The 72,089-nt window shown below is 28.5% G+C and overlaps 4 protein-coding genes across 9 annotated transcripts; 1 reads left to right on the top strand and 3 right to left on the bottom strand.

Annotated features, from left to right (window-relative positions):
* Positions 1 to 4,778: 4,778 nt before the first annotated feature.
* Positions 4,779 to 9,259, bottom strand: LOC114162883 (prolyl oligopeptidase family protein). Its single transcript, XM_028046873.2, is given in 6 exon segments — positions 4,779 to 5,525; positions 5,895 to 7,004; positions 7,288 to 7,317; positions 7,960 to 8,154; positions 8,821 to 9,244; positions 9,246 to 9,259. Coding segments are annotated over 6 exon segments (2,325 nt in total). The 3' UTR covers positions 4,779 to 4,973.
* Positions 9,260 to 26,139: 16,880 nt separating this feature from the next.
* Positions 26,140 to 30,944, bottom strand: SOS3 (Calcium-binding EF-hand family protein). Of its 5 annotated transcripts, XM_028086384.2 has the most exons (11): positions 30,771 to 30,889; positions 30,197 to 30,526; positions 29,797 to 29,871; positions 28,852 to 29,062; positions 28,043 to 28,125; positions 27,877 to 27,936; positions 27,540 to 27,648; positions 27,314 to 27,366; positions 27,048 to 27,128; positions 26,828 to 26,940; positions 26,140 to 26,732 (listed from the first exon to the last, which is right to left on the bottom strand). In XM_028086384.2, exons 4-11 carry the CDS (start codon positions 28,958 to 28,960, stop codon positions 26,669 to 26,671), a joined length of 672 nt encoding a protein of 223 aa, XP_027942185.1. In that variant the 5' UTR covers positions 28,961 to 29,062; positions 29,797 to 29,871; positions 30,197 to 30,526; positions 30,771 to 30,889; the 3' UTR covers positions 26,140 to 26,668. The 5 variants fall into 5 exon arrangements, with proteins under 5 accessions (XP_027942185.1, XP_027942184.1, XP_027942188.1 ...); XM_028086383.2 differs by lacking the exon at positions 30,197 to 30,526 and having other exon boundaries at positions 30,771 to 30,944; XM_028086387.2 differs by lacking the exon at positions 30,197 to 30,526 and having other exon boundaries at positions 28,879 to 29,062; positions 30,771 to 30,944.
* Positions 30,945 to 59,959: 29,015 nt separating this feature from the next.
* EMB1796 (Pentatricopeptide repeat (PPR) superfamily protein) lies at positions 59,960 to 62,258 on the top strand. 2 transcript variants are annotated; one of them, XM_028048122.2, is made up of 2 exons: positions 59,960 to 61,944; positions 62,109 to 62,258. In XM_028048122.2, exon 1 carries the CDS (start codon positions 60,034 to 60,036, stop codon positions 61,912 to 61,914), a length of 1,881 nt encoding a protein of 626 aa, XP_027903923.1. In that variant the 5' UTR covers positions 59,960 to 60,033; the 3' UTR covers positions 61,915 to 61,944; positions 62,109 to 62,258. The 2 variants fall into 2 exon arrangements, 1 of the variants encoding a protein (XP_027903923.1); XR_003599427.2 differs by having other exon boundaries at positions 59,961 to 61,979.
* A 1,083-nt stretch (positions 62,259 to 63,341) lies between these two features.
* Positions 63,342 to 66,981, bottom strand: LOC114164221 (E3 ubiquitin-protein ligase SINAT5-like). Its single transcript, XM_028048807.2, has 3 exons — positions 66,481 to 66,981; positions 64,274 to 64,660; positions 63,342 to 63,876 (listed from the first exon to the last, which is right to left on the bottom strand). The coding sequence occupies exons 1-3, from the start codon at positions 66,703 to 66,705 to the stop codon at positions 63,514 to 63,516; spliced, it is 975 nt and encodes a 324-aa protein (XP_027904608.1). The 5' UTR covers positions 66,706 to 66,981; the 3' UTR covers positions 63,342 to 63,513.
* Between the last annotated feature and the right edge of the window lie 5,108 nt (positions 66,982 to 72,089).

Genomic DNA, 72,089 nt, shown 5'->3' with positions numbered 1-72,089 from the left:
TAGTCACTAAGACGAACCAATAACTCTCATACCACTAATCTAGGAAAACGTCCTCTAATGTGGGAATAACCAATCCAAAGATATTTCAATACTAAATTATGTACTTTTTGTTATACTAGTGACAATGATTAAATATATAATTGTTGGTCAAGATTCGCTACTTCCCATTATGACCTCCAAAAAGACCTAAAAAATGAAGAAGAATATCTCACTGTGACACACCATCTTATAAATAATTTGTTTATCTAATGTAACAAATGTTATTTTTGAAATTTTATTTTACTTTTCATTCTTAACTTTCCTTTTAATTTTTTCAAGTCAAAATTATAAACTAATCTTTTCTCACTATCCTACAAAATAATTAAAAAAATATAATAATGCATACAACTAACCATTTAATTTCCATTGGAACCCTAAACACACGCCTTACTTATATTTAATTTCCTTGCTAACTCTAAACAAACCTTATTAATTTTCATATTTTAATAAATGTTATTTTTCTAATAATTGCATTTTTTTATTATTTAAGAAATTAAACATTATATTTGTTATTATTTTGATCATTGTCAATTTTTTTATTAAATATTTTTATATGTTTTTAATAAAAAATTAATAATTTTGTACTCTATAAATAATATTATATAAATAATTAATAGTTAATATTTAATCTAACAAATGCAAACTCCAATCATAAAAAAATTTGAACTCGTACTAATCCTAAACGACTTTAGTAGAAACCATTATAACTTTCAAGTTACACCAATTCGATATGACTTTAATTTAAACCAAAGTAATATTAAAGTCATGTCACACTTACACAACCCTGGTACAAATCATTTTGACAATAAAGTCATGGCCCATGCACTACTTTAACACTCACCTAACAAAACTAAAGTTATGTCACCTTAACACAATTTTACTTTGCATGAAAAAACACAAGAGTCAAAATAAATTAGCCTAAACAAAGTCATCTTTGAATGACATGAATTTGACACAACTATATAATGTTTAGAAAATTAAACATGCATACACAACTTCATTGCATAGAAGTCATGTTACTTAAAGACAACTTTGTTTGGGTTCAAGTGAAATCATGTTATCTTGTTTGGATAAAAAAATTAAAATATCTTACATTTCAATTTCTTGTTTGGATAAAATAATTGAATTTCTTAAGAGATAAAATTTCATTTTATCAATACTTATTTTAGGCTTAATTATGTTTTGAGTTCATGATAAATTTGGAAACGGGTCGGTCAGGCTTGTTGGGTCATGGGTCGGTCGGGTCGTTGGGCCTGCTCGACACGTCTGGGTCGTCAGGCCCGCTCGACACCTCTAGGTTGTCTAGCCCGCCAAACCCATGTGGTTCGTCGGGCTCGCCTGTCCTGCTTGGGCCATCAGACCCGTTGACCCATCTTGGTTGTCAAGTCGGTTCAGCCTGTCTCTGTCTTCGAGTCCACTCGGCTAGTCTGGGTCGTCAGTCCTGTTTGGGTCGTTAGGCCCGCCTAACCCATTTATGTCGTAGGGCCAGTGAGGTCTATATGGGTCGTTGGGCTAGTCCGACACATCTTGGTCGCCGGGTCTACTTGGGAGGTGTGGGTTCTCGGGCTTGACCGACCTGTTTGAGTTGTCAAGCCCACCCAACCCATATGTGTCATTAAGTCACCTCGTCCGTCTGAGTCGTCAAGCCCGTCAACTCGTTAAGTCCACCTGACCCATCTAGGTCGTCGGGCCCGTCTGGGTCATCGGGCCTGCTCAACCCGTATGGGTTGTCGGGCTCGCTTGACCCGTTTGGGTCATCGGGCCTACTCGACCTGTTTGTGTCATCAAATTGGTCTGATCCATTTGGATCGTTTGGCCAACCCAACCTGTCATTATTGTCGGGTTTGTTGTGTCTGTTTGGGGTTGAGTCCAATCAACATTGTACCAATCAAACTAATCTTCAAGTGCATAGGAAGCAAGTGTTTGAGACAATTAGTTTTAATATTATCTTTTTTTCTGTCTTAGATAGGTATGTTTTAAAGGTGAAAATCTAGTATATATGATGAACAACTACTACAACTTTATATGGTAGATGCCTTATGTTTTAATTAATATATTTAGTTTTCCTCGTTAAGTGTGTATGGCACATATTAATTTATATCGATTTTTATATTTTAAGAAATTGAATTATTGGTATTATTTATTAAAAATAATTAAATAATGATAGAATTTTTACAACTCTCTTACTCGGCTATATAAATCAATCTGAGATCCCTAAAAGCTCACATCGTTGCGGCGCTTCTTTGCTCTTTCCTTACTTTCCTTTTTCATTCGTATATTTTTGTTGTCGCTGGAAACTCCTTTCTGAAGCCGTAAGTGAGAAGAATTTCAAATTCCACCTTTTTTTAAGGTATTTGAATTTCTTCTAATTTAACTAATTGAAATACTTCAAAAAAAATGCATGCATTTTAAATGCTTTTTAATTTCTCTATTCAAACAAAGCATTTCATTGCAAAGAATTTCAAATTCTCCAAATAAATGAATCACCCTCTTGAATTGCCTTATCCAAACACACCATTAAGGTTTTGGGGTAAAAGTGGTGTCAAATGCCTTATATATGTAGTGCAAATGTCATATATATAGAATCACAATCTCTCAATGACTATAACCAAACCATATGATAAAATATAAACCCAACATAAACAAACGTGAATCTTTTTTGGAGGTGACCGTAAAAGTATGATGGACATAATACAGAAAATGAAGAAGCCTAAGTTGAATCACATTGACTTTTTTAAATAAAATAAAAATTAAATTGAAATTAAAAAGTAACATTAAATAGATTTCTCATATATTGAGACGAAAAAATCTATTAATTTTTTTAAATATGTTTCTTCTGTCGAATCTAAGCATAATAATTCCCATCCCATAAATTTACCTAATTTTAATTTTGATAATGAAGAATTCCTATGGTGGTGCCTTTATTTATGTGGGATTTGTTTTAGATTTGAATTTGAAATTAGAATCATTTCACATAAATAGTATCTTCTGTTTCATAAAGATTTATGCAGAGAGAGGTTGGTTCTTTTTACGTAAACTAAAATTCATTTAAACTAGTTAATTATAATTACAAAATTATTTAAACTAATTTTAATTATAAATTTGTTAAAACTCGTATTTTTAGTAAGGGTTAAACATGTTTTTTGTCTTTTATCTTATAAAAATTGGAATTATTCATCTTCAAAATTTTGGTCAAATTTAATCTTTAAACTTTAACAACATGTACTTAGTCATTTTGACCACCAAAATTTATTAAGTTTATTCAAGAATTTCATTCCAAAAATAAAACAATTGCTTAATTGAAATAGAAAGTATCCATACCAAACATTATTTTAAAGATACGTCAAAGTAAATTTCTCATTGGAAGTAGTTAAATGGAACCTTTTACTATTAGTTATTAAAGTGCCAAATGCTTTGAGTTTGGAAAAGGTTTATGCAGAGAAAAGTGGAGTGGGTCTAATAAAGTTCATTCATGGAGAATCTCAATTGGGGCTAAGTGCAAATTCTTGGATCCCAAATTTGTTAGGATCCATGTATTATATTATTCTGTCAACGTGGTATGCCTCCAATTAAGAGAACTATATTACTAAATTAGAGAATGAACTCATTTGTATAACAATAATTTATTCAATTCCTTAAAAAATACACCATCAATAAAAATAAGAAAAATTTGATTTTAGGATAAAATGGACTAAAGCTTAAACCATAGTAATAAAGGAATTTGTTTCTTAACCACATTACCATTTACGCTCATTTTCTAACAAAATTAGACTATGCGAGAAAGCAATTTTTTCATAATATTCTAAGTGTTTACATATTAGCATTTTATTTGTAATTTTGAAGTAATGTTTGGGTACAGGAATTTGAGACGTGTAAAGAGTCTTTTAAGCACAGTTTAGTTCAAATTTTTGTCATGTTCTTTTCTGATTCCTTATTTTTTTTTTTTTTTTGTGCTATTGTCAGTTTTATGACATCGCTTTACTACAGAGAAGTTCTTTAAAACATCACTTCCTTAAAAAGACACTATTCATATTATTAGTCATGTTTCATACACTTTTGTAATCCTCAACTTATCATCATTTTTGCATCTCCATTCTAGCACCCAATTCATTGATATGGTTAATGTATGAATGTTTGATGTGATTAATATTGATGTATTTGTGATTATATACTTGTTTGGTAGTGTAAGTTTGTTTTTTTATATACACAAAAAAAAAATACTAAAAATTATTCTTCATTTCAAACTCATGATTATAGTGTACTAGATTCTATGTTATTTGACAGTGTTTGTGTATCATATTTATACTGATCTTCAACCAACAAATTCACAAGGTAAACATCAAGAATGGGATCCTCAACCGAAAGGATTCAACAAGAAAAAAAAGAGTATATACAACATCTTTAAGAAACAATTTAGACTTATGACCCTTATCTATATTTGTATCCAATTTAATTTAAAATTATCACATATATATGTGTGTTTCAAATTATTAAACCTCAAGTAGAAGAAAAAGATCATCTGCATGTTATGGTAAGTTGATGAAAGATATTAATATATGTGAAGGCTATTAATTTTGCAACAAAAATATACTTAGTAGACAGCTACAAGTATCACACAGCATTCATTTGGTACTAGATCAAACTCTTTGTGCCTAGGAAAAGCAACCTATTTCAGAATTTAGATCAAACTAGTCTGTTGATAATATCTCATCCGGATATAAGATAAGATCTACAGTATCTGAATTTTAAAGACTCGTTCAGTTCTTTGATACCAGAAGAGTTTTTTTTTAGGTGGGAAGTGGGCAAAAATAGCCATCAAAGTACCAGGTATAAGGCAAGAAGAAATAAAACCAATTATTGGGTAAAAAAAACTTCAGAAACTACTCTGTCCATTCAACTAGACACAAAAAGTAGAGGTGAAAGAAAAAGTTATGTTACAGATTCCTCTGAATGAAGTCCCACATCCTCCCTTCCATGTAAACTCGATCACTGTGACGCCGTGGCATGTGGCGTTCATCTGGGAAAACTATGAGCTCATATGGTTTTCCAGCTGCCACAAGAGCATTGATAAGCCTTGCAGTGTGCCTGAAGTGAACATTCTCATCAATCATGCCATGCACAAGCAACAACCTCCCTTTCAACTGGTGCACTTGGTTCATAACAGAACCACTTTCATAGCCTGACTTGTTTTCAGATGGCAACCCCATGTACTTCTCTGTGTAAAACGTGTCATATCCATCCCATGATGTAACAGGGGCGCCGGCTATTGCACACTTGAAGAAATCTGGATATCTTGACAGTGTCATTGCAGAGAGATACCCGCCATAGCTCCAACCATACAACCCTATGTGACCAGCTTTTGCAAGCCCTTGTTTCACAAGCCACTCTGCTCCAGTAAGCTGATCATCAGCGTCGATTTGACCCAGTTTGTGTTTTAGATAGCTTTCGAATTTCAACCCCCGTCTTGCAGTTCCTCTATTGTCTAACTGTAAACAAGGACATTAATGTTTAAGCACAAGATAGAGGCAAAAACTATGTATTTTGATGTTACATGTAACAATAATGGCAAACTTCCCTGTTTGTTACATCAGGGACAAGAACCTATACATTTGGAACATTAGAGTACTGCCACAAATGGAAATATGAAATGCAAGGCTGAAAACATTTTCAGATTTGCATAATTAAAGATGTGTACTGTTAGTGTGGTTCATAAATTACATTCAATATATTGTAATTATGTCTCACATTTGAGTTTCATCATGCATTTGTTATCAAAATGTGTATGCATAAAGATTTAATAGTAAGCAAAACAAAATCAAGGTGAAGCATAATCATGTAAAATTCAGAGAACTGACCTTCCAAACTAATATGCCTTGGTTTCTCAAATATTGTGCTCTCAGATCAACCGTACTGAGCCAAGAGTTACTAACAAGCTGTACACTTGGACCACCATAAACATTGATCATAGTTTTGTAAGGTGGAGGTCCAAACCTTGAAGCATCAGGCTTATATAAAGCTCCATACAGTGTAGTGCCATCATTAGCCTGTATCTCAACGATCTCCGGCGCCTCAAGTTGAAGCTTTTTGAACCTTGGAACTGTAAATGACTGCTCATATAAAGGCTTGATTACACTTCCATCTTCCAATGAGCACAGTAACACCCTAGGAGGACAACCAAGAGAATCATGAATATCAACAAAGTTTCGCATATGATGATCAAGGACCACAATGTGCTTCCCCTTGCTGTGTGTAAGTCTGACAGGGACCTGAAGTGGTTGACTTCCATCAATGAAAAGTTTAGTACAATACAAATTGGACTCCAGGGGACCATCTAAGGTCCCAGTAAAGTATATCAGACCTGTAGCTTCATTCACGCCAGCAATTTGCTCAACCATCCATTCACCTTCAGTGATGGGTCCTAAACAAACCCCGTTTGCATCATGAAGATAAAGATGCCTAAATCCTGTTTTTTCACTAGCCCAGATAAATCCACCTGAAAATTTGGTAACTCCTTTATCAAGAGGTGTGAAACAGTCATGTATATTGATCCAATTGCCGTTTTCTTCCACTAGCAAATTTTTCTTTTGGCCTGTTTTGATGTCAAATTTAACAATCTTTATTTTAGTGTGGTGTCTGTTCAAGATCTGAGCAGTGAGAATGTTTCCATGCATCCAATTGACTCTTGCCAAATATTCCTCCTCGTTGTTTTGCTGTTCTGTGCCCCCACATTGAAGATCCATCCAAGTAATGGAGTTTCCAGCTACCGAAACAACCCCAAGGCGCACTTTAACATTTGAAGCTCCTGCAAAAGGATAAGGGTGATCTTCCTGTGCCTCTAAACCAACTGAGCTCTTCCCTTGGTGCATAATTCTAAAAAGTGGTATTTCAGAAGAATCAACTTCGGTGAAAGCAATGTATTTACTGTCCAGTGACCACCAATATCCAGTTTTTCTATCCATCTCCTCCTGAAATCCAAAAAATACATGTTATTGTTAAATATAAAAATGATTCCCACAAGACATAACATATTAAGCTTTAAAAAGAGTTTATTTTTGGCACTTCAAAGGTAATCAAAATTTTAACAGGCTAACAATGATATAGAAAACAATACCATCATTTCAAAACCTATTTATTATGCAACTTGCTCAGTCACAACTAGAATGAAGGACTAATTTGTACAAGGAATGCAAAGCATTATATTTAGTCTAAAGATGTATACACAAAAAAAAAGTGTAAAGCAAATCTCACCTGAGCTATATATTCTGCAAGCCCATGAATCTGCAAAACCCACACCCAATGTCAAATTTTCTCATACTGAAATAATGTAAAAGTCAAACAAAAACATTTCTTCTACTAAAAAACAAACTAAAAACTTTATGCAATCATATGAATGACAAATGTACAAGTCCAAACCTAAATCCTACTGGATCATCAAGATAATTGACTGTTCTGAAGTTCCAATTTTCAAATTCAGTCTAGCTTATTTTCATAAGAAAAAAAAGAAAAGAAAAACATTGAAGTTGTACTAGATTGAACTAGAAGAGAATCAACACTACACACTAAACTACCATCATCCAGGACGATCAATGGCAGCAAAGACAGAAGGACCAGGCTTAACCAAATTCAGCAGTAAAATGCCTCATAAATAATGTCAAGTCAAAAGCATATGATAGAGTTAAAAAAAACTAAATATAATATGTGCAGTTGATCTAAAGCAGGAAACCCTTGGAATGTTTCAAAAATAAACATTACCATACATACAATCTTTTAATGCTATTTTTTTTTTCTTTAAAGACATTTTATCTAAAAGGGTTGGGTTAATTAGCCAGGTGACAATATATAAGAATCATCAACGGCTTTTGATTGAACTCAAATGCATTTAGTAACATACAGTAAAGAACAACCAAGTGTTGAACTTACCAAACCATGTTCCTTTGCCCCATGGGTCAACTGCTTTGATTCATTTGACAAGAGATTCAGAACATGCAACTCACAGTCTCTCACATAGGCAAGCATTGATCCATCTGGTGAGAGATGTGGGTCAATAATGGGTGAACCTGATACACTTGGAAGCTTGAGCTCTGGTTTTGAAAGGGAAAGGTCCTGAATATAAATCTGCTCATATGGAAAAAAGAAATAACCATTAGACACTTGACTATTTGAATTTAATAATCAATATCAAATTCAACATAAAATACAAAAGGAGAGAAAATTAAAACACACCTATACAAAGCACAACAGTGTATAAACAGCTTGATATAACATTGTTATGTAAACAAGATTACCATACTAGTATCAGGTCAGCCTTGTCTAAGCCTACTCAATACCAATGACAATGATGCAACAGTAATCATTCAAGTTAAAAGAACTTTCAAACTCAGGTACACCAAGAAATTGCAGAGGTTAGTAATAATTCCAGATACTTCCTTTCAACTATGTTAGCACATGCAGAATGACAGGCCACCCTAAAAAAAAAGATAAATATATAAAAATCAGCATTCTAAGCTTCTTCAGTCAATTTATTCGTATAGAACACCTAAATACTGACAGCTAGTTCCAAGCAGGTGTTACACTTCAGGGCAGAAATAATATTCTGGTGGCATCAAGATGAAATTATTAGAGTAATGTAAGCCTGTGTGTCCATGTGTTTCTGGGAGATGTGACTACCAGCATTAGGAATTAAAGTTTAACATGTATGCTTAAAAACTGTTACCACTTTTTCTCTACTGAATACATAAGACAAAATTTCAACCAATTGCATGTCAGGATAAAGAAACAAACCCCAGCAGGCAATGGCACCACGACTGCTTTCCTTTTCGAGCTTGTCTTCACCCATTCATATCGTGTCACGCCTAAACCACGCTCCCTCAACCTCTCCCTCCTCAACTTTTCTTCTGGAGAAATATTACTTTCATCTAGTCCACCATCCGGGGGACTGAATAACAATTCTTGTGCATTGGTCTTCAGATCAAAAGCATAAACCTTTCTGTTTAAAGAGTGATCAGGACTAAACAAGTAAGAGATTAAACTATCATCAGGACTAAAACTTATTGAAGTTGGCGACACGTATCCCGGCAATGGGTATTGTACAATCTCTTCAACGGGGAAAAGAATGTTATCGTCAAAATTCTGCGGCTCATTTGAGTCTGTCACAGGCATGTTGTAAGGTAGTGATTTTGGACGCTTCGAATTTCTCTTCTCATTCATCAACTGATTGCATCAGAGATACACCAAAAGGTATGAGATTGAACTGCAACAGAGCATGGATTATTATGATGAGAGCACTTTCCCGGAACAAAAATTAAAAATAGCACTTTAACTTCAAAGAAACAATAAGCAAGCTAAATAGTTTAACAACATTTGCACCAACATTAAATTTCAATGAAAATAATAGATAGGAATTAGAGGATTCTTCGATGCTTTAATCACGAATAATTGCCCAACCATTGATCCCGACTGAAGAATGTGTTCGAAAGACCAAAATTGGATAACTTTAATTTTGTAATAAAGGACATAAAATCAATAGAAATTATATGAGTAGAGAATGAAACCTAAAAACTTGAGAATATTGTCCAGGTGGAGAACAACAAAAGGAGGACCAAAAACATAAATTAAAAAAGGGACAAAAGAAGGTAAAAGTTACCCTTGATACTGACAGCCACGAATAATTTGAAACTTGTTTTAAGTCTAAGCTTTTACCTGTATATAAACTAATGCAGTATAACTGAAAAAACACGAAAAAAACCTTGGACCCCAAGCAAGATAATAGGAGATGGAGTGAGCAAGAAACCAAAGGAAAGAATGCGAATTTGGTGTTTATTTGGTTTTCACCTCATCACATAATAGATTTTAAAATACTACAACCCATTTCAAAGTCCCTTATGATTACTAAGGAGGGCAGAACCATCAAAACCCTGTGAGTCTATCCACTGTAACCGGATCCGATCGCAAACTGCGTGTAAAACTAGAACCCAGAAAACCCAAAAAGAAAAAAACATTTTTTTAATTGACTAACCTTAATCAGAGCTGACCCAGTTTAATTGAGTATAAGGGTGATTGAAATCTAACCTGAATGAAAGACGGGTAGGATCTGCCATGAAAAAGAAGAAACGTTTAGTTGGAATATTTTGGGTTCCGATGATGTACAGAAAAAAGAGAGAGACAAAGATATAGTTTGACGGGAAATGAGAATCTAAAGCGAAACTTGATTGGGTTATGTGGAAGTTTAAGGTTTGGTGAAGAGGAAGCACCAAGTAGAGGTTGTTGCAGATGTTGTTCTGTGTTCAGTTGGTGGCGTTGGACTCTGATAGATGGATAGGTAGGGAAACAAATGTTGAATAAAATTTGCAGAATTTAATTTATTTATATATTATTATTGCCTTAAAAATGGTTTTCGATGTTATTTAACAACTCTACGAGGACACTGGATGATTCCCATGCCCCATCAAGTTCTGCTACTTCATTCATAATTGCATAGATAACTATGAAAAAATAACACTCAAAAAAGCCAAATCTTAAGAAACAAAAAAAAAAAAGTAAATAGTAGTAGCTTCTATTAAATTTATTCATAAGATTGACATTTTAACTTTCAATATCTCTAAATAACTGATGATTTAGAGATTTAAAGTTTAGTTATTTTTCAATTATGATTGATTTAATACAATGATATTTTGTATCTATTAAATACATTTTATACATTGATAGTTACGAAGGGATTTTTCATAACGTCAGAGATTTGAAGTGACAAATTTACTGTCATATTAAATTATTCTTAATTTTATTTTTACCACGAACAGATAAATATTAAAAATTTACTTATAAATAAAATAGCTTTACTATAATTCAATTCAGTTCATGAAAAATTATGATTTTTACAGTTTGTAGAATAAAGACTATTTCAACCACTTTCCATTCTTTATATATAACTTATATAGTTTCGTGGAAATCATTTTTCTAGAGTGAACATTAGTTTTTAAAGACAAAATGAACAATTTCAGTCATCAATAGAAAACTAATTATCAACATTACACGTATATATATATTTTATACATCAACCATAATTTACCAATAATTTATTTAGTTTCATAGTGAGATTCCAACTACTGGTATCACCCGAATCATCATATTAATTTATAATAATTTGGTTTCTCAATCCAATCACCAGCATTCTAGTAAACCAATTGAATTGAGAAACATAGAAAAGAAATTATGTGATAACCTCGAAAATTCCGACTAAATGATAAAATTCAAACATAAAGTTTACGTATGAGTGTGGATGACGAGGTAACAATAGTATTTTATTTCGTTGTCGAAGATTGAACAAGAAGTTATGAGGTGTACATCATGTTAAGGTTAAAAATAATAAAGAAATAATTCCCGTGAATTCTGTTAATTTTTTATAATCTTAAAATAATTGAAGGGAAATTAAAATTATTGTTGGTGAAGACAAATGAGAAAGCTTAGGAGATGAATAAGAAAGTGATTGAGCATAAAGAATTGGCTCCCACCTCTCACATGAATGAATAAGTGATGGGTGCAATCATTTACCTGATCACCAAAAAGAAAAAAACAATCACAACAAATCGTGAACAATGGACTGCTACTGTAATCCGTGATTATGGTATCCATTATGAAAAAGAAGTCCAATCTTCACAAGAAATGATCGTCAAAGGTGAAACCTATTTAGGTGATATAGCCAGAGCATGTTGGGAATCTTTTAAACAAAAATACCCAATAGAATTAAATACATTAGTGATCGAACCTGGTCCCAATATTTATAACTTTTGTTCTCTAATACAAAGATTACTCACCTCCCAATCTGCAAATGATGGGAATACACTCAGACAACGAATTTATCTAGGACATCTAGAAAGGTTGTCTATAACATACTTTGGAAAGATTAAAGAATTTTTACAAGACTATCTCATGTATGCCTCCATAGCCGGATGCTTTCATGATATAAGTATTGGAGAAAAAATGTTTCTCAAACTTCCAGGAAAATTAGGTCAAAAAATTAGAGAATCTTGGAAAAACGATGAGGTAACCCCCATGTTAAATAACCTCTCAATAAGAATACAACACATTATGAAAATAATGGAAGACACCTGCACACATATTGCAATACAAAAACAGCTAAAAAATTCCGACTCTGGAATTTGTAAACAGATATACACTCCACAGCAATACCATCAAAACAGACCTAACAGAAAATATATTCCCAAAAGAAAACCTAAATATAACCAATCTTACAGTCAAAGATCCCAATCCTCTATACAAAAACCCTCAAATTCTAGAAAAACTTATACAGTAAGATCCTCAAATTCTAGAAAACCTACTCTAAACCCTGACAGGCACGTCAGAAAATTTAGAGAAAATAAAAATTACAAACAAGCATTAAAATGTTATGCTTGTAACCAAACTGGACATTTCTCAAGAGATTGTCCAAACATAGCAAATCTTTACACAAAAGAAGCAGAGCTAATCAAATCTTGACACATGAATCTTCTTCCGATCGACGAAGATGTATCTACTGACTCTGAAATATTATCAGTAGTTAGTATAACAGAATTCAATGATGAAATTAATTTAGAAAAACAACCCAAAAATTATGATTTAATAAATGATTTCACAAATAATGAATTTATCCAACTTTACCCCAAAGAATACAATTTCGAATTAAATGACAAATATAACGAATTAGGTGAAATATTAGATGATTCTGGATATTATCTAATGAACATAACGGAAACAAATATTTGTCCTCATGCATTACAATATTTTTCAGGACCAACATCCATTCCCTGCCAGTATTGTGATAGATATTTTCATAAATCACAAAGGGCTCATTGTCCTTTATGTTACAAAAATTTTTGTATAAAATGTATCACAACACATTTAAAAGTACAAGAAATACCAATCTTTTTAGAACAAAAAGAAAATATAAAGGATAAAAACATAATTGATACTAGGACTTCAATTTTAGAAATCAGGGTAAATAACCTAGAAGAAAAAATCCTTCGTCTAGAACAAATAATTCAAGATTCTGGATCAGGTAACATACAAAATAACATGATGGGAACAACAGAATGTATCCCATTAGTCTGTAATGAAAAACAACTAATATCTGTTAAAGTATTAGTAAAATTAAACTTCCCAAAACAAAACAAAAACCCTGCTAAGGAAGAAATCATACAGGCCCTCTTAGACACAGGATGCTCTGAGACAGTCGTCTGCAAAACAAAAGTACCTCCATATTTGATTACTAAAAGTAAACATATACAAAAAACAAGAACTATGTCTGAAATAGTAATGATAAATGATGAAGAAATAAACAATATTTCTCTTCAGTTTAGTACAAATTGTGACCTATTTGGCCAAAAAATACACCTTAAAACCATGCGTGTAGAAAATTTAGTCCCTTCAAAACAAAGCATGATTATTGGTTTAGATTTTATTTTAGGCTATAATAGAACTATCACTATAAACAAAGATTATGTCATTATTAGCGACAAAACACAAATGTCACCCATAATTAGCGGAGACAGCTATACAAAACCATCCCCTGATGAGTGTTCTTGTACAAACAATAAGTCCTCAGATAAATGTGACTGTATAAAAGAAGATTTAGAATCCATAGATTATTGTCTAGATGACACTATGGACTCTTTTTCATCCATAAAAATATCCAAAACAATTACTTTTGATAATATCCAACAAATTTTAGATAGGCTTAATAAAACCAGTATAATAGGAGAAGATCCCACAAAATTTTGGGATCGTGATCCCATTACTTGTAAATTAAATATAATTAACCCAGATTTAATTATAAAAACTAAAGATATACAGTTTAATAACTGGGAACAAGAAGAATGTCGAATGCATATTGATCACCTTCTGAAGTTGAAAGTAATAGCTCCAAGTGAAAGCCCTCACAGGAGTCCTGCTTTCATAGTAAATAAATCTTCTGAACAAAAAAGAGGTAAATCCAGAATGGTCTACAACTATAAACGTTTGAACGATAATACAGTTGAAGATGGATATACGATTCCATCTAAAGAAATTCTTATAAACCGAATTCAGAACTCAAAATGGTTTTCAAAATTCGATCTCAAGAGTGGATTTCATCAAGTTAAAATGGAACCAGAATCTGTAAAATGGACAGCATTCTCCTGTTCTGAAGGATTATACGAATGGCATGTCATGCCTTTTGGTCTTAAAAATGCTCCAGCAATTTTTCAAAGAAAAATGGATAACATTTTTAATGACTGCAAATCTTTTACATGCGTCTACATAGACGATATACTTATTTTTTCCAAAACAAAAGAAGAACATTATCTCCATTTAAAACAAGTACTATACAAACTTGAAAAATATGGTTTAATTATATCAAAAGGAAAAATGGAAATTTGTAAAAATTTCATTGAATTCCTTGGAACAGAAATAGGTAATGGAACTATTAAACTCCAACCTCATATTTCCAAGAAAATACAAGATTTTCCTGACAAAATGGAAGATATAAAAACACTAAGATCCTTTTTAGGACTTTTAAATTATGCTAGAAACTTTATCCCCGATTTGGGAAAATACACGGCTCCGTTATACAATAAAACTTCACTAAAAGGAGAAAGAAAATTCAATTCTGAAGACATAAAATTAGTCCAAGAAATAAAACAAAAGGTAAATAAATTACCTATTTTACAATTACCATTAGATTCAGATTACTTAGTAGTTGAATGTGATGGATGCGAATCAGGATGGGGAGCCATCCTAAAGAGAAAGAAAAATAAATATCTGTCTAAAAAGGATGAACAAATATGCAGGTATGCTTCTGGAAAATATACTGTAAAACCACAAGTTTATCAAACTAGCACCGATTATGAGGTCAATGCAATCATACATGCCTTAGAAGCGTTTAAATTATTTTTAATAAATAAATCAGAAATAACCATTAGAACTGATTGCGAAGCAATTGTTTCATATGGAAAAAATCAAATAAATAATGACAAAAAGCCTCACAGACGATGGCTACTTTTTAGAGACTATATAAACTCCGGAAAAATAATAAATTTTGAACATATCAAAGGATCTGACAATATGTTTGCTGATATCCTTTCCAGGTACCTCATACAAAAATAAGATTCAAAAGAATCTTCTATACAATTGAATACATGGATATAATACACATCAGAGATCCTGAGATCCCTCCTGGGTTCCGGATTAATTTCAGAATACAGGCACTTCAACCAAGAGAAAATAGTCCTAATTTTAGTCCCAATCCTGCTGTCGAAATAACTAGACTAATAAAAAGGTCTAAAAGAAAAATAGCCAAGTTAAGGCTGAGAAGAAATGAATTATTCTCACACAACCCCTTTCAATACACCTATACCCTTGCCTCGTATAAGGCCAACATCATAATCTTAGAAAAACAAGTCAGAGCTCTTAGACATTTTATTGCCTAACCTTTGTGTCTTATTGCAGGTACAAAAATCCCAGAATGGAATTTATACAAAGTACAAAGAAAGGACCTCTGGGTCCTAAACCCGTAAAGTCCCCTTTTGTGGTGGACCAATACACAAAATATGACAAACAAAAATTGCCAATACTTACAAATACCTACCATTTCCCTGGTAGAGACAACACAAACGTCAAATTAAATGTTTTAATTGACAATATTTGGAATATTCCAAAATACACAGTTCAGAATGAACAACAAGTCACTAAGGTGAAACAAAGCATCATTAGTGCATTATACAATTTCTGCAATGCAGACAACAAAGGAGTTTTGTTAACTTCACCATCCTCTCCCTCTGGGAAGGGATTTACACATTATGCCTTGATTACAGGGCCAAACAAAGGAGTTTATACTTCATACAAAGACCTCTCTGAGGCAAAACAGGACCAATTCTGGTCTACATACAAAGGTTTTAATTCCCTAGAAGAAGCTCAGATAGCTTTAAAACTAGGAACTATTGATGAAGAGAAAATAAAGATTGGAATGGCATTCGAACCTAAGACCCAAACACATACCTATGCTGCCTCTTGCAGTTTTTCACCACAAATAAACCCAAACATTTTCCTCGCAAAATTTGATGTCATACAGGAATTCTTGTTTGAGGTACATTCTGAAACACAAAATTACAACGGTTTATTTGTTAAACCCCAAACTTATTTTGATACAAAGACACCGTGCCAAGAGTCCTCCGACTATTGTAAAACAGTGTCCACAAAATGTACTTGCCAGATCAAGTTTATCTTTAGGAAGGCCCAAATTGACTTAAAGACCTTCAGAAACCAACTATACAGAGATGTTGTCATATGTCCTTCTCTATTATTAGAAGCAGGATGTCTCCAGACACTTATCATTCCTCCTACCGAAAAATTTAACTCTCTTACCCAAGAAATAAATTCGGTAGTAAATGAGATACAGGCAGAATATATGACCAACATCTGCCTCCAAATTAGCTCTTCTCCCAAAAGTGCCAGTAACCCTGATAGCATGGCAACACATGTGATAAAACTATACACAGAATCAAATCCTGAGGCCCATGTCCAACTACAACACGGAACCTTGAAAGGATTATCTTTAAACAAAGATAAGCTTTACCAGTATCAGCTCTGGAAGGCCTACGTTGAAGGATCAAACTGGAATTTCTCTAGAAAGGATAACTCAGAATATATCCTTTTGAAGGAAACCATAAACACCAAGATATATTGGAAAAAGTTTATGGGAAATAAATTCCACCCTTTCCCTATTGAAGCTAGTTCGATACTAGTAAAAAGATTTGAAAAGGAAAGGATATACAGAGAGATCTACGAAGAAACAGGAATCCATGGACAAGGAACACCTGGATCTTCTTTTCCTTCAGACAATGAAGACTCTGATCAAATCCTTGAAGAAGACCATGAAGACTTAACATCCACTGTGGTCTCCAGAAAAGGACAATAAAGAAAGTTTTACCTGTGACACAGTAATTTTACTCTTTCCTGAGTAATAGACTGAAGGGTAAAACAACACAGTTACCACATTACCGACACTACAAGTAATCGGTCATTTAAAACCGGTTCAACAAGTTACAAGTCAAAAATTTTTCTATAAAAAGAGTCTGTAAGACCCTTATGCTAGGCAAGAAACTCAGAACCCCTCCCTCTCTCTAAAATCTCTCTTACTCTTTCCTCTGCCTTCTCTCTAGTTCTCTCTCTCCTCTCTCAACTTTCCTCCTTCTGCTACTGTATATTCAACCATAAATAAACGAGGATTTTCAGATCTCACCTCCCTCCCTCTAGAATCAAAGTAAGTTTTTATGGAGTAGTTTCTTTATAGGCATCTACGGATGCCTTGAGTAATATTTATTAAAAGATGCGATAATCATTTAAAGGCTTAAAAACGTTTTATGTACAGAAATTTTATCTTTCTATATATCTTTCTGTTTATATTTTTACATGCTGAGACAAAAGTTTATGAGAGAATATCTAACCGGCTCTGCCAGATTTATATTCTCATAAATTTTTACCTCTTTTATGTTCTTATTCATTTATGTTTCTGGTTTTCAAATGTATTCTAATCATTTAAAGGCTTAAAAACGTTTTATGTACAGAAATTTTATCTTTCTATATATCTTTCTGTATATATTTTTACATGCTGAGACAAAAGTTTATGAGAGAATATCTAACCGGCTCTGCCAGATTTATATTCTCATAAATTTTTACCTCTTTTATGTTCTTATTCATTTCTGTTTCTGGTTTTCAAATGTATTACTTAAAAAAAAGATATTCATCCTACAAAAGATATTCACATAGTCACACCAATTTAAGTGTGAGTTCATAATCCTATATTTTTAAATTTAAACATAAAATTATTGAATAAGAACGAGTGAAATGATTAATTGCATATAAAAAATATAAACAAGCTTAATATATAAGTATCACAAATATAAAGTGACTAATAATTGAAAACTTATAAAATTCACAACTTTAAGATTAAGTATTTCAACTTAATGAAGCCAAAAGTTATTTTTCAATCGTATTATCTTTTAATATTATTTAAAATATCTGTAATATTTAAAGTGAGTGAGAAAATAGAGGATATTCAATCCAACCCCGTTAGAATCTTGATCAGTTTTTGTCCTTTATTTTGGGCTTTTAAAATGGCATGTAGAGTCTTTTGAGTTTGCATGTGCCATTTAAGGTCTCAATTGTGACGGATTTTGCCAACAAAATTTTAAGGAATTAAAATAATATACTTAAAATTTATATATTTTATTATTGTCACTAATATAAACATTATATATAATTTAGTATTGAAATGTTGTTGCATGTTTATCCTTAGCAAAAATAATAGTTTTGAAGTTATATGAAACTCATTTTAAATAAGTTTTTCTAAATTTTTTCTCTTTGACTCGTTGAATATTTTTATATTTGAGAATGTTTTCTGGAATAAGTTTTAAATAATTCATAAGAAACTTTCAACTTGTAATTCATCTTCACGGGTATCTTTCCTTCACTATTTAAAAAAAAATATATATATTATTTATTCTTAATCAATCTACCTATTTTCTTAAAAAAATTAAGACAATAAAATAATTTATCAAAATCTAATTTAAAATTGAGAGATCTAATTACTAAAAGAAAAATTTATAATAATCAAGTCCAAATTAAAAATAGGTTATGAAAAAACATATAGTACACCACTTTTCCTTTTATATTCATATAAGAATAAATATACAAAAAAAAATATGAGATTGAATATATATATATATATATATATATATATAACTAATATTTCTCTATCAAAAGACAATATAGCCTTACATTATTTTTTAAAGAAGGGGAAGATAACTGATGAGAAATAAGAACAGAAAAATGAATTTATGTTTAACTTTTTTTTAAAATAAAAGAAGACAGGCAAGAGGAGTGATAAATACAATATTTGAGAAACTTAAAAGATAATGAGAGACAACAAAAAAAAATATCTCAATAAATATTTTTATTCCTTATTATATTTTATTTTTATTATATATATATATTTATTTATTTATTTAAATAAAAAAATAAAAAATTTTGGGGGCATCATGGCCCATACGAGCTAATGAAGATCTGTCCTTGGAGCTCAAGATGGATCTTTATTAGGTTAGGGTTGTTAAAGTGTGTTTAATCGTTAATTAAAGCTTTTTGTATATAGGTAGAGCAACCCGTGTCAAGTAAAATTTATGTGGAGCACTTTTTTAGTTAAGAGTGTCTATCCAGGTAAGGGAAGCTAGTTATTTAAAATGATGAATTCAATGTGGTGATGAATTTGAATTGTTGTGATATTGCCTTAAACTATTGATTTGGTTAAATTATAAATGTTATATTTGGAATTGATTTGATTTTCTTAGGATTATCTAATTTACTTGGTTCGAGCTTTATTTTGAACTAAATAGAAAATTTTAAACTAAAAGCTAAAAGTAATTGTGTGTATGCGTGTGTATGTGTACATATGTGCATAAATACTATCCACACTTATAAATCCACTTCACCAAATCTATTCATATAACAAATAAGTGCAAGGAAACGATCCCTTAAAATAATTTTTCTTTTATTAAATTAATGTATTTAAATGGAAATGAAAGTTAAGTAATATTGTAATCAAATTATTATTGCTCAAAACATTTCTCTCTTTTCAATAATTTACATTCTCAATTTTCTTTGCACTTTCACATCTAATTTTTTTTTTTTAAACTCTCTAAATTCTTTATTTTTATTTTCTTTTCAGTCCTTTTATTTTGCTTATATGTTCCCGTAGTTTAATATTTATGAAAAAACACTCAAACTCACTTAAATCAAGATTTTATGAATAAGCACGTGAATATAGAAGAACACAATATAAAACCTCATGAGTTTACTAAGATTTTAGTTTAACAAACAGAGAACAATCTAGAAAAAAGAAATAATGTTGAATAACATGATTAAAATGGACGCTAAATAACAATTAGAAACAAACACAAAGTCTGATTGGGGATAAGAAATAGATCACAAATTCAACGTCTCATTATTTAAAGAAAAAACAAAAAGCAAAAGAGAAGAGCTTATTGGGATAGAAAAAAAAAAATTGAAAGAACGATGTCACAATCCTAAAGGTGTCGTAAAGAATGATTTGACAAAAAAGAAGGAATTGTTTAATAAGGAACCTAGAGATCTACACAAGCAAGACCGATAAGTCCTTACAGTTGGGATAAAATAAATATTTTTACTGATGTATACTACTAAAAAATCTCCACAGCCTAATGTCTTTTACACTTTCAAAATTTCTTTTACACATCCTTAATTTGTTTAAATCCCAAAAATACCCTTTCCTCATTTAAGTAAAACTATTGAAGTCATATCTCTAAAATTACTTTCAAATATTGAATTTTAAAAGTCAACACATATAATTGAAAGTCAACTTTCGGAAGTCAAAATATATTATCGATTTCTGAAAGTCAAAATATATTATCAGAAATCAACTTACAAAAATTAAAATATATTACTGAAAGTTAACTTCCGAAAGTCAAAATATATTACCGGAAGTTAATTTATAGAAGTTAAAATATATTATCAGAAGTCAAAATATACTACCGAAAGTCAAAATATATTACTAGAAGTTTACTTCCGGAATATATATATATATATATATATATATATATATATATATATATATATATATAAATTTTCGTTTATATTTTTTTAATTTAAAATTCTGTTTTTTAATTTTTTTAATACATTATATAACCAAATTATATATATTATTTTATTTTTCAAATACATATTAAAAATACTTAAACTTTATATTAAAAAATATTAATTCTATTTTAATTATTTTTAATTTTATTTAAAGTTTATGTTTTCTAAATTTTAAATGCTTTTTTTAGTTTATTATTTTTTATGATTTCATATATCTTAATATATATTTAAAAAGTAAAATAAAATAATAATATCTATATATAAAATTATTTTTATTTAATGTACTGAAAAATAAATATAAATATAAAATTAAATAAAAAAAAATATTATTAAACTTTAAATAAAAAAATGAAAAATGAAAAATTATTATGTTTTTATAAAATTTTATTTATTGTTTAATTTCGTTAAAATTTTAATTATTTTTTTAAGTTTATTATTTTATGTTTTATTAATTTTTTTAATATATATTTCAGAAATAAATAATATATATTTAAAATATTACATTTTCAAATAAAATAAATTGAAATACACCCTCTGTATATATATACATTACCATTTTTTTATTTTTTTATTTTATTTTATAATTTGTTTTTATTTCTTCCTTTTATACTTTTGTTTTTAACTTTTTTAAAATTTGTTTATATTTTAATTTTTTATTTTGTTTACTTTGTATTTTAGAAATAAAATATTAATATATATATATATATATATATATATATATATATATATATATATATATATATATATATATATATATATTGACTTTAGGAAGTCGACGTCCGATAATATATTATAACTTCCGGTAATATATTTTGACTTTCGAAAGTCGACTTTCGATAATATATTTTGACTTTTAGAAATTGAATATATTTTAACTTTCAAAAGTTAACTTCCGGTTATATATTTTGAATTTCGGTAATCGATTTCCGGTAATATATTTTTACTTTTGGAAGTCGACTTCCAGTTATATATTTTGACTTCTGGAAGTATTTTTCATCGGGAGTCAAACATCTGGAAATAATTTTGGAAGTATGATGTGCATAACTTTACTTAAATGATCAAAAGGTATTTTTAGGATTTAAATTTTTTTGGAGATGTAGAAAAAATATTGGAGGTACAAGAAGAAAGACCCCATTTGATAATCCTGGGTTCTGCTAGGCGGCTTCAGATTCGGCCCATTTGTTGTTTTTTTTCTTTTTGGACTACTCCGTCACCTCAGTTTTCTCTCTATCTTCTTAGAGGGTAGTGTATAAGATATTTTATTGTTTAAGTTAGATTTGATCTTAGTTAACGTAATCCGCTAAAATTTAGTGCATTGGATCGAAATTTTCAACCTATTAGTATGTTTTAGCTCTTCTCGTCAAAGACGGATCCGAACAAATGTCATAATATGAATATGAATATGATGAAAATGTTGAATTATCAATTTATCATCCAACTTCCAAAAATTTTTACTTAATTTTGTGAACTTCTTAAAGTTTCTCAATTTTTAAACATTGAAAGTTTTATCAGAAAAAAAAAAAAAGTCAGTCTGCGGGCCCGTGGGCCAAGTGATGTGCGGGACAGACCAATGATTGCAACTCGTATAAATTGTGTTGGGTGGGACGGGTCAGTCCGCGATGTGCAGACCTTATGTGGGCCAAACCTAAACGCGTCAGACCAGTCCGAATTGTCATTCATAAACAAATTAGTTTATTTTTCTGACCTTCCTTTTGGTTGGACAAATTAGCCATTTTTTTGTGGTGGATAACTTGACCTATTTTTAAATAGCCAAGATGAGCAGGATTTAAATGGATCAGACTAAATTGTATTATCGAGCATAGACTTAATTACCTTATCAATATTCTTAATGAGCTTTTACTTTTTCAGGATCTAACTGTTACCTAACCCAATCACTTTGTAATCTGTCATTACCTTGCGTAATCAAATTTAACAACCTAATCATGTTATTCATAGAGTAGTCTACTATGACGGTCAGTTATTTTGACCCATTGTAAATAATACATGTGTTTACTTTGATATGTAATATTGTCCGTCAGAAAATTCTCAACCATGGGTACATGGCATGGTGTTCAATTCTTACTATGAATTTACTAAGAATTATAAAATCGCGAAAAACAAATGTAATGGCTTAGGAAGCCAATAAAACAAGAAAATAACCTAACACATGAAAAGTCATGAAATTATTAAATAAACCACAACTACCAAACTTAAAACAAAACTAACAAAAAAATGGTTCTTCACTTTTAATTTTGTATCATCTTCATTTCTCAATCACAATAGAACAATAAACTCAATAATCCAAAAGTACCCACCCTGCTTTTCAATTATTTTCTAGTCATCGTCTTTCCGAGTTTGCTGATACTAATTATTATTGTTTTTTAACAAATTTTTCACAAATTCTTCGATGTCACTAAACTCAATACCTATCTCTGAATTGATACTAAGATGCGGTTTCCTCCACAACATACTAGACATTCAAGGGTGTGTTACTTTGAGACAGTAGATTTGAGAGAGAATAGATAAATTTAAATGATTTTAAAGTGAAATTTGTAAAATTTTGTAAATATATTTATTGATACGATAGAAAAAAAAAATTGTAATACTTAAAATATTAGATTATTATTTTGTGCTTATAATAAAAATTAATATATTATTCTTATTTATTATTACTATTATTAGTAGTAAAAAGTAAAAACAAAATATATTATTAATAAAAAGTAAAAGTAAAAGAAAGTAAACGACATGATTAATCGCGTGCGAAGTGAATTTCAGAATCGGTTCTTAAGAAGTTAAATCCTATAATTGATTCTCTGGCCATTCTTTTTTTCATTTTTAACTACCCACGTATTGATTACAACCACTAATACGACAACTTAACAAAAACCTAACTCTAAAAAGAGTTATAACAAATTATGCTCTTGTAATTACAAAGTTCTTCTACTTCTTTCAAATACCTAAAACTTTGGTTGATCCTCTTAGGTTTCATTACGTATTATCTTCATACATATTCTTTGTGTGGTCCTTTTAATATTCAAATCACTATAGATTGTGTTGGTAATTATTGATATTGGTTGGGATAATGTGTTTTCGATACTTAATTTTTTTTCAAGCAAGATAGATTGTTGGTTAAGAATAAAAAGTTTTGTAAATTGTTTTCATACCCAATTATATTAATATACATTTATCTTTACTTATAAAAAAAAATAGCAAAGTACATTAAAACTTTGTGAAATTTTATCAAATTAAATCCACAATTATTGCTTTATTTTCATCATTACAATTATCTCCTTTAAAGGAGTGAATGAGTATATAAAATGAGGTATGTCTAATAATAATAATTTTAAAACCAATAAAATATTTGTGTAAAATCAAAAAAAAAAATAACTAAATTTAAATGTATTTCGAGAAAACTTCCTAAGGTGTAAAAAAAATTAATAAAAAAGTATTGTGCACAAACCCGTGTTTGATAAAATTGCAAAGTCATCTAACCGGGATGGCAATTGTACAATTTGTGAATAAAAAACATTTTGAAAAGTTAGAAATGAATAAAAAAAATTGGTTAGTTTATAAGAACAAAACTATGTCAGAATATGCGCATGCAACAACTAAACATGAAGTTGAACAAACGAAAAAACAGGAATGCCAAATAGAAGGAAACGAAATATGTCTATAAATTGTCTAAAAAATTAAACAACAAAAAATAAAATTAGGATACTTTACTTTGTAATGGCTGGATGAATGGAAAGAGAAAATTGTTTACTAATTTTAGAAGATTTTTTTTTTTTAATTTAGAGTATGTGAAAGAGACAAATTAGAAGAAGTAAAATATGGAAAGAGAAATCATAAATGCGTGAATACATGATAAATAATGTGAATAATGTGAGAAAGGGAAAGAAGGAAAATTGGAAAAAATGAGATGAAAGAGAAGAATGAAATGATGAATATGTTTTTAGTTCATAAATTTTTACATGAAATTATAATTTGTTTTATTATTAAATTTTGATACAGTTTGATCCTAAATTTAAAAAATGGATAAATATAATTCTTCTAACTCATTTGCGTTATTTGTTTTACGTAACAAACGCATTTTAGGATGACATTTAAGTTGTTTATATTGTTTTGACAAATTTTAGCTCAAATCAGTGGCGAATCTTCAGTTAATATGTTAGGGGTGTCCAAATTTTGGTTGAATTACTCTTTTAGTCTATTTTTTCGTCTAAAAATATCAAGTTGGTCGTCTAAAAATATCAAGTTGGCTGTCTAATGTTTTTTAGTCTCAAATTGATTTTGATTTTTTTAAAATTGATGCAATTTGATATTTTTCATTAGATTTCTTAAAGCGAAGCAAACAATTTTCACCAAAATTTATACTAGCATTATGTCAATTACACCAACAAAACAAATTATCTTTATTCACAATTTCAATTTTGATGACAAAATTTTGGTCCGATTCAAAAAATTTAATGAAAAAATAACAAAATTGCATAATGTCAATTTAAAGCGAAGCAAACAATTTTCACCAAAATTTATATTAGCATTATGTCAATTACACCAATAAAAAAAATCATCCTTATTCACAATTTCAATTTTGATGACAAAATATTGGTCCGATTCAAAAAATTTAATGAAAAAATAACAAAATTGCATAATTTTTTCCAAAATCAAGACTAAAAAAACTTGAGGACCAACTTATTATTTTTGAACAAAAATAGGAACCAAATAAGTAATTCCAAAATTTTTATATAAATTAGTAGCAACATTGTATTTACTTTTTTTTATGGTAATAAAAAATAATAAAATTATAATTATTTTAATCATTATAATTATTAAATTAAATATAAAATAATTTTTATTTTATTATAATTAATTTTCATTAATAATTCTTAAGTTGAAAAATAATCAAATAAATAATTATTAAATTAAATAAATAATCACTTAAAAAATAATATTAATAAAATAATTTTTTTATTTAAAAGATAAAATTGAAAAATAAATGTGAAATAAAAACTATTCCCCACTTATAAATATAAATATATAAAAGTTTATTAGAATATAAATATATAATATATATTAAAATATTAAATTTTAAAAAATATATATGAAATTATATAAATATAAGAAAAAAAAAAGGGGGCCATGATTCTTCTCTGTCCATACTAAGACCCACTATTGGCTTAAATGTCCATTTGAAACACCTTTAACAAGTTGAATAAAAGTTAATGTCGAAGATCATATTTATTCGTTTATAAAATTTGAGAACAAAAATTATCAAAGTTTGGTATATAGAAAAATTCAAATTTAGAAACTAAAAGCATATTTAACCCAACAATAAATATATCCTTCCAACTTTTGTTATGCAAAGACAGGACAAAAGACTAAACAGCAGAAAAACATGACATATAAAAAACTGACACTGGAATCTAAATTCAGTCCATGATTAGCAAATTGTATGAGTTAAGTGATCAAGATACACAGATACAGTGATCATGTTAACGGTTATTCAAACTACGAGAGGTCATTAAATATCCTCTACCATAATTCTCATACCTTCAAACTTACAACAAAGTAGAAGATGGCCGAGTTACATATATGTGGGTTAGTATGCCCTAGTTTCATCTCTTGTGTGCATATATACACAAAATGCATGTACAAGCTAACCTTGAATTGGAATTAAGAATTCAAGTGAATAACTCGTACCCTTAGGTTTATCTACTAACTAGAAAGAACTTCACTTGGTAGCTGCGCATTTTGCGAAACCGGGTTTAGAAACTTTGTAGGGGGAACCATAGACCAAATTATATTCTTGTCTTTAGCACCGCAGCTAAGGTCATCTCTTGACAGCAACAATATCAAGAGACGAAATCAAAGATACTATAAACTAGTACAACATAGTATAAAGCATCTTTTGTGAGACCAAAACCTTCCAAATTCATATATCCGACTCTTCAACTTCTGTTCTTACAACAAAACTGGGAAATGCCAACGTAATATCCCTGAAACATGGGGGAAGAGATATGCATGAAAAGGAAAGTTTTCTGAAATTTGAGTTGCTGAAAAAATAAGGTTCATGGAGAACGAATATACTGACTTCAGATATGGAAGAGTCATATTCCTTATCAGGGATGGATGTTTGGACACAAATGCTTTCCACTCTTCTTGATCGATCTTTCCATCACCATTTATATCAGCATCACTAAAAGTCTGTGGGTAAGAAGGTGTACAACATCGTGAGGAATGCCAAGTTCAAAGGAAGCTCATGTCAGAACTTAAAAGTAACAAGAATAAGCTAAACTTTCTGAGTTATGAACCTTGTCCACAATGCTTTCAATCATATCATCTGAAAGCTCAAGATCCGACTCGTGCAGAAGTGCCAATACCATCTCCTTCAACTGCAGAGATAAACAAGACCATTATGCTAAGGAGCGAAATTGGTTGATCTAAACTTATACTGCGCGAGCATAAATATGTGTATCTATAAATATGGATAAAGCTAAATAAACAATAATGTAACATTAAATCAATAACCAGAAAAAGAAATTCAAGTTGTGACTTCAACAAAAAAAGAAAACCATACCTCGTCTCTTTCAATAAACCCTGTCTGCTTCAGATCATACAACCTAAAAGCAACTGCAAGATCATTATTCCCAATTTAAGGAGAGATAAGTATCACGTGGGTGACCGAAAAGCTTTAATGCAACTGAACATGAACAACCAGTGCATATGTTCATATAGGAAACTCCAAGACTAAGGGGAAAGAAGAAATTAACATTAAATATTTTATGTTGGAAGGTCAATCTTACAAGTAATTTTGTCTTCTAAAGGGGCATTTGGGTGAAAAAGACCCAATGATCGAACAAATTCGCCGAACTCAATGACCCCATTGCGCTTGAGATCAAACAAGTCAAAAATCTATGGAGAAACAAAATGTGAGTATGCATCAGAATCAAACAGTGCGAGGATGAGAGTCAAAAGAATTGATATGACTGTAAATGTAGAACAAAAGAATACATCAGATAAAAAGATTTCACTGAAAAAAGTAAGCAACTTCGGATATTGTAAGTATAGCTAGCATATAGCCTTCGTGAACTTTATGGGCAAATAATCTTAAACTATAGAACATGGATTAGATTTACAAACCCTATCTGCAAACAGATTTTTCTTGTTTCTATTCCTGAATAGTGCCAACTGGAATTCTTCCTGGAATGCAAGAGGATGATCAAGAAGCAAATTGTCAAAGAAATTACTTAGGTTCCAACTTTAAGAACATCTCATCTAAACTAGAATTTTCAAATGCCTAACTCACCCTGTGAATAAGATTATCTTCAATAATTGAATTGCTCAACTTCTTGTAGAGTTCATGCAAGGCTTCTACTTCACTAACAGTAACTGTCAAAAGAAAGAAAGATTCTTTTTATCAGCTTGAAACTTAATATTGAGTTCTTAAAGAATGACGAATCACTCGTTACGAGGTTTCAACACACAGTTGTGCTAGAATGTTATAAACCTGATAACAGAGGATATTAGGATTAAGTACATTGATTCTATATCCACTGGTACTGTATTAATAACATTCTAACAAGTTGTATGAAACATAAAACTCGAAAGTTTGCGATCATAAAATTTTTTTCTTTAAAATATTTCTGTTCCTTTTTAAACAATTAATTCAGAATTTCCTTGGCCTTGAACTTACATCTATACCTTTCCTTTGCGGAAAAACATAAAACACAAAACAAGAAACTATCCGTGGCAAAATGAGTACTGCTGTATATGAATTGCAAATTAACTGTATATACGGTGAAGAATCAGACTTCAATACATCGATGCCCCTATAGAAAGTTCTACAATATTGAACAGAAAACCCATATTTTTCCATACATTATCATTAGATTATAATTTGTCAAAATCAACTATTATCAGTAATTAGGAGAAACTGAAAGAACTGCGTCACTAAATTTGGAAATTAGATTTTGAGTAAATTGAGAAAATTTATGAATTGAAACCGGAGATTGAAATGCCCCCAAGAGTATAAGATTAGTAAGCTAGTAAAAGGACCTTGATGGTTCTTAGCAGAAGCCAAATCAAAATTTGAACAGAAAAGCAGCAAGGATTTACCATTCAATGATGGATCATGATACTCACAAGGTGTCTGAGATGCAAGAACGGTGGGTTCCTCATAACCTGGCGTTCTGGTTCTCTTTGAAGTTGAATAGCAGCAGCCCATTAAATAGAACTGCAAAACTCTCTCCCAAATTCTTTGACAAACAATGGATTCATTCCAGGAATGGGCCTAAGTTTTTATCACAGTTATGCTCAATATGAATATCTGCAACATTAGTTCAAGTTTCAATTGCATGGAATACATAAGACTCTTATCGACCAATATTCATCTTCAGGTTCAAGACAATTCACTTGTGATTTGAAAATTGAACCAAAAACAAACATAATTATCTCAATTTACAACCTTCCAATGTAAATTAAAAATTCAGCCACAGATAAATTGAATAAAGCTGACAAGAACTTTAAAATATAAAAAATGTCGGTTTCATTAGTGATTCTCCTTATTTCATCCCTCAAAGGTTCATTAACTTGGTCAATTAATGACCCTTAAACTTGCGAGATTAGCGCAAAGAAGCAAACTAATGTTTATCGATTTGCCAGACTACTCACGACATTTTACTATCCAAGTATTCAAAGATGTCAAATCAGACAAAGGAAGAAAAAACTAGTTTCTCCTTGTGTATTTTGGAAAAAAACATCAGATAAAGCAACTCTGATGACCCAGGCATGCTCGCAGATTCTATGGACAGATCAATTTTTTTCCTTCTTTATAAATTTCTTATCAGATCTTTTAACGCATTTCTCTAGTATCGAATATAAAAAAAGATGAACACACTAATTAAAAAAGAAAATCTAATCTACTATTCCTTTAACAATTATTGATAGTCAACAGCTCTCAAGAGTAATAAACCTACAATGAAAACAACATAATAACACACCCTCAACATGCATATTTTTAATACACTTCCACTGTCTTAATTTTACTTTTGAGAAATTTACCTGATGGCTCAAATTCGTTTTCCGAAAGGAAAAGGACGATGAAAAACAAAAGAAATAGCAATCCAGGCTCTCTTCCTAAAAACAAACATTAAAAAGCCATGAGAGGAGCTCCAAATCAAAATCAAAAAAAACAAATGATGGGTGGGCATGGTTAATTTTTTGATTTTAATGGAAATAAAAAAGCAGTTCTTGCAAGTAAAATGTGAGGCCATAACCAAACAGTAGCAGCTCGCTGACTCATATTCATCCATTCCTAATATCTTTCTATAGTTTTCCAGTAACACTTGAAATAATGTTGAACTCCTAGTGACACAAAAAGAAATGCATAATAAACTACATAAAATGATAGATAAAAAGAAATAAAGTGTCTAAAAAAGCATTACTCATATGTAATCTTCACCTCGTTTCAGTAGGCAAAAAAGTGACAATACTCGAGGTTGTAGACGAATCCGACGATCGTATATTACAGTTCAAAGTATACAATACAGTTCAAATTCTAACTAATATTAAGCTTTAGTGTATCTGTTTAGGTTAAAAGAAAGAGAAGGGGGGAAAAGAAGAATGGAATCGAATAAAATATTAATCATCCATTGTTTAGTAAAGGAAAAAGTAAAAGGACTCTCCTCCTCAAAAGAAAAAATAGCAAAAAAAGTAAATATTTTTAGTCTTGTGAATCATTTGTTGTTTAGATTCTGTATTCCATTCATCTGGTAGAGGTAGGGTGCAAAATCTGGAAAAGCGTTAGTAGAGAAGTGAGCGCAGGGAGTGAGAAAATTGCAGTGAAGGATGAATCAGAAAGGGTTAAAGAGTAAAAAGATGGCGATGATATAGCCGAGAAAATTCCCAATGTAGATTTGTGGTATATAAAAAGAAGTGGCAATGGGGAAAGGAGAAGAGAGACAGAGAAAAGGAAGACATAATTTACGACAGACACAGAGGAATGAGTTAAGAAAGAGGAAAAAAGAGAGACAAACCTGTTATGTGTGTCGGAGTTGAAGGGGGATGAAGATGGCGCCGGGAAGGGGAAGTTGTCTCTGTGACGTTTATTTATTGAGAGCGTATGGCTTGAGATGCAATGCAGTTGAGGGCGTTGTATATTTATTTATAAGGAAGCAGGCGTTAGATTAGAGCATAGAGTTGTGGCATCATGATCGGGGGCAAAAAAAATTGTTTTTATGTTTTTTCTCGTATTCCAGCTGGTGGTGGCCCCACCACTGCTTGTGTCATCACACCTTTTCTTTACCAATTTGTACACGACTCAGACCAAAACATGCATAGGCAGAGATGCATTCTATACTCTTTCCTTTCTGTTTCATTTTCTTTGCACATTAATTTCACACAGTAAGTGGTCTCTCGGTTGGAAAGAGTAACATCTCTTTCGATATATCTCAACAACTTCCGCACTTCTTTCTCTCTTCTCTTTATTACTATATATTATTAAATATCAATTTTTTTTTAATTACTCGGATGATACCCACTTTGAGACTGATGTGTCAATCTGGTACCCGCTTTTAAAAAAGTGTCAATTGCATCCCAATTTTTGAAAAGTGCTTCAATTAGGTCCAACTAACGCCGTTAATCAACAAGCCATGTGTCAGAATGTGGTTTTTTTTATTTTTTTAAAAAATTTTTTTAAAAAAAATTGAAAATGCCACGTGTCAGGTCCCTTTGTGTGACACATGGCATTGTCAGTGCCATGTGGCATTGTCAGTGCCACGTGGCATTGCAATGTCACGTGTCAGTGTCACTATCAGATGCCATTGTGTTGATTTCGATTTAGTCCCTATATATGTCTTTTTGTTTCAATTTGGTACCCACTTATGTATATCTGATTCAATTTTGTCCCAATTTTTTTAATAAGAAAATATTTTTGTAATCCACTTTTTTAAGATTAAAACTAATTAAGTATAAATAATTTTACAAAATTAAGTACTAATATTTATATTGTTTCTCTCAATTTCAGATCAAATTTATTATTTGTATAAAATGTTTTGCTAATATTTTTTATTAAAAATGACTTTTTAACATATTACTTTTTTATTAAGTACTCATGTTTTGTTAATTATTATTTTTTTAACCCAAAATAGAACAATATTGTCTCTTACTAATTTTAAACTAAAATTTCTATTTGTTTGAATGTTATACTAATTTTTTTTATTAAAAATGACTTAATAAAATGACTTTTACGACTAAATTTTAATATAAATATCAAATACTTAATTTTTGTAAATTTTTTATACTTAATTACTTTTAATTTTATAAAAAAATGGATTTAATTATTAAAAAAAGTAGGTCAAGATTGAATCAGATACACATAAGAATGTACTAAATTGAAACAAGAAGACATATATGAGACTAAATCAAAATCAACACAATGACATCTGATAATGACACTGACACGTGGTATTGCAATGCCACATGTCACACATAAAGACCTGACACGTGGCATTTTTTTTATTTTTTTTTTCAAAAAATTAAAAAAGTTAAAAAGAAATAAAAAAAGGGTTAAATATGTTTTTGGTCCCTTAACTTTCAGTAAATTTTGGAATTAGTCCATTTCGAAACTTTGAACCAATTTAGTCATTGATCTTTCAAAATGTGTGGATTTAGTCCTTTTAATCAAATTTTGGTAGGTTTGTTTGATGGTTCGTACGCATTTTAGGATTGTATTTAAGTTGTTTATACTGTTTGACACATTTTTACTTTAATGTTAAGTCAAATACTATTATGAAACACACTTAAAATGTCAAATAAATCTAACATAATTTGATTAAAAGGACTAAACTCACATATTTCGAAAGATGAAAGACTAAATTGGTCTAAAGTTTCAAAATAGACTAATTCCAAAATTCACTGAAAGTTAAGGGACCAAAAACATATTTAACCCATAAAAAAATCAAAAAAACCACAAACTGACACGTGGCACATTGACTAGCGACATTAGTCAACTCCATCTGAAAGGGACGTGATTGAAACACTTTTTCAAAATTTGGGATACAATTGACACTTTTTTAAAAGCGGGTACCAAATTGACACACTTGTATCAAGGTGGGTACCATCCGAATAATTAAACCACTTTTTTTTACGTTTTATTATATCTTTATTTTCGTTCATTTTAATCAATTTATTTTTTTCTTAATGGTGTTTAAATAGCTAATGTATATAAAAAATATGTTATAGTTCGGTTCCTGATTTTTTAGTTTTTTTATTTGTTTTAATTTTTTTTTTTAATTTATGTATTCGTTATTTTTGTTTTATTTTATTTTATTTTTATTAAAATGAAGTAATTTTGCCTCTTCAAAATTAACATTAAATTTAATTTTATATAAATAATATATTAATATATTTTTTTTAAAATTGACATTTTTATTAATTAGTTTTTAAATTCAATTATAAATTATTATATTTAATTATAAATTGAATATAATTGTAAGATTTAATTTTTAAACAAAATACAATTATTTAAAATATTATTAGAATGTAATTATTAAATATTTTTTCTAATAATTAAATTCTAAAACACTAATATTTTAAAATTGACATTTAAAAATATTATAAATATTTTAGAAAAGTATACTAATATTTTTAAAATTGACATTTTTTAGATTTTAATATCTAAAACACAATAAATTATTAAATAGATTTGAATATCAATTTTAGAAATCTTAGTATATTTTTCTAAAACATTTAATAATTATATATTTTTTCAAATTTCATGTAATAATTATATATTTTTTAAAATTTAATGTAATAATTATATACAATTTATATTTAAATCTAATAATTTATAACTGAATTTAAGAAATAACTACTAAAAATGTCAATTTTAATAAAATAATATAATATTTATAAAAAAATAAATTTCTTCTTAATTTGGAATGAGTAGAATTGTTATATTTTAATTAAAATTGTGACTAAATTGAACAAAAATACCGAATATAGGGACTAAATTGAATAAAAGAAATAACGTAACAACACACAGACACGAGACATTGACATTGACATGTGGTACAAGTGCGACTTTACATGTGAATAATTTTTTAAAAATTTAAGTTAAAAAATTAAAAAAAAAATTGGAATTTTCAAAAAAATAAAAATAAAATAAAGGAGTTGACACATGGTTTGCATTGTTAGCTAACGTTAACTATTGAAACATCATTGATAAAAAAATGTCAAATTGACCTAAATTGACGAAAATGAAAACCTAAATGAATGTAAGACGAAACTAAGGACCAAATTAAACCAACACAACGATAGGAACCAAATGTGTATTTAAACCTAAATATAATTATATCTCTTATTCATTATCGATATATAAATCTCGTTCAAATAATAATAATAATAAATTTATTTAGGTTTAATCTCACGGAAGGTCTCTGTTCTCGTTCAAAAACCTCAATTGGGTCATATGGTTTTAAGTCATCACAATAACATTCTATATTTTTGAAAATTCGTTGATTATTTCCATTAGAGCATCATTGACGACGTTAACTGTATGCCACGTGTCAACTCGTGATTTTTGTTTCATTTTTTTAAATTTTTTTTTTTTAAAGACAACTGACATGAGTCAAAATAGGGTTTTGCCAAGTGTTAGCTTATAGTTTTTTTTTTAAGTTTTTAAAATTTTTAATTTTAAAAAAAGATTATAGAAAAAATTGTCATGTGTCAATTGTTTATATGAAAAATCTCAATTTTGTCTCTTATTTGTTATTTTGTTTCAATTTAGTCCTAATTTCTTTTTAAACTAGAGTAATTTCCTTCCTTCCAAGTTGATACCAAATTGAATTTCTATATAAATATTATAATTATATTTTTATTATAATAGATATTTTTAACCAAATTAAGTTTATTTAAACTTAATGGTGTGTTTGAAGTTCTTCTCACTCAACGCCAAACGGACCCAACAAACCCGACAATCATGACAGGCTGGGTTGGCCAGACGATCCAAACGGATCGGACCAACTTGACGACACAAACGGGTCAAGTAGGCCCAACAACCCAGACGATTCAGGTGGGCCCAATGACCCAAACGAATTGGGGTGACCTGATAACACATACGGGTCAGGCGAGCTTAACAATTCAAACAGGTTGATCAAGCTCGACAAGCCACACCGTCCGGGTGGGCCCGACAACCAATATTTGTCGAGCTGGCCCAACGACTCAAATAGACCAGGTTGGCCCGACGACATCAACAGGTCGGGCGGGCCCAATGACCCAAATAAGACTGAAGACTTAGACAAGTCGAGTGGGCTCGAAGACAGAGATGGGCCGAATAGACCTAACAACCGAGATGAGTTAGTGGGTTTGATGACCCACATGAGTTTGGCGGGCCTGACGACCCAGACGTGTCGGGCAGGCCCAACGACTCAACCGACCCGTTGACCCAACAAGCCTGACCGACCCGATGACCTAGACGAGCCTGATGGGTCCGACAACCCGAGCGATACTGAATGGCCTGATGACCTTGCCAAGTCGAGCCGACCCATTGACATAGACTTGTCGGGTGTGCCCAATGACACAAACGGGCCTGACAACCCATATGGGTCGGAAGGACCCGACGACCTAGTGGGGCCAAGTCGGGCCAACGACCTAGATGAGTTGGGTCTAGGGATGTCAAAAATATCTGTACCCGTGGGTATTCGCGGATAAAACCCGTAATGGATAAGAAATGGATATTAAAAATGGATACCAGTTACCCGTGGATACGGGTATTTTTGATACACGCATGTTAACGGGGCGGGTACGGGTATCATAGTATCTGTATCCGTGGATACCCGTACCCGCTAAACTTTAATTCACAAAAATACCCTTATATATATATATATATATATATATATTGGTAAAAAATATTTTGTCCTAATTTTTTATAAGTTGCACATCTTGTCTTCTGTCTTCATTCTTCCAACTTCAAGTATTGGTACGTTGTCTTCTTTTAAGTATATCCCTTAACATTTTTCTCTTCTCCTTCTTTGAAATTGGGCATATACATCAAACCATATATAGATAGTGACGTTTATGGTATGCTTGTTGTCAAATGATAGAATCAAAATAAGAATATTTGGCACGTGACAGTTGAGGTTTATTATTTGATTATTTTGCAGGAATCAATCGGAGAAAGTGGACTTGTTGATCAAAAAACTAATTAAAGAATTTCCATCGTGTTGAACGTCATTTTATATTTATTTTTATAATTATTTGGACTTGAGTTAGTTTAAAATTTATTTATAACTTATGACAGTGATGTATTTTATTTTATTTTATCTGAATTTATGATTAAATATTTATTTTTTAAATAATTTTGTAAATACCCGTGGGTACCTGTGGATATTCACGGGTATGAAAAAAATAGACGGTTACCCGCATAACGGATACCCGACGGATATGGGTACGGGTACGTGGCAGATATTTATCTAGCGGGTAGGGTACGGGGGAGCTACTACCCGTACCCTACCCGCCCCGTTGACATCCCTAGTTGGGTCAGGTTGGTTTGACGAACTTGATGACCATGACTGGCCTGTATGGGCCATCAGGCTGATTAGGCTTGTCTAGATCGTCAAGTCTACCCAACCTAACTCGTTTGGGTTTTCCGACCTGGCTGAGTCGTCGAGTTAGCCCGACCCATTTGGGTCTTCAAACCCGTTTCCAAATTTATCATGAACTCAAAACATAATTAAGCCTAAAATAAATATTGTTAAAATGAAATTTTATTTCACAAAAAATTCAATTACTTTATCCAAACAAGAAATTGAAATGTAAGGTATTCTAATTTCTTTAGTCAAACAAGTTATTTAGAAAATGAAAGAAATTTAATTGCAAGCAATTCAAATACAATGCATTTCAATTTCTTAGCATTGTTGAAATGCTTCATCCAAACAAAAGGTAAAGTTTACATTGAACTTTACTTAAAATTTGTTTTAATAATTTATAGACAATAACTTTATAAATTCAAATGTAAAATTTTCAAACAATTTTATAACAATTACAAGCATTTAAATTTTACATTTGAATTTTGTAATTGTTATAAGATTATTTTAAAATTTTACATTTGAATTTATAAAGTTGTCTAGAAATTATTAAAACAAATTTTAAATAAATTTAAATGAAAAATTTAAATTTAAATAAACTTAATTTGGTTAAAAATATCTATTATAATATTTATATAAAAGTTAAATTTGTTCTCAATCTGGAATTTAGGAGATTACTCCAGTTTAAAAAGAAATTATGACTAAATTGAGACAAAATAACAAATACAGTTACTAAATCGATATTTTTCACATAAACAATGACACGTGACAGCACCATGAGTCGACACGTAGTGTTTTTTATATTTATTTTAAATTAAAAAATTAAAAAAATCACAATTAACACATGCCAAAACCCTAATTTGATATGTTTCAGTTGTTTTTTTAAGAACGAAAACATTTAAACAGATTTAGAAATTAAAAAAATATATTAAAAAAGTATTAAAAAATAAAAAATAAAATAATCACAAACTGACACATGACACACATTTAACATCGTCAATAATGTCCTACCGAAAAGGATCAAATTGGAACAAATTTTTAAAAATATGATCAAATTGAGATGCCTTAGAATCTGAGGATCCATTTGAGATTTTTTAATGAAAATCGGGACTTGTTTGGGATTAAACCATTTATTTAATTAATGTACGTTTTTTTTTAAATTATCTTTAAGTGTGAGTTTTCTTGTATAAAAAACATTATTACTTGCATGATTATATAAAATATTTCACTATTACCGTTTTAAAGTTGTAACTTAATAAATCATTTTTTTTTGCTTTATTTAAAAGAAGAGTTAAATAAAAATAATACATTACTCCAGTATCCTATAAATGTTAAGGAGGAAAATTTCAAAAAATAAATTATTATTAAAATAAAAAATTAACATATAAATCGTGGATATTTTCTCGATTTATTTGGTGAACAGAGATAAAAATATTACAAGGTGTAGATGAAACTTTTTCCTTTCTCATTTTATCTTTACATTTTAAATTTATATTTGCACTAAAATATATTTGAAAATTGCAATAATTTGAATATTATGAATATTTTAAGCATGTGGCGTAATAAAGAAGAGTACATGATACACGATTTCATCTTATGTGAGATTATTTGACTTTTTTGTTACTTTCAACCTTCAATATTTATTTTTGATATACAAAATATTATTATTTTATATAAGAAAACAAAGATAATTCCCATAAGTATGAAACAAAAGAAAAAGCACATAATTTATAAAGCTAATATAATCAAATGCATATACTAAATATTAAGAATAAAAATGACTGTCCTGATGCATATTATTTGAACTCGTCTTCTTTTCTATAGAAAATTTTTATATTGAGTGGGTATGAATGCAGATAATATCAGATTATTTTGAACTAAAGATAGAAATTTAAGTATATATTTACTTATATTTATTCTCGTATTATGCTAATTCTTGTCTCCATTTAAATTATTAAATATTTTTATATATATAATAATAATAATAATAATAATAATAATAATAATAAAAGTTTAGAATTTAATATAAAAATACAATTATTAATTATGATCGTCAACCATGAGCTTTCAACTTTCAACTTTGTCGTCTAATAATTACAAAAGTATTAGATTGGATGGAATATGCAAGAATCTTATTTAATCACATGGAATATTTTTATTTATTTATTTTTGACGTGAAGGAAACAGGAAAAAGGGAAAGGAAAGGTCGGAAAAATAAAGGAAAAGAGATCTGACGGAAAAAGAAACGATGAATAGAAGAAAACGGCATGTCACATTAAAAACAGCTGTTGGCAGCAATATACAGTGTTTGTTTGCTTTTTCATTTTCACAGTTGTATTTGATTTAACAACCACTATAAAATCTATAACACTTTTAATTAATGCTCTTAATCTTATGACAAAGTTAAAAACACTGATTTTAGAAAAACTCCACCATATACAAATTAATACATAAAAACTATAAAGTTAAGCAATTAATTAGTGTTTGCTGCCTTAAGTGATGACTTAACATATCTTTTTTTTTTTCAAATTCTTAATGTTTATAAATACTTTTTCTTTCATTTAATTTTCTTATTCATTATTTATCATGCGCACTACTTTCTCTGCTTTTATTTTTATTTTTTATTCCTATCTCACTCATATTTCCACTTCAATGAGCAAAATATTCATAACATCCATGAAACACATGAATACTTGAAACTTACATGAAATAATAGTCAACAAAGTGTTAACGAAGTCAACATATTGCCGCAACTTTATAATCCGTCGGCGTTCAAAACCTAACCCAAATTTATATTTTAACCTAATCTACACATTTAATGTTTAATTAATCAATTTACTTAACAAATCACAATTAAAAGCTTTCTCAGCAGATGTTTTATTATTTCACGATAGAATGTGATTGAATTAGTCAACCTGTTATTTGTACTTCATTTGACTTTTAAGATAATTAAATAATAAAATATAATTAGGAAAAAAATGCACGATTTGTTCATCTGTTTAGTTGATCCAATAATATATTAATGATTGAAAGTCCAAGGAATTTTTTATGTTGAAAATTTAATTCAATTCATTCATTCATTTATACTCTAAGATAGTCTCACTTTTAAAAGTTACATCGAATACAAAATAATGTAAATTGAATTAGGTGAGTTTGTTTAAAAGGTGATTATTTACAAAACTCGGTACAAAAGCTTTTAAATCAATCAAATTAATTCCATGGTGTTTAAAATGTTTCATAAATATAAATATTTTTAATTAATTACAATTTTTCAGCACTTAAAATAGTTTTTATTTTTTTAAAAGATGCTATAATTTTATTTTATTGTTAATGGAATAATACAATCATTATTTTTATTTTTATTCTAATCTTTGGATCAACTCATTATTTCTTTCTTCAAATTTTTATAATTTATTGAACAAGTTGCTCGTTTCATTTCCAAAAATAAGTTAATCAGCAAATTGAAAAAATAAATGAGAAGAGAATAAACAAATTAATCAATAAATTAAAAACAGAAACACAAAAAAAAAATCACGTCATTATTATCTTGTTAACATAGAAATTAAATATAAACTTCATTGAAAATAATAAAATTTATATAAGATTTAAAGCTTAATTAAACTTAAAGTTTTCATCGTTTAGATTAGAGTACGAGTTGGACAAGAAACTCCTTATCGTATGTAACACTTGTATGTTTTTCTTGAAAAATTGATCTATTTTTTTAAGATTAAAAATGAGTTTATATAGTTGACCCAAAAACATCACGTTATATATAAATAAAACCGAGCCATTCACTCACGTTGAAATCCATCCCGTGAAATTGATTTGCTTCACGAAAAGATTTCTTACAACATGATTCTGGCACAAAACTTTGTAGTCAAACATTTAAATACATCATTTATTGTCGCGCAGTTGTTCGCATTCGTCTTCAACGTTTCATGATGATTCTATCTTTATCAAAAGTCTCCATGATGTCATTCTAAATCTTGTTTTCAAAATTTGACGCTGTTAAGATTTTTGTTGCATATTTTTCTTTAGGTAAAAAAAAAACATTTGGTATATCTAAAATAGTTCAACTTTGTTTTTGTCACTCCAGAACACATAAAATAAATTTTTAATCCTTTTACATTTTACTTCTATACACATAAAAAAAATCACTATAAAAAGTGAAGTGAAAGTTAAGATTACAAGTTTTAACATTTAAAAACTGTTATAAATTATAATTTTTCACGATTAAAAAATAATGAGAATTACATATGTCAAAAAAAAAATTAACCGCTAATATTATTGTTAAAAAACAATATACTAACAGCTAAAAATTTCTACAAAATTAACTCTTATTTTTTATAATTTTTTTTTATTTTAACGATTAAAAACTGTCATAAAATATTATATTTTATTACTATTTAACGGTTAAAATTGTTAAAAATTGTTTAAATTAATTTTAAAATAATTAAAATTTTAAAAATTATTTATGAATATTTTTTTATAAATTTTATAACCAATGTCTCAATTATTAGTTTTATTTAAATTATTTTAAAATAATAATAATTATATTAATAATTTTACCACATTCAAAAATTAGTAATCTAACTGTATTATATAATAATTTAAAAAATTAATAATCTAATATATCATATAATAAGTATTTATGTCGATATCTTTAACCATACAAAAATTTCTTTAAAGTAAGTTGTTCTATAAAACAATACTCACCTTGCATTTACATTTGAAGAAACTACACAACCACACATATCCTATGATTTAACAAAATAATATCACATCAGTTTACGAGATCTAAAAATATCACAAGATATGTATCAAATCAATGTATTATATTCAAAAATATCACAAAAGATATATGTCAAATTTATCCAAGGTTTGAAATATCTTAACATATATATATATATATATATATATATATATATATATATATATATATATATATATATATATATATATATATATATATATATATATATATATATATATATATACTTCACGAAAATTACTATAGAGTGAAGATGCTCTTCTTCGTGATGTTGGCGCTTTTTTTCATTTTTTTCATCTTGTAAAATTAAAATCATATCATGTTAACATAATTAAAGATCAGGCACAAGTGAAGAAAGAATAGATGCTTTTAAATATATAATTCCTTTTTTTTCTTATAATATGAATCATTGTAAACTAATTTACAACTACACATAAGGAAAAAGAGGTGTATCCTGTAAAATATGTTGTAGGACAACCTTCCAACTTCGAAATGTTTAAGAGACTAGATTCAATATCCTTAAGTTGATGCAATTTTAAATAGGTTTAATTACTCAGGTGGTCCCGACTTTGGTAGGGATGTGTCAATTGGTCTCCGCTTTTAAAAAAATTTCATTTGCATCCAAACTTTTGAAAAAGTTTCTCAATTAGGTCTCTTTAAAAAAAAATTACTAACACTGTTAGCAACGTGCCACCTGTCAATATGTGTTAGCGAATTATGAAATTTTGAATGAGTAGGGTCTCACCTTGTTAGAGTTGAAAATTTGAGAATGATAGAATTTGTTACCAATGTAGTATAGATCGAAGTTGAATATATGCATGTCACATTAGTGAAGAGTATGAAAAGGCAGCTTATGAGTTCTTACATTATGCTCAAGAACATGCAATCTTCTTGAACAGGACATAATATTGTCCTTGTGTTCGTTGTTTGAATCAGATACGTTAAGATTTGGGCAAAATACGTGATTACCTTCGGTATAATCAATAGTTATACAATTTGGACTTGGCGTGGAGTAGTATTAGGCAACCCTACTACGTCACAAATAACAAGATATGTTGAAGAATGGATGAATGATCATTTAGAGGATATGTTGGTGAAGAAAATTTTGGACAAACTCATTTGTGTGATTATTTAAGTCTGATTCAGATGAATAATTATATCTATGATGCAATAACTTTACAAAATTATTTGTAATGTTGAAATAGGACTTTAGAGTATTTGGACTCAAAGTTGTTGTCCCACTTTACATTTCCTTTTTTTAATGCATTAGAGGTGGTTGGTAGATAGATGTTAAACATTTCTATCATCGAACTCTAGTGTATGTAAGTGGTAATGTGTCTTTTATATTTAGTATATTAAAATTACCACATTTAACTTATAATTCATTGTCTTATGTACATAGATGTAATGAGTGTGGAGCTAAGCCAATCACAAGTGTATGCATTTTTTTAGTCCCAAGCCATTCAAAGATCAGATAACACAGAGGCTCAAATCCAAGAATATATGACAAAATGGATGACCACCTCACAAAGATGTGCTTACTTGATTTCATACATTGAAGTGTTAGTCCTATTGAGTGGAATTGTTTTTAAAGTTATGGTAATTAATTAACTAACCATTTCTCATTTAATGTAGGTCTCATTGGCAATTAGTAGTCCTCGTTCTGAAAGATTGTCTAATTTTTTGGTTTTTTGTTCTATTCAAAGAAAACCCAACAACAAACAAAAGGCACTTACTACAAGGGTAATGTTAAAACTTTCATGCCATCCAATTAGTATGAAACAATTATTACTAACATGTCTTTATTTAACCAAAATTGTAGTTGAGACAACCATTTTATTACAAAAGAACATATAAAGACAAGTTTAAATCTGGCATAAACAAGGTCATGCAATAACTCTTTCCTTAATGTCTTATCACATGATATTTTAGTCTATATAACATAAATGATCAATGAAACAAGAACATCTATGTTACAATATAAATGTCAAATACTTAATACATATAACAAAAATAATAATTCACATAACATCCCAAACATGTGACCAAAAATTCAAACAAGTTTGTCATTCTCAATAATATTTTCATAAAATATAATTCTCTTAAATAGAATCATAAATTAATTAAGGGTTAAATATGTTTTTGGTCCCTTAACTTTCAATGAATTTTGGAATTAGTTCATTTTGAAACTTTGGACCAATTTAGTGCTTCATCATTCGAAATACGTGGATTTAGTCTTTTTAATCAAATTTTTTTAGGTTTATTTGATGTTTCGTACGCATTTCAAGATTGTATTTAAATTGTTTATACTGTTTGACACATTTTTGTTTTAATGTTAAGTCAAATACTATTATGAAACACGCTTGAAATGTCAAATAAACTTAACGAAATTGGATTAAAAGGACTAAACCCATGTATTACGAAAGATGAAGGACTAAATTAGTCCAAAGTTTCGAAATTGACTAATTTCAAAATTTACTTAAAGTTAATAAATAAAAACATATTCAACCCATTAATTAAATATACAAACTTATATTTTCCATGTATAATAAACATTCAAATACACTCCATCAAAGATATAATAATAGAAAAATAAATAATAATTTTTTTAACTTTTACGAAAATTGTCTCGCTTGAACGAAAATTTCTTCGATTGAACAAATTTTTTTTTTTGAGTTCAAATCTAGCACAACACAAGGATTGAGTTGCGATCTCATTTTCTTGAGTGAAAATAAGACCATAAGTAGGGTTTGAATCTTTGTTCTATTTTCCTTCCGTCAAAAATCTTCTGCTTAAATAAAAATATAAAATAACTTTATTCATGCAACAAACAAAATAGTTTTCAAAGGTTTAATCTATAACTAATTTAACAAATACAACTCTCAAATATGAGTACAATCTAAATTCTGTTAAACATCATCTTCACTTATTTCAATCCAATCTTAATAATTTAAACTCAACATATATTTCATTCGTATCAAGTAAAAATATGTCATTTATATAAAACTCAAACCAGTATAAGAGAAAACTAAAGGAATTGGTTATACTTATCAAAACCATATTTAAAACTTGGTTTAATAAATTATATACCTTAAAATGCATAATCTACCTACCGAATAAACTTCCTAAACACTAATCTTTAATTCAAAATATTCTAAAGCAAAAATCTATGAAATGAAAATTTAAATGACGATAAATTTTAAACATTCAAACAAATTCCAACAAAAACATCATCCACATATAAAAACTAAAATCTTGTGACTAAATCATCTATTTTAAGGTTTTTTTAATGAAAAACAAATAACTTTTCTTACCTATAATTATTTAGAATAAGATAGCCATATCTCAAACACAAACTTACACAAAACTAAAATTTAAAAACTTAAAACAAGGTATCCGAACACAACCAAAATTTAGTATGATTTTTAGGAAGAATATTCAAGATAAATATGAATTGAGTTAGAAATAATTTCCATCTCCTCAATTACTATAATATGCAATCAGATTCTTAAAAAAAAAAGTTTTGGAGAAAAATAATCTAAGATTGAATACAATATATTATAAAGAAAGGAAAAAAACATGCGTTGAGAGTTATCGTTTAATAAAAAAGTATATTTTTCTTTTAACAACTATTTCTCCAACCTCGTCAAAATTACATTCCAAATACACAATTATATAATATGTAGATGCAAGACTTCCATAAACCTTTTGGTTGGATACATAATAAAATATGTTAATTTGGCATCCCTAAATTATCCGGATTTGGCTTTTCCCAAGTTAATTTTATTTATTTTTTGTTCGTATAGGTATAATCCTATCTCTATAACGATAAAAAAAAAAACACATCTTCAATTTGGAATATGAGATGTTATTAATTCGGTGATTAATATTTATTTTACTCTCTAAATAGATAAGATTATTTTGTTATTAAAACATGATTTTAAGAATCAAAATAAGAGTAAAATAAAAATTATTTTATTATAAAAGTATGGTATTAGGGATTAAATTCACATGGTTTCACATATCAATTTACTATAAAAATATAGATTTGATAAAATTCGGTGATAAGTATAAAAATCCATAAATAAAGTAAAATTATAGATGATTTATAGTCAGTAAAAAATTCGTTAGTAAAATGTTTGGTGATAAATTTTAACGATGAAAAATAAAAATCTCAGTAATTACAGATAATTAAAAATTCGTCAGTAACTATCAATGGTCTAAATGTGTTCAATAACTATTTTTCGATAATTATGATAATTATCTGTCAATAGTTATCGATGGTTTTTTCGTCAGTAAAATTCGTCAATAAACATTTTGGTTTGATATTTTTTTTCCTTCTTCTCTTTTTCTTTTTTCTTCTTTTGTATTCTTCCTATTATTTTTCTTTTTCCTCCTCTTCTGTCATCGTCGATTGTTGTTGTTGTTGTTGTGTCTTATCACCTTTGACTCTTTTCTTTCTTCCTCTTATTTATCCTCTTTTGCCATGGTTGGTGCCCTCACAGTCATTATTGTCACTGTTGTCGCTTCCACTTTCTCCTCATCCTCCTCTTTCTCTTCCTTGTTCTTCTCTCCGATTCCCTAAATTTATTAATAGGATTACTATAAATTTTAAAAAGTACAATTATTAATGACTTTTCAAAAATTCAATTACCAACATATTTAAAAAAAATCATTCTCAACGAATTTACCGACCTATTTTACCACCTCATAATCAAAGTTATAGCGAAAATTTTGACGTCCATTTTATCAACATAATTTACCAATGACGTTCATTCTCGATTATCTTTTATTTTTGTGTTGACTTATATGATCTGGTCCCTTTTCACGTTTTCAATGTGATGTGATTGATCATTCATCCAGATAGATAAATACTATTTCCATTTTTTAAATTGTTACTTAAAAGTATTTTTTGGAAAATAAAGAAATGTAATAAATTTTATTGATTTTTGGCAAAATATTTATACAATTTTATTTTTTCGTTTTATTTATATATACACAATAAATACACACAAGTAAAATAATAAAGAATAAAAATATAATAATAGTTATTTAAAATTGTGAAAATACTTGTGGAATTAAAAATAAAATCTTCAGATTGAATGTTAAAAATTTATACGGAAAGTAAATTATATGATATTAAATATTGCATTTTTTTTAATGAGTTCCATATGAATATTTTATAGTCATTTAATGTTTTTTAAAGATTTTTTTTTTTTGTATTATTAACGATAACTATTTGTCTGATTCAATAAATTTTGATTAATGAAAGATTATCAATTTTTTGAAAGTTCTGTTTTTTATTTATATATCTTTTCTGAAAAATAGAACATTTCAATTAAGGCTTTGTATAACTTATTGTAAACAGAGAAAGATACCCGCGAATTATTGTCTAATATTAGAAGTATACATTAAGAAAATAATTTATTATAAAAAACTGAATACTTAAATAAATATTTTTATTTAATATATGTTATTTATTGTTACATTATGTATTGTTTAACTTAAAAAATATATATTTATGCATCCTTATTATAAATAAAATCACAATAAAAAAAATGCCTTATTAACGATAAATTATAATGACAAAAAGTTATTGGTCATTACATTAACAAATTTAGATACTAATTTACAAAATAAAAAATATTTGGTAATTAAAGTAGTCACATAAAAATTATAATTGATTGTTAAATTAGTTTCTAAATTTTAGTTACCAAATGAAATTGGTCCCTAAACATTAGCTAACAAAATTTTGTTATAAAAAAAATTAATTTTTAAATTGATATTTAATTAATTAGTAAGATTTCAATTTCTAACAAAAATTGGTCTCTAAACATTAACTACAAAGTTTTTACTATAGAAGTAATTGAGACTAATTTAAAAATAAATTATAATTTTTTATTTATGTGACTATTTTAGTAACCAATTATTTTTTATTTTGTAAATTACCATTTAAATTGGTCACTATATTATAGTGACTAATAACTTTTAATCATCATAATTAATTGTTAATAAGACATTATCTTAAAATGAATACATTTTAAAAATTATATAATGAAATGTAAAACTAAACATGGTTAGAAAAAATTAAAAAAATAATCAAGTTAATCCAAGTTAAGCTATAATTTACTAACGATTTTTATGATTATTTAATTTTTTATAATTATAAAAATATTTTATTATGTCTTCCAATAAAAATCGTCGGTCTATCATCTGACTAAACAAAAAGACGTTGAAAATGAAATTACACACCACACCATAAAACAATCGAATATAAATTGAATCTAGACAATACTGACGAGAATCAAATCAGAACAATTCATGATTAAAGTAATGGTCCCTGATTTTTCTAATTCGCTATTTTTTTTTGGTAAATTAAATTTATTTATATTCAATGTTAATTATGTTAAAAAAATCATACACTGTTTTTTTTTTTTTTAAAATTTTATATTCGTATGAATATAATTGATTTAGTTTAGATAAACATTTTATCTTTTATAATACTAATATATTGTAGAGATAATATATGTTTTTATTTTTTTGAAGAGAATGTTTCAGTGTAATTGATTTTTCTATTTAATAATATTTTAAAGTTTACTATTGTAATTTTGAAGATTATAACAAACATTCGTTTAAATTCACATTTTGATATTAAAATTAGAATATAAATATATTAGGAGCCATATAATATAATTATAGTATGAAATATTATGATTGTTGAAATTCTTTAAAAATTATAAAAATATGAGATATATAAGACATATGGCAGATATAAAAGATATGTTACAAAAGGAAGAACTTATTATTGTATTTTATTCATATTATATATATATATATATATATATATATATATATATATATATATGTGTGTGTGTGTGTGTGTGTAACAAAATATAAAATCAAATGACTTTATGAGATTTTTTTTTGAAAATAAAAATTATTGATCCAAAAATTTTCTCTTTTTAAATACAGATTTAGGCGAGATACGAACTTAAACGAGTGCGGACTTGAACGAATGTTTACTGTACTTAATTTTGTATTTAACAACTTCTTTAGCTTTTCAAGATCACGAAGAGTCATTTTGGTTGTAAATTAATTTAAAAGTTAAAAATATTTGTTATTTTTTGTTAATTGAATAAATTTATGAACACTACTTAAGAAATTAACATTTTGTACTTTAAGACACCTCAATAAATATTTTTTTAGTTTTTTAATGGTGTAAGAATAGTTTTTCTTTTAGATTATAATAGAGAATATAAAATATATAGAATAAATATTTTAATATTTTAAGTAAAGAATATCTTTATTTAGTTACATTTTTCTAAACTTTTTGTTTTATTTTTCTTTAAATTCCCGAGTTACATGTATTTATGTTTTTCTGTGTGAACTTTACAGAACAATGGTTTGTGTTTTTTTCAAAGCGATTAGACATCATTATCTATCTGTCTGATACAATCATATTTTATTAATAAAAGACTATAAAGGTTTTTAAATGTTTTCTTACTCGTATATTTTTTGTGGATAGAAAACATTTGAATTAAAAGCTATGGGCCTTTCATGTTTTTGATTTTTGATGGCGTAGGAATAATTATCTTTTATATTAGATGAGAAAACATGAATAGATAGATTTTTGTTAATATTTATTTGTTAAGAAAGTATGTTCAGATATCATAAAAATTAATTTGTTTAAAATTTTTAGTTATTTATTCATGTTTTCGTGGATTAACTTTATTGTAACCAAAATTATGATAAGACTAAACAATTAGAATTTCTATCACGTGGGTTTTCGTTCTTTATATACCTTTTTTTTAGTTTTTGTGTGGTTTATATGTATAGAGTTGAAATTGCATATGCACGTGAAATATGCTGAAGAAAGATGAAGCTGCGTTAGATAAGGAAAGAAACAGTCCTTTCTTTTAACAACGAAATCTGTTTCTTTTATTCCTTAGACTGAAAATTAAGTGTTAGAAGAGATAAAGTATTTATGAGGAATGAAATGAAAAGAAAAAGTAACGGAGGAGGTAATTTCTTCTTTTGGCTATTCTCAAAGGACCCTATTATTTTTGCTGATTTGTCGGAATCATTTATAGTGGATCTCATATTCTGCCCATTCTCAATTGGGGTGACATTTTCTTTCCATGGTAGTGCTAATCTACTTTGATTAAAACAAATTAAGAAAATGAATAAAAGGTTATTTAATAGTGATACCTTGTATTAGTTAATCTTAGTAGAGCTATCAAAATGGATAATCCGGTCCGATCCGATTCGATCTATCACGGATTGATGATCTAGTAAGTCAACCTAATCCGGCTCACTTTTTGGTGAGTAAAAAAAAATTCAAACCCGACCTGGTCCATCACGGGTTGACGGGTTAAACGGATTGACTTACGGATTGACTTAATTAAAAAAAAAATACAATTTTTTTTTATTTTTTTCAGTCAAAACTAAATTGTAATTCTAATTAAAATCTAAATAAACTTTAATACAATCTAAATATAAACAAAAAAAATACAAAATTATTTATGTGTTGGATAAAAAAACAACCTAACATGGTCCAAATGTAAAACCTAACTTAATAAAAAAATAAAAAACACTTGTGTGACCTTTTATTTACACCAACCCGGCTCACCACGGGTTCAACCCGGATGAGCCGGATTCTAGATAAGTCAGGTCAAAAATCAACCCATATTGAAATTTGTAAAAAAATTTCAAACCAATCCGATTTGAACCCGTGGTAAGATTGGTTGGCTCGTGGGTTCCAACCCATCTTGACAACTCTAAATCTTAGTTTAAGTATTATGATTTATTAAGTTTTTGATAAATAATGGTTTTTATAATGTTAATAGTAGAAGTTGCGGCTTTTATAACAGTTATTTTGACAAATAACGGATCTAAGACTTTATATGTTAGTAAAAAAAATTAAAAATTATTTGAGTGTTAATCAAGCAACAATTTAAAATAAAAGTAAAGAATAAAGAGAAATAAGATTATGAGATAAATATATAAAATTAGATAAGATAAAATATTTATTTTTAGATATTTAATAATAATTTTAACAAACATAAAATCAAAATGGATGTTTGTCTATCCTTATTTATACGTAGGTCCGTCGTTGGTTGCCAAATTTATTAACATTCATCAATTTCACATTTGAATAACTAATTTATAGTTAAATTATTAAAGTTTTCAGATTAAATTATATGGATATGACATTTTAAAAACTATATCAAGGATATTTATTTATTTTATTTTATTTTTTGTGTGCCAAAGATTAATTAGTGTTAAGAGATATGAGGATTTGAAAAATACTCATAAAAACACTTATGAATATCTATTAATAAAATTTATACACTAACAACGTAATTTAAACTTAAATTTTTTAAATTATGAATTATATTCTTATTCACTTCCTAATCTAAAGTATAACTTTTCTGTCCATTTTCTTTAAATTAATCCATTTTCACTTTTTGAACTAATTTTTGTGGATTTAAATGATGACATGACTAATGAAACAAAAGCGTGCATCACGTGTTATCTACGGTATATGATTGAATTAATAATTGATTCGATTATCATAATATTAACTAAAAATATTTATTTATATAACTTATTTTTTTATAAATCTAGAAGAAGTAAAGTTTGTGACATTAAGTTCTGTAAACGCGAACCATAAACATAAAGATAAGGAATATATTATTTATAAAGAGATAAAGAAAAAGAAATCAAAGGAAAAAAAAGAATATGTTTTGAATAAGGGAGTAGGTTTCAACCATACATAAATTATTAAAATTTAATAATTATATAATTGATTAAAAAAGTATATAATTTTTGCCATATAATGTTAATCATTTAATCATTATCCGTGCATTAAGATATGCAGAAATAGGCAAAGTTGGATATACAACCACTCTGAGAAGTATAACAATATGTTACATATTTACTCTTTTTCCATTTTCATATAAGTGATAAATTTCATATATATTCTAGTATTTCTAAAGTGGGATAAAATATTAATCTCACGTTAAAATTATGGAAGTTATTTTAGCTATTAAATTTTTATGGGCTAATTGTAGACGTGTGTAACTTGCTGTGATTTTTTTTTTTTGTATTCTGTCAAGATATTTTAATTGTTCCCAATTTTCTTTAAAGAGATAGAAACATGTATAAATATTTGTGAAATTATGAATTTTGTGTTATTTGTCGCGAAGAAAATCCTTCTATTGATTAATTTACTAATTTTTATATTATAAATATGATTTGAATTCAAATGATTTAATTTCTTTCATTTTATTATTAACTTAATTTTTTGTATAATAAGTACCAACTCACTTTATTTCGGGTTATATAGTTATTTTACAACAAGTTTGTTTTATATTTTTTAAACATAAATTTGGTTTAATCTGTTTTTGTTCTTTTTTTTATGTCAGGGTATGATTCGTGTAATAAGAGATGATACATAAAATCTTGGTTGGGATAATTGAAATGTCAAAATTTATAATTATATGAAAAGAAAAATATCAATATAATAAATTTTGTGATTATAATAAAAGTTTTTATATTTTTAAAGAATAAAAAATAATTTTTTAACAACTAAATTTTAATAATTTTTTATTATAATTTGAGAAAATATATTTTAATTTATTTCTCATTATTTTATTTTTTATTTTTTTTATTATATTCTAATACCATTTAAAAAATATAATCTTAAAATTATAGAAAAAAATTGTCGATGATAAAACATCAAATAATGTCGCATTTAAGCAAAAGATAGAAGAAAAGTAAGAGAGATTCTTACGTAGGGCAAGGAGAATTTGTGGAACTTTGCTTGCCATTATCTGATCCATTTGTTATTCATACTTCAAACACACCAAACACTTACCTATCAATCAACTTCAATTCCCCAACTGTTTCATCTTTAAAAAATCCTTATATGTCGATCAACAGCAAAACAAAAATTTTATTGCCATAGCATTTCTTATCGTTCTATATTTTCACATTAATAGTTTTTATCACATCAATCAACTTATCATATCTTTTAGGATAATCATATCTTAATTACTTTTCTTATTCACTTTTAACTAATCATTTTTATCATCTTTAAATTATTCATTTTTATCTTTTTTTAATGATATAATAATCTAATGATAATGAGAATAGTAAATTAAAAATAGGTAAAAAATAGTGAATTAAAATATTATTATTCTTTTTTATTATATATTGTCTCTTTATTTATTAAATAACGTAACATTTCATTACTGAAATTAACAACAAAAACCGACAACATAAATTTAAATTTCATAACATTTAAATTGTACATGTACGGCTCAAGAGGTTTGAAAGTTAAAAAAAAAAATTAAAATGAGGTTCTTTCAAATTTACTTTTCAAATTTTTTTCAATACAAAAAGTGAGATATTTGAATATAATTTGATGAAGAAAAGTATATATATATATATATATATATATATATATATATATATATATATATATATATATATATAAATTAGGAAAATTATGTCATTGATTTTAATAGAAATTTTTTCTATCACTAAATCTCTTAAATATGTATCAATATTCTTCCATTTGCTTTGATTATATATATTTTTATAAAGAGTAGAATTAATTTCCTCCTCGTTATCATGGTTTTAAGAATCAGAATTATCCTTAACATTAACTATTTTTTTTTCTATTTTTGCTTTCACCTATATCTATATTGTTATTATCTTGTAATTCATGATCCTTTTGTGATGCAATTAAAGCATCAATTCTTCTCTTATTCTCAATTTTTGAATAGTCTAATTCAAATTTTCTAGTTCACATATGTATATATTTTTATATAAAATAAACAATTATAATATATAAAACACTGCTAAAGATAAATATATAAAACGGATGAGTTAAAACAATAAAATCTGGTTCTAGTCGGCAAGAAAGTAAACTTGATAGTAAATATGTAGTGTCTTGAAGTCTCAAGTCTATTTCGCCTTCTCAAGTCTCAACTTCTTCACAAACCTGCAGAGTTTATTTTAAGAATAATCATTAATAAAAATAATTAAATAAACTATTGTTCTTCTCAACTCATAGTAAGTCCTTTTTTTCCCTTATCTTTCTACACAAAACTCAACTTTGAATTATGCTCCAATTAATCTATTATCCAGAACAAAAAAAAAGTCTAAATCTTAATCTAATTAATAGTTTTTGTAAAAAAAAAAAAAATTCTTCGTTAAGATATATGCAAAAAAACGTTCGAAATTTGTAAATCTAAAAGTACCAAAAAATAAATCTGGGCAAAAGAATCACATTTCTAATTCTAATACGAATCCAATAAACGGAGTCAAAACAATAGCAACACAAATAGAAAGAAAAAACATACTAACCGAAAATGAGGATTAAAAGATTGGTAACACGGGCAACGTGTGATTTAAGAAATGTAATCTTCCAAAACCCTGACAAAATGACTCTAGAATGGAAGAAAGCAAATAAGAGTCAAGAGAAGTCACATAGAGATAAAATAATAATAATAAAAGGCTTAAATATACATTTGGTCCCTATTCGTTGTTTTTATTAAATTTGGTCATCAATTTCGTTTTGTGCTCAATTATGACATCTTTGTCAAATTTTGGTCAATTTGGTCCTTTTTACTAACTATGTTTAAATAGTTAACATTTTTTAATAGTAGATGTCATGTGTCAGCTCCTGATTTTTTTTTAAATTTTTTTAAAAATTTTAAGAAAATTATCCACATGTCAAGTCATAATTGTGTCACGTGTCAATGTTAGTGCCACGTGTCAGTTTGTGATTGTTATTTTTTATTGTTTAATTTAGTTTCTATGTTCATTATTTTTGTTCAATTTAGTCTCTATATTCGTTATTTTTGTCCTAATTTTGGTTAACAAAAGAATAAAGATAACTAATTATTCTTTTATTCGTAAACAAAATCACAATTTACTTAAAAAAAGATTTTAATTCATTAAATATCATTTTTATTACCAATAAAAATTAACAGATACTAATAACAATTTAATTAAATTTTATTCTCAAACATAGACTCATAATTAATTCAATAGAGCTATATTAGTAATAAAATATTCTTTTTGAGATTTTTTTTTCTTAGACATAATTTTTTAATTAATTTAATAGAGGTATATTAGTACTAATATTTTTTAAGTTTTTTTTAAATATAATATTATAATTAATTCAATAGAAAAATAGTAGTAGTAAATTTTTTTGTTGAGACCTTATTTCTTTAAAAGCATGAAACGAGAGTTTTAGTTGATTTACCTTTAAGTTGGTCTTGGTTTGCACATGAATTTATATTTTTTTATAGAACAAAAATTAAAATAAGCATTTTAAAATAAAGACACAACTCTACTTAGACACATACATTAAATATCATCTACAATTTTGAAATTCTACGTGAATATGTGATTGTAGAGTATTATTGTATTAAGTCAAGAGATTGTGGTTTATTTTATTAAGTCGGAAAGAAGGTTTGGAAGAGTGATTTGTTTTATTAATCAAAAAGATCAAAGGGGAGATTACTCAAAATAGCGATCATTCTGTATAAAATTATGTGAAATATTTGATTTATTTATTTGTTTTACACGGCTTTTATTTTCATTATCAAAATTTTGAGTTTTGTTAAAGACTATTCAATTTGGACCAAGTTTTTTTCTTTAAAGTTAGTGTAAAAGTGATATGGAAAAAATTTTGATTAGAAAAAATTAAATTTTTGTCTGTTGTGACTATTTTTTTTTTAGGAATAATGGGAAATTTAATTTTCAAATGTTTTTGAATTTTAAATACTTATGTGAGTTTATTTTTAAAAATAAGATTTTTGTTTTATTTTATTAACTCACCCTTTTATTTGTTTGTACATACATTAGTTCTTTACATGACATAGGATAACCGGCGTGGTGATATATAGTAGTGAAAGATAATAATTGGATTGGACTAGTAGAATATTAGAAAATCTTTGAATTTTTGTTTCAAAGTATTTATTTTTTACAATTTTTTAAGATTAATAAATTCTTGAGATGTGAGGCATTTTATTTATTTTTACTTTAAAAATTTATAAGTTGGTGATAATTTTATTTCAAAATTAATTATTTAATTAATCGCATTACTCAGATCATAAACAACAGAATGTTACGAATCACATTTATAAAGGACAAACATATAACAATAAAGATAAGCTTTTTTGTTTTTGTTTATTTTTTTAGAAAAAACATCAGATTTGTAAAAAGAACATAATTTGTATCATTCCATTATATAATTTTTTTAATCGAGTAAACTTAAAAAATAAATCATATCATTAAGCAAATATTTTAGCTACTTCCTATTATTGATTCTAGGTAAACTAATTTATAATTAATATTAGTAAGTAACTAATTTTAGAAATCAATTTAAAATTTAATTCAGAAACTAATTATAATATTTTATTAATAAAAAAGATTATTTCAGATAAATAAGTTCTAGTTTATAAAATAGTTTCTAATTATTCAACATAATAATTAAATATATTTTTTATCTCTAAATTTGATTTTTATTTAATAATTTGATTGTAGTAATCAATCAACTTTTTTAAGCAACTAGAAGTAAAGACAATAAAATTTAACACCTTAATCAATTCCAATTATAAAATTGAAAACATAGCTGCAAGTTCCTTCTGCAATTCTAGGCACATTCAACTATGCACAACCATTGAAATTAAAGATCATTTTCATCACTCATCAACTTTTTCATTCTCTCAATGTGTTACACAATTATTTACAAAATATCAATTCAACGTTCATGAAATAAGCATAGAATAGTACTTAAAACATAAAATAACTATGATTAAAAGAAAAATCAACTTTTGTTCGAAACTTTTTTTTTAAATCTTCTATATAATATTGACTCGTAAATGAATTAATTTTTATATCTTTAAGATATTATATATATTAATACAAGTTTTATAAAAGCTTGAAAATTTGTGGTGCAAGATATTATCCGACAAACTTCAGTGTTCCGAATTCAATGATTTATAAATACTTAGTCAAAATATATACATTATTCCCAGCTGTATATAACAAATTCTCCAAGTTGGGGATACGATACAGTAATAGATTACTTGAATTAGGTAGCAAAACATGTATTTAATGTATTAAATATTTGTGGAGAATATTCAATGTTGTTCAAAACTCTAAATTGACTTGAAACTATATTACATGTTTGTATTCTTGTGTTAGAAAAACACACACGAGTACATTGTATGTTGTTATTAGTATTTGTCAATTTTTGCTTTCGTTTTGGGATTTACTTTGAGAACTTTGATAAATACGACTCTATCGGTTTAATTCAAAATAAACATATTTGTCCATTCCAAATCTTTCATATAATGTCTTGTCCTTAATTATTTATGCACTATGAAAGATATGGAAGATTAAATTGCAACCGCAACTTCTCATAACAAGATAAATACTATCATACTTTCTTTTGGACATGTAAACTAGTAAACAAATTAAATGTTGACGCTCTTATTATTATACATAACGAGTTCACAATTAGTAGTTTAGGCAACTTCATTATAAGTTCTTTTTTTGGTTAAAAATATAAACCGTAATATATATATATATATATATATATATATATATATATATATATATATATATATATATATATATATATATATATATATATATATATATATATATATATATAATCTTATATATCTACACCTCTAAATATAAAGAAATTGTTTTTTGTCTATATTTATTTTTTTAATTTGACCTTTTAAATAATACCTATTTTAAAAGAATTATTAAATAAACAGAATTGTCCAAAAAAAAAATTCTCCTAAAAAAAAATTCTCCTATTGAATATCATATTCATTAATAAAACTAGTTATTCAGGCTTTGTTATCACCGACGAATTTATCTTTCGATATTTATCAACGAATAATTCGTCTTTAATGATAAAACCTGAATGATTGGTTTACCGACGGATACATCCGTTGATAATTACCAATGATGCATGTCAATAATAATTGACGATTTTTGCGAAAGATAAATTTGTCGGTAATTATCGATGAATATGGAGTATCCGTCAGTAAAATATTACCGACAAAGTTTTTACTGACGAATTTTTGACCATCAGTAATTACTGTTTTTCTTGTAATTGGAAGAGTTGTGGTTCATCCGAGATAACAACTCTCGGTCTTTAGACAAATATAATAAATTGATAATGTTTAAATCTAGACATTGAGCTTAAAGTTCACTTAGAACAAGACATCTTAACAATAATACCACTACTCCTAAGCGATAAAGTCAATGGTCTTTGTCTCTATAAATAAATTTCTATATTATCACTAAAGGAGAGGTACACATCGAATATTTTTTGCCTAAGTCTCATTTTACATTTAGCTGGAACAATTTTAATACCAATTTATAGTTGGATGCATATAGTAATATTATTATACGTTTCAACTATAGCCACAAAATATAAATTATTTATGACTATTTTGGTCCTAATAATTTTAATATTTCAAAACGTTATGAATCCAGTAATTGGTGGTAATTTAACAGCAAAATAATTTTTTTAGCTAAACATTTTTGTAATTAGGATTTTTATTATCAGATGAAATGAGTTCCTGACTCAAATAACAACCAATTTGTGTTAATTAAAGATTAAACTTTGTGTATAAAATGGATTTCTCGTAGTGAAATATGATTATTTTCTCTTTATGTACTTTTAAGGATCCTCAAACATTTATATCTCAATACAAGTGGATGACATAGTTATAATCATAGTGGTTCATTTATGTTGCAACAACTAATTGAACATTACTTTTTCTCTCCAAGAACTTGGTCGTTTGTACAATTTTATTAGTATAAATCTAAACTAATATTATTAATGAAAATTTGATCTTTTCTCCCTTAAATCAAATCTGATATATAATGACTCATCTACATATATATGTTCAAGAAAGAGTTAATAAGAAAGGAACAAATTGATCGATAAATTAAAGTCAGGAAAATATAAGTAGTGATCATATCGTTTGTTAATGACACAATGAAACAATTTAAACAAAAAAAAATGTTTAAAACACTCAATTATAAAATAATTAATAGAAACTTAATCGAAAATATTAAAATTTATAATATATTTATAATTGTTACGAACTAATGATTGTCCATTGATTTGATAAATTTATTCGTATGATTGATACTCATATGATTCCATTACTTCTTACGTAAATAATTGTATTAATTAATTGATTTGTTTCCTTTATGAATTACATGTTATATCTATAAATAAGATTCTTCTTATCAATAATAATATACATAAAAGTTTTGCTTCCCATTTTCTCATTCTTTATTCTTTCTTTACCTCTTCTCTCTATTATTATTTCTTTACTTATTTTCTCTATTATTAGCAATATTTTATAACAAAAACTTAATTAAACTTACATCTTATTAGAGTACTTTGTTGTTAAAAATATATTTTTGAAAAGAGTAATGAATAGAAAAAGTATTTTATCATTAAGTTATAGTATTAAGACTAATTCAAAATTTGCAGTCATTCAATATTTAAAATTATATTTTTAATTTTTGAAAAGACTAAATTGACAACGTTTGAAAAGTCAAGTTGATGATTTATCCATAATTATTTTTACCCGAGACACCTTGGATTGTCGATAAACAGAAAAATGGGTGACAAAGCAAGGATCATAAAATTTATTTATAATACCCCAACTAGCTTCAAACAATACTACAAAGGACCATTGATTTGCTTATTCCATCTTCTTGCTTCTATTTTTAATACAACACCCACTCAGACAAAACATCTACCATAAAAATATTATACATACGTAACATCAACACACAAATAAAAAGTTGCATATACACAACCTCTCTTATCAACACACTCATATTTGTCATACATACATATAAGTAGGGAAAAATGGGGAAACCTAGCCGTTTTCTCAACTCCATTCACCATCAATTCATTTCTTTTGTGTAAGACGTTTTTGTCTTTTTTTCAGTGGAATCAATACCAAAAGATAGAGATGTTGAACCCTTATTTTATACTCACACGTTTTTCTAAAAAAATTTAACTTTAATTAATGTCTAACTTTTAATTAAACGGTTATAGTATTTTTTTTTTCTCATCAGAAGAGTTTTAAAATACGTGTAAAGTTAGATTTTATATATGTGTATGAGAAAGGAGTAAGAAAATTACTCACCGCACTCCAACAAATTTCTTGTCTCACGAATGTTTGCTTTTTGAAAAATATTTTTCGGAATTATTTATTATATTTTAGAAAATAAATTCAAAAGATATGGGTGCGTGATGTGGTGCAGGAAGTAATTGCCAATAAGTAAATGTGGAAAATTTTCTCTCCTTCGGACCAGGTGATATAGCCCCTTAGGAGCATACAAGTTAGTACAAAGTTCTAACTTTTAAATTTCTCATCTCCTTTCTATGTTTTGCTATTACATTTTATTTTCTATTTTTTAAATTATATCTGTGTAGTTTAAAAATGAATATAGAATAGGACGTGCTAGATTACATTTTATTTAAAAAAATTAACCCATATTAAAGTTACTTTTAATTTTAGTTTAATGAATTACCAAACTCCTTAAAAAAAAAACAATTTAACACTTTATACAATCATGTGTCCGGAAGCGTAATATATAGTTCCGAAAAAAAAAAAATTCATAATATTATTTATGAGTATCTTCCGGAAAGATATTTCCGGAATCGGTGTAGTTCCAGAAAGTAAAATTTGGAAATTTACATGGGTGCAGGAAGAAAGAACTAGTTTCTTAAGGTTAAAAATAGACCAAAGCCCAAAGTTCAAAGCCCAATATTCCCCTTTCGTCATCTTCACCATCCTTCTAACCAAACTAAACCCTGTCTGAACCCTATCCAATTCCAAACCCTATCTCTCTCTGTCTAACATGGCTCTATTCAAAGCCTCATTCTTGACGCACATCAGAGCCGTGGCGAACCCTCGCCGGCGCCCTCCATTATGCGTCTCCACCCGTCTGCTCTCATTCTCCTCCCCGGAGGAAGCCGCGGCAGAGCGCCGCCGCCGAAAGCGGCAGCTCCGCATGGAACCCCCGCTCTCAGCCCTGAACCGCACACAAACCGCCCCAAAACCCCAACAACAGACCCCGTACTACCTGAACCCTAACAACCCGAAGCTACCCGAACACGTGTCCGCACTCACCGGCAACCGGCTCAACCTGCACAACCGCATTCTCACGCTCGTCCGCGAAAATGACCTCGACGAGGCCGCGCTCTACACGCGCCACTCCATCTACTCCAATTGCCGCCCCACCATATTCACCATCAATGCCGTCCTCGCCGCCCTCCTCCGCCAATCCCGCTATGCGGACCTCCTCTCCCTCCACCGCTTCATCACCCAGGCCGGCGTCGTGCCCAACATCATCACACATAACCTCATCTTCCAGACCTATCTGGATTGCCGCAAACCCGATACCGCTCTCGAACACTACAAGCAGTTCCTCAACGACGCCCCCATGAACCCTTCCCCAACGACTTACCGTATTCTTATCAAAGGCTTGGTCGATAACAACAAGCTTGAACGCGCCATGGAAATTAAAAGCGAAATGGATTCTAGAGGGTTTGCGCCTGACCCTCTTGTTTACCACTACTTGATGTTGGGTCACGCTAGGGTTTCTAATGGTGATGGCATTTTAGGGCTTTATGAGGAGCTGAGAGAGAGATTGGGTGGAGTTGTGGATGATGGGGTTGTTTTTGGGTGTTTGATGAAAGGTTATTTTATAAAGGGGATGGAGAAGGAGGCTATTGATTGTTATGAGGAGGCTTTAGGGAAGAAGATGAGTGCTGTAGGGTATAATTCGGTGCTTGATGCACTCTCTAAGAATGGGAGGTTTGATGAGGCGTTGAGGCTTTTTGATAGGATGATGAAGGAGCACGGTCCTCCCAAAAAGTTGAGTGTTAATTTGGGGAGCTTTAATGTGATTGTGGATGGGTATTGTGGTGAAGGGAGGTTCAAGGAAGCGATTGAGGTTTTTAGGAAGATGGGGGAGTATAGGTGTAGCCCGGATACTTTGTCGTTTAATAACTTGATTGAGAGGTTGTGTGATGATCGGAGGGTTGTGGAGGCTGAGGAGATTTATGGGGAAATGGAGGGGAAGGGGGTGAGTCCTGATGAGTTTACTTATGGGTTGTTGATGGATGCTTGTTTCAGAGAGAATAGGGCAGATGATGCAGCCGGATACTTTAGGAAAATGGTGGACTCAGGGTTGAGGCCTAATCTGTCTGTATACAATAGGTTGGTTGATGGGTTGGTTAAGGTGGGGAAGATTGATCAAGCCAAGGGTTTCTTTGAGTTAATGGTAAAGAAGCTCAAGATGGATGATGCTGGCTATCAGTTCATGATGAAGGTGCTGAGTGACGCGGGGAGGTTGGATGAGATGCTTCAGATTGTTGACACGTTACTGGATGACAATGGGGCTGATTTTGATGAGGAGTTCCAAGAGTTTGTTAAGGTGGAGTTGAGAAAAGAAGGGAGAGAAGAGGAGTTGACCAAGCTGATGGAAGAGAAAGAAAGGTTGAAAGCTGAAGCTAAGGCTAAGGAGGCCGAAGCAGCCGAAGCTGCCAAAAGAAGTGCAAGGGCTGCAGTAGCTTCCTTACTTCCATCCAAGTTGTTTGGAAACAAGGAAACGGATTCAGAATCCAAATCAGAGGGTGATATTCAAGCTCTCAATGAAGAGAGCTCTGATGGTACTGCTCCTGAGGCAGAGTTGGCAGAGAGAACGACTGAAAGTGAGGGTGATAAAGCAGCTTGAAGTTCCAATTTCTTGGTGCTTCATGTGGAGGTATAACAATAACTTAATGATACGTAGATGAGGAGGTATGATGTCTGTGTCTGCCAAAATAGTTTTGAATCATAAATTTATGTTACCAACATTTTGAGTCATACTATCTGTAATTAAATTTGTTGGAAAGGTTTACGCAATCTATGGTTTTCCCATTTTTACAGTGCCGTACTATTGGGGTGATGGTCCAAACCTTCTTCTAAGTTGAAACCCCCTGTACTGGGGAGCAACAAGATCAGCCATTGGAACTATGCCATGTTTTAATTGTAAAATGGAATAGTGTTTCTCTGGGAATTATGATGGATTTTCTTAAATTGCAAGTGAAGTAATATTGACATTGGGGTAGATGACATGTTAGAACTTCGAAGCAAGATGAAGCAACTTATTTTCTATTGTACACCGTAACCGCAGTGAGTTGGGAACATTATGGTGTGCGTAAAAAGCGTAGTTCTTTTCACTGCTTTGCAATGAGCTCGTTGGTTCAAGCAGTCCGCTTTTCCAAACATAACAAATGATGTTGAAACAAATCTAACAATTCAGTGTGGGTTGATTGGGATAGTTATAGTGATTATTTTAGTGATCCGTTATTGTCAGTCGTTATGATTAATTAGTGTATGTAAAAATAGTGTATGGTAAAGTCGTTTTATGAAAATATATTTTGTTTAGATTATCCTACATAACAAGCTTTTTATGCTGATATTATGAAAAATGGCATGCAGTTATTTTCGATGGTTAATTTTGCATATACATTGATCAATTGATTGGGTGGGGAGATAATATGGAAAATGCAGATAATACGAGAAATGACTATACCAAAAGAGGGTGTGTAGTATAACTGATACGGGCAATGTTTAACTAGAATGGGAAATTAAAACTGTAGCATTGGAGGAGAAAGAAGTTATGTATTATTGGCAAGGGAAAAAAAACGTATTTCCTATTTTTGGGTAAGCTTGATCTTTGTATTGTATTTTAAAATTGATGAATTAGTTTTCTAATTTTAAAATACATGGATTTAGTTTTGTTCATCTTTGTTTATTTTAGTTCACAACTGTGATAAGAAATACTATATTAATTACAGTATTGAAAAAATTAAAATTATGTATTTCTAAAAATTATAAGATTAATTCATCAGTTTAAATATACAAAATTCAAGATCAAATTTATACTAATATTAGGCTTTTGGCTGTAAGAGTCTTCTGATCAAAATGTCTTCTATTTAACACCTTTTTAAAATAGAACTGAATACTTGTATGATTTATTTTCATGCAGTTTGAACAGTAACCAACCAGATATATATATTTATCACCCTAAAAATGACAAAACTCTCTCATCTACATCCTAAAAAACCTAATGAAAAAACCCATTAAGCTAGTATAAGCCTTAGCTTGACTCAGATGTTCAGAGCAAGAGTTAATTGAAATTCCAATCAAACAAATTTCAGAGGAAGAAAATCTGGTTCATTACACAGTTTATGAAAACTGGACATTTCAGAGGCACTTGGATGGTATAAATATATAGCCTAAATGAGTGAAGAAACAGAACTGATAGAAATGCCCTTCAAATAACATGTCAACTACAGAGATTTGGCATGCACACACCAGCATCCGAATTCTGTTGCTCCTTCCATATTCTTCCTGTAACTCTGAGTTTCAGCTCCTTTCTGTCCCCACCAGAGAAAAATAGAGCCATATTTCTTTGAATGATGAGCCCATCATGGCTATCCCTCACTTTCCGGTGACTATCTCGAACACTTCGTGGCGTACCCTCCCAGATGAGTTTCCTACCATTGGCCCCAACCTCTAGGCTATAGCTATAATTCCGAGCCTCATTCTCATCACCCATAAAACGAAGGAATGCCATGTAAACAGGTGCCATGCCAAGCTGGAAAGCTTCAAAATGAAGGCAGAAATATTGACCAAAACAATGAAACACCTACCAAACAAAATGAGTATTCAAACAAAACAATCAGGAAATTATTAGTACAAGTTAAACTCAGATAAGATTACAGTTGCAGCAACATGATGAATTAAAATAAAAAGTTGTCATTAGCCATCACTCTTCAATATGGGAAAAGAAAATATTAATCGGATGGAACACACAAATTTCAGTCATGTAAGTGACAACAATTATCTTGAGCATTTAATATAAAGCAACTAGCCCACAGCATCAGTTCCCTAGGCTCTTTCCAAATCAGAAATTGAATCCCTACAAACAATTTTTGAACTGCAAATATATAATGAATGGGGAAAACAATCTCCCGCACCCCACCCTCTTCAATATTTCAAAAATGAGAGAAAAATCAGAAAAAGGATGTAATAGATACACTTACTGTGAGCATCCAGGTTGCATTCTCCACTTCACGCGGATTTGACTTCACGTAACGATGGTTGAATGTGCATCCTGTGTGCATGTCCACTTTATGATCGTCCCTTAAATGTGCAACAAGGAAGGGAATATCTCCCACGACAGAACACTCTGATCCAGCATAAGGGCAACTATATGGTCTATAATTGCATACTGTCTCATGCTTAAGCTTGCTGTAGTATGGAAAGATTTCTGAACATCCAAGGGAGAAGTACTTGCAAGGTAGCTCAAGTGATTCAGCCACCTTTTCCAGTGCCAAACACCTAATATCTCCAAGCTCTTGTCTACAAGTGGGACATCGGTTGTGCACCCTTGTTTTACAAGTGGAACAGAGCGTGTGGCCATTGTGACACTGTAAAAGTAAACTAATTTGTTACATGTTTCCCCCTTTAAGGCATATATACAACAATACACTTTTTTGCAGCTTCAATAATGACAAAATCAACTTTTAACTTGATGAAAAAATGAAAACAAGAATTGTAGAATGAGAGATTGGATCAAGTTTCAAATACGGGAAGAAACTCTCTAGCTTCATTTCTTATGCCTGAAGTTATCAAAATACAAAAGCATTGACTATTGAGCACCTATGGACCAAGAAGTGTGAAGAATAAACCTCATTATCTACCAGTATCTATTTCATATTCCAAGACGATTTGTATCCACCAAATTAAAAGATAATCTCATCTTTGCATATTCCAAGAGACAAACCAGATGTTGTTTGGATGAATTGAAAGATAATAGAAATGACTGGAAAGTAAAATAATTTTATTTGTTACTAATAATTTTATTTACTATTATTCATTATTTTTAATACTTTTGATTATTTATTATTACTATTATAGAAAACACAGACAAATTACACCCATATTTGATAATGGGTGTTCCTCTGTGGTTGGTCTGGTTTAATCAAGTCAACTGATTCACATGGAATACGAGGTGAGTTTTAACCGAGCTGATCGCTTGAGTCTATAGGGTACCTCTCCTATCCTCTTCTTTACCTTTATACTTCCTTCAAACCAGGCCAAGCCTTTAGTTTAAGTTAAGTCATTGTACTCTCATAACCGATTATGTATACAAATAACACTTCAAAATACCTACTGTCAAACTAATATAATCAATTTATGTTACATCTTCACTTACTAGCCACAAGTCAACCTGGTTTTTCTCTTCGTTTCTTCTAAAATCTCATCTCTTCAATCCAGAAATCATGGACTGCCACATAATATGCCCTCTACTTTCCTAGGTAATTTACCTGTTCCAAACCACCAAAATCACAACATTTTTACCCCTCTCCATCTGTAGTAGAACTCCCAAGTAACACTTACATTTAAAAAGGGGTGATGCATCTGTATTTATTTTATACCAATGATTACTTCCGCAGTTGAGCTTAACTTAGGTTGTAGCTGAAGAAAGGTTCATTAGGTATGAGAACATTATGCAACGAGGTTGGAGATCCTTTTTGAGTTGATGATCTGCTCTTTTGGTCTATGTTCTATTTGGCTGTTTTTTCCATTTCTAGTAATATTCTATCTACCCTATGAAATTCCTGATAAAATCTTCTGAGTTTTTCAGTCAGATATAATCACATAAAGACACACTGAATTAACCACTTTCAACATTATCAACAAATTTCAACAAAGGCAAAGCTTCTACTGGTGATAGTAGCATAACATGTGTTCTTCATTCTGAAGACAACGACATTGTGCAACCCCCAAATATATTCAACATGAAACATTTTTCACAGGACATAGGCCTTAAACGAAGGCTAGTTACAATATTGGGTCTTGCTCTCACTAGAAGAAAACGATAATTCTTTAAAGATCATAAAAATTCAAATACAACAGCATGCATACAAATGGAAACAATGAAAACTAATTTGTAATTTTGTATGCACTAAGCTGAAACAGGAAGTGTTAAACATTACAACGAAGCTCTCCGTAGCCATATACGAAGAACCAAAAGAAGATTAACATTTGACAACACAACAAATCCCTCTACATGACACCATATTACCAAGAATTGCAAGTAATGTCACAATTCCACAATCATCACTGAAGACTAAAACCAGTCAAAACCATATCTTGATTGTCCTTATCCGCTCACAAGAGCCACCAATCGAATTCACCAAAAGAAGCCAAAGACGAGATTAGAAAAATTGGAGAAAGAACATACCTGGTGGATTGGAGGGTACATTGAATTAGTACACACAGGACATTCCAGCAACTCATGGACGCTGGTTGCCGGAGGAAGAGCGGTGGACCCCACAGAATTAACGTTATTGGTGCCTCCATTGCGAGGCTTTGTGGAAGAAAACTCAGAGTGATGATGATTGGTGTGGATCTCATCCTCATCCATGCCATCCGAGGATGACACACACTCAACGCTTTCCAAGTCCATCAACTCAGAAAACCCCCCTTTCTCCCACTGAAGGTAAAAAGATGAAAAGAGAAACACCCAGTTATCAAAATAAAAAATTTAACAGAACCAATTACCTGGGTATTCCCCGTTCTCAATCTTCCTCCTTCAATTCTCTATGTTCTTCTTCTTTTTTTCTCAAAAGAAGAACAACAAGAACATGAACAAGAAAAAGAGAATAGGAGAAGGAAGACGGTGATGGACGTGGATCGGTGAATAAAGAGGATTGCTATAAAACCAAAGTCCATTCTGGTGACCAACGGGTTCTTTTCTTGTTGTCTCTCTCTTTCTCTCTCTACCGTGCTGTGAAGAGAGAGAAAGGGAACGAGGACCGTTAATTTCAGAAATTAGATAGTACATGCGTTCATCCAACGGTAACTAAATTTCTTCTATTTCTTTTACTAAAATAACAATCTCAATTTCACGTAATATATTTGTTATTAGTTATTTTGTTAGGTCACATGTTTGTTTTAAGAAAAAAAAGATAACTGACTCCCCTTCTACTTCACAATTTTTAATTTCATTTTTTCTACTCAATAACGTGTTTATAGTTCCTCTATTATTTAATTTTTATACCAATTATTTCCAATTCGAAGTGAAAACTTGGCATGCAATGGAAGAACTGAATTGGGTTATCCACTTCATATTTTTCTTCACCCAAACTTTACTCAACAATTTTCATCTAAAAGAATGAGAAAAAAAAGGTTATTTGATTCGAACTTCTTTTTATTTTTTTTAATTAGAAGCAATGATCATTATGTTGGTGGTGTACTCGATTATTTGTCCATTTCTTCTAAAATAAGTATACCGTACGTGCCTAAAAATAAAACAAGGCTAAGAAACAACAAAACCAAATGAAAATATTGTGGTTAAGTTACATTACACCTAATCAAGTTATTTTACAAAGCATTTTAAGAGTTAAGGGTTAATTAGCAAGTGTTAATACAATTGAAGTTTGAGAAATGGGGCAAAATAGAAGAGCAAAAGGAGATATCTCATTCGTGTGGATGCAAAGCCATAATCAGAGGGTGAAGATCCAATAGAAAGAGGTTGACACAACGAAAATGAAGTGGATTTACTTCTCAAGTTTTGCACTCTCACCCACTTTTTTGGAGTTTTTTTTTATAGAAACAATCGTATTTTGATAATTAAATTTTTAGTTTTAAAATATATAAAAGTTAAAAAATAAAAAATAAAAAAATATTTATAAGATATCATTTCAAATTATAAGAAAAAGTTGTTAAAATTTAAATTTTGTTTTGTTAAAAAAAAATTATTAAATAACACGGTGAGAGATAAAGACTTTGGCAGGAATGATGAAGCTTATAGGGTTTAGGTAGCGTTTCACAACTTGAATTGGGGGCACGTGGTGGCTTCGCTTGCTTTGGTGTTATATTATTATGTACTATGATTGATTCATATTGTGATAGCAAATAATACCAAATCATAATTCTAATAAATATGGGCATCATTAAACAATGAAAATAGTACAAAGAAAATAATGAAAGAGTCAATTATTTCGGAAGAAATATATGTTTACACTTTCTCATCTTTCTTTTTCTCCTTATTTTAAAATATGTGTTTTTCATAAGAGATATTAATGAGTAACACTTTGTGATTTTTTTAGTTTTTTTTTTTTTTTACGGTGGTAGATAATTATAGATGTTTCTTAGTGATATTTTTAATATCTTAATATTGGTTTTGGTGATTTTGAAGACAAAGTAATCTTATAAATGTATTTTTGAAATTAAGATTTCATTTGAAACCTTTATTGTGCTTTTAAGGACACGAAATTGACAACGAAAATTTCAAATGAACAAATAGTCGTATTGAAAATTATCACAAAAAATCTATATGATAGGATTTTTTGTTTTCGTGTAGTAGATCTGTTGGGATTTAATTATCTGAGTAGACCACGGATTTTTTTTGTTTTGTTTTGTTTTTGTTTTATCTCAATAGACTTAAATACTGTGTAAGAAATTCGGTTTAGATGATAATTTGTACAGATATTTATGGATTGATTTGTTGAAATTTGACTTTCCAGGAATATATGTTTTTTGTTTAAAAAAAATGTTATATACAAAAGATATATCAATAAAAATTTAACAAAAATAAAAACATAGAAATGTTTAAAATAGAAAAAAAATATATAATTTTTTTATTATTATAATAGGTAAAATTAAAATTTGAAAATAGATTTTAAAACATGGAATACTACATATAAAAAGAATAAATCACAATTCAAATTTTAAATAACTTAATTAATTAATTAAATTTTAAATCAATTAAAATAATGAAATGTAAATAAAAAATTTATATACAAGAATGAAATTTTAAAAATAATTGAAATTGGAGATATTCATTATTTTGTTTTTTGAGAAAAAAATTAATTTATAAAGTATTAACTTGAAATTTGTCCTGACATAGCATGAATTGCTTTTTATTAAATAGTATATTTTGAAATGAATGTCATTATTTTTATTGTATTTGAATATTTAAATGTAAAAATAAATTTAAAATCAATTTTAGAAGTTGATTAATAATATTGATGAAATATACTTAAAGAGATGCACAAGAAATAACTTCGTAGAATAAAATTCAATTGGTTTGAGACAGATAAAAAATTTAAAAACTATGTGAGGTTAAATGAAAAATATGTAGTACCAAATATAAGATGATATATATATATATATATATATATATATATATATATATATATATATATATATATATATATATATATATATATATATTGTAAGACGTAAATAATTTTTAAAATTTTATTTAATTAATTTCAAGTAAATAAAATAAAAATTTGTTTGTAAGAATACAACTAAAAAGTATGTTAAAATATTAGTTTAGTCTTTATTTTTGTTTCATTTTGTCAAATTCTTAGAAAAAATAGATCCTATTAGTTATCAAATTTTCTTAACTCATTTTCTTTATGTTCTTTTAAAATTTGTTATGTATTCCAATTAAGAAAATATATTTTTAACCATTCACATGTAATAACACGGTACAATTAAAAGATAACGTTATATTTAACATAATACTTGTGAAGATTATGGAGAGAGAAGGTCAAAGAATCGAGATACACACAAATTTCGCCTTTAAAAACCATTTGGATTGAAGTTAGTTACTACTTGTGAATAGGGATGGCAACGAGGCGGGACGGGTTTCGTTATCCCATACCCATCCTCGCATAAAAAATTCATCTTCATTCCTATACCCAAACTCAACGGGTATCAAACTTTTGTCTCATCCCCATCCCCACCGAGTAACGGGTATAATCTCGTACCAATACCCGTACCTGTGTTCTAACTACTTAATATTAATTTTTATAAAAAAAAAATTACGGTAAAGAAAACATAATATTATCAAATATTCAATATTAGAAGGATGATTGTTTCTTCCATATCAGATACTTTGAAATAAATTATAATTGTCTAAATTTTAGATTAGAATACCAAATAAAATTTCATGAGAACCAAAACATTTATTAAATTTGCAAACTACAACATTGATTAACTTAGTTGATAAAATTAAAAAATATTTCAAAAAAATATAAAAGGAAAACAAATATTCAAATTAAAATATATTTTAAATGTTTTTTTACTTCAATTTTTTAAATTCTAATGAATCTCTTTTTTATACACTAATAAAAGTTATAATACATCACTTGATCAAAATGACACAAAGAACAAATAATAAACATAATAATAAAATTTTGACATAGATTTTGTATCTTTTGAACTTCCATATATGTTGGATAGTGACAAAAAAAATATTCATAGTAATTACATTAAATTTTTATATTGTAGTAAATAAAAGTTATTTATACAATTAAAGTGAAAAAATTACAGTATGATTAATAATGAGTTATAAAATAATAAATAATTAGATAGAATATATCAAAATATTATTCTATATAATGAAAATAAATAATAAATAAAAATATTAAAAAACTAACAAATGTGTGTTTACAAATAATTTGAGAGACTATTGAAAGAAATCGCACAAAGAAAACCAAATGTATGATTAAGGTATGATAAGATGAAAAATACCTTAGAGAACTAATTATTAAATTATGTTTGAAGTAGTTAAAATTAAATAGAAATATCATTAGTGACCAAAAAAATTGTCATTAAATTACAAATAAATTAGTAATTAAATTGGTCACTAAATCAAGTACTGATTCGATCATTGAATCGGTCACTAATTTAATCATTGATTCAGAAAATAAATCAATTACTACCACAAATGACGAAAAATAGTGACTGATATGGGTTACTGACTAAATCAGTCACTATTTCATGTTTTTCTTGTAGTGAATTATTATATTTATTCCTAAATATCATTATATATATATATATATATATATATATATATATATATATTATTTTAACCACACATAATTTAAAGTGAAAAAATTACAGTATGATTAATAATGAGTTATAAAATAAAAAATAATTAGATAGAATATATCAAAATATTATTCTACATGATGAAAATAAAAACAATAAATAAAAATATTAAAAAACTAACAAATGTGTGTTTTAGAAATAATTTGAGAGACTATCGAAAGAAATCGCACAAAGGAAATCAAGTGTATAATTAAGGTATGATAAGATGAAAAATATCTTAGAGAACTAAGAAAACTTTTCAAATATCAACATATATACTTAATGGTTGAAAAATAACGAAAATTATTTTAATGAAACAAAAGAGTTCTTCAAATTAAAGAATTTTTTTTATATTACCTTAAATTAAGAGTATAAACATTCTCATGTGAAAGGAAAATATATAATAAATAAAAATATTAAAAAAATAATAGAAATATTCAAATGTGAGGCATAATTTTTTTTTTAATTAACATACATCATTTTAACATAATTACATAAAGGTTATGATAAGATAAAAAATATATTGGAGATGCGAATGAGCTTCAAATAATTAAAATAAATAAAAAATAGAATATATATATATATATATATATATATATATATATATATATATATAAGGTTACTTAATTAATTGTGAATATTTTAATAATTTAAACGAGAATGGAGATATGGCGGGAACGAGTATTATGGCGGGGATATGTACATCTCATCCCATCCCCATACCCAACTGAAAAAGTCGGGGATTCTCCATACCCATACCCAGTCAATGCGGGAATTCTCCATCAAAACGGGGACGGATTCGGACAATACCCACGGAGACGGATTTATTTACCATCTCTACTTGTTAATTAGAAGAAAAAAATAAAAAAATTATCCTCATTTCTTTCAGTCAAAATAAAAACAAAATTTCTTGACGAAATTTTTATTAATGGAGAAAATTGTAACAAAAAAAATCATAATGCA

The sequence above is a fragment of the Vigna unguiculata genome, chromosome 9 (assembly GCF_037176805.1).
Source record: "Vigna unguiculata cultivar grain cowpea cultivar isolate G323 ecotype 2 chromosome 9, ASM3717680v1, whole genome shotgun sequence".
Classification (NCBI taxonomy): Eukaryota; Viridiplantae; Streptophyta; class Magnoliopsida; order Fabales; family Fabaceae; genus Vigna; species Vigna unguiculata.
The sequence above is the reverse complement of the archived record's forward strand: the minus strand, read 5'-3'. Positions and strand labels throughout refer to the sequence as shown.

What these genes read in the sequence shown, in the direction of transcription:
- SOS3 (XM_028086383.2), bottom strand. Translation starts at nt 28,960, where the DNA reads ATGGGCTGCTGCTATTCAACTTCAAAGAGAACCAGAACGCCAGGTTAT. An exon ending in TCATGATCCATCATTGAATG is followed by an intron (nt 28,126 to 28,851) that starts GTAAATCCTTGC and finishes TTCTTTTGACAG; the next exon opens with TTACTGTTAGTGAAGTAGAA. An exon ending in GGTTTATTGAAAGAGACGAG is followed by an intron (nt 27,129 to 27,313) that starts GTATGGTTTTCT and finishes TTATCTCTGCAG; the next exon opens with TTGAAGGAGATGGTATTGGC.
- EMB1796 (XM_028048122.2), top strand. Translation starts at nt 60,034, where the DNA reads ATGGCTCTATTCAAAGCCTCATTCTTGACGCACATCAGAGCCGTGGCG.
- LOC114164221 (XM_028048807.2), bottom strand. Translation starts at nt 66,705, where the DNA reads ATGGACTTGGAAAGCGTTGAGTGTGTGTCATCCTCGGATGGCATGGAT. An exon ending in TGTACCCTCCAATCCACCAG is followed by an intron (nt 64,661 to 66,480) that starts GTATGTTCTTTC and finishes TTACTTTTACAG; the next exon opens with TGTCACAATGGCCACACGCT. An exon ending in ATGCAACCTGGATGCTCACA is followed by an intron (nt 63,877 to 64,273) that starts GTAAGTGTATCT and finishes TTTGTTTGGTAG; the next exon opens with GTGTTTCATTGTTTTGGTCA.